This window comes from Nomascus leucogenys, chromosome 1a (assembly GCF_006542625.1).
Source record: "Nomascus leucogenys isolate Asia chromosome 1a, Asia_NLE_v1, whole genome shotgun sequence".
Taxonomy (NCBI): Eukaryota; Metazoa; Chordata; class Mammalia; order Primates; family Hylobatidae; genus Nomascus; species Nomascus leucogenys.
In genome coordinates this window covers 27,257,800-27,329,888 of record NC_044381.1, presented here as the reverse complement: position 1 = coordinate 27,329,888, position 72,089 = coordinate 27,257,800, and the positions used below count along the sequence as shown (strand labels likewise).

The 72,089-nt window shown below is 39.3% G+C and overlaps 1 protein-coding gene across 1 annotated transcript; it reads left to right on the top strand.

The window, feature by feature from the left end:
- Positions 1-18,365: 18,365 nt before the first annotated feature.
- Positions 18,366-67,061, top strand: RAD23B (RAD23 homolog B, nucleotide excision repair protein). The gene is made up of 10 exons (XM_030825102.1): positions 18,366-18,782; positions 35,216-35,297; positions 37,108-37,187; positions 41,429-41,697; positions 46,718-46,773; positions 54,034-54,161; positions 57,166-57,301; positions 59,045-59,172; positions 59,985-60,155; positions 64,408-67,061. The coding sequence occupies exons 1-10, from the start codon at positions 18,717-18,719 to the stop codon at positions 64,519-64,521; spliced, it is 1,230 nt and encodes a 409-aa protein (XP_030680962.1). The 5' UTR covers positions 18,366-18,716; the 3' UTR covers positions 64,522-67,061.
- Positions 67,062-72,089: the final 5,028 nt, after the last annotated feature.

Genomic DNA, 72,089 nt, shown 5'->3' with positions numbered 1-72,089 from the left:
GCGCCTGCCACCTCGCCTGGCTGATTTTTTGTATTTTTAGTAGAGACGGGGTTTCACCGTGTTAGCCAGGATGGTCTCGATCTCCTGACCTCGTGATCTGCCCGCCTCAGCCTCCCGAAGTGCTGGGATTACAGGCGTGAGCCACTGCGCCCGGCCACAGCATTGTTACAATCATCATTATCATCATTATTGCTACTTGTGAGACTAAAGAATCTGGTGATTTCGGGGGTTTTTGTTTTTTGTTTTTTTCTTCTAAATACAGGGTCTCACTATGTTGCCCAGGATGGATTCAAACTCCCAGGCTCGAGCAATCCTCCTGCCTCAGCCATACAAGCAGCTAGGACTACAGGCATGCCCTCACTGCTCCTGGCCACAACAGCATTATTTACAGCCAAAAGGTGGAAATAACTCAAATATTCAAGAACAGATAAATAGATAAATAAAATCTGGCATATTCTCACAGTGGAATATTAATCTTAAAAGGAATTAAATTCTGATACATGCTACAACATGGATGAAACTTGAAGACATGCTAAATGAAATAAGCCAGACACAAAAAGACAAATACTATATGATTCCATTTCTATGAGGTACCTAAAGTAGTCAAATTCATAGAAAGTAGTACAGTGTTTACCAGGGCTGGGGAGAGGGAGAAATGGGGAGCTATTGTTTACTGGGTAAGTACATTCACACTTACGTGCAACCACCATCCATGTGAATCTCCAGAACTTTTCCTTCCGGAAAAGTTTGTTCCTTCTTCAGAACAAATTCTGGAGATTCATATGGGTGTTGGTTGCATGTAAGTGGGAATGTTCTTAATTCCACTGAACTGTACATTTTTTAATGATTGAAATGGTAAATTTAATGTAATTTAGATTTTGCTACAATAAAAATACATAAGTGTATGTATTCACACATAAGAGTCAATGTACTTAATTCCACTGAACTATACATTTTTAATTGATTGAAATGATAAATTTAATGTAATTTATATTTTACTACAATAAAAAATAATTTTTAATGAACACAGAAAATAGAAAGTAATAAATACTATAAAACGAGCACAAATAATCTTTTCCAGAGTTTTCTTCAGACAGCCTGTCTAAAATTTCAATTCTATTCCCACCCTGATACTTCTTATCTTCTATATCAGCTTTATTTGTTCCTTATGGTTTATTACTATCTAATATTCTATAAATGTAACTTTATTTTTAGTTTGCTTTCCTCCTTAGAATGTAAGCTCCAAAAAGGTAGAAACTTTTGCCTAGTTTGTTAATTGCCTTATCTTAAGTGAATAGAACACATGGTAAATGCTCAATAAATATTTTTGATTGAGTGGATAAAATGCCAAAGGAAATGAGAGGAAGGAAAAATGACTTCCTGAGCAATCGAAGGAAATCTTTAATGACAATGTAGATTTAGCATTGCCATTTTGTTCATTGTGTTCTAGTTGTTCGGCAGAATCATTGCTCCTTTCTTCTTCTCTTGCTGGCTTTTTAAAAATAATTTAATAACTTTTTGCACTTTGGGAGGCTGAGGGGGAGATCGAGACCATCCTGGCTAACATGGTGAAACCCCATCTCTACTAAAAATACAAAAAATTAGTCGAGCATGGTGGCACATGCCTCTAGTTCCAGCTATTCGGGAGCCTGAGGCAGGAGAATCACTTGAGCTCGGGAGGCAGAGGTTGAAGTGAGCCGAGATCGCACCGCTGCACTCCAGCCTGCGCTATGGGGCGAGACTTTGTCTCAAATAAAAATAATTTAATAATTTTTAAAATAATGGTATGCTTTGATTCCTTTCTCTTTATCTTTTGCATATATCTACCATAGGTTTTTGGTTTGTAGTTACCATGAAGCTAGTATAACATTGTATAGATACACTAGTCTATTTTAGGATGATAACAACTTAACTTTGATCACAAACAAAAGTTCTGTACTTAACCCCTCATTTTATGTTTTGATATTTCACTTAATGTCTGTTTATATTGTGTATCTGTTAACAAGTTGGTGGAGTTATAGTTATTTTTAACACTTTTGTGTTTCAACCTTTATCCTAGAGTTGAAAGTGATTTACATACCATCATTACAATAGTTGAGTATTTTGATTTTGACTATTATTTGCCTTTACCAGTGAATTTTACATTTTCATATGATTTTGTTACTAATTAGAGTTCTTTCATTTGAGCTTGAAGAACTCTTTAGTGTTTCAGATCTAGCAGTGATAAATTCTTCAGCTTGTTTGTCTTGGAAAGTAGTTCACTCTCATTTTTGAAAGAAAGTTTTTGGAATAAAGTATTCTTGGTTGGCAGCATTTCCTCTCAGCACTTTGAATATAACATCCTACTCTTTCTTGGTCTGTAAAATTTCTGCTGTGAAATTCACTGATAGCTTTATTCACATTGCCATGTATGTCATATGCTTCACATAGTACTTTCAAGGATGCATAGAATTTGAATTATTGAGAGGCAAGAGTTATTTGCTCATCAGAGAGGCAAAAAAGAAAATTATAGAACCTATTAAGTATTGGCCAGGGGGCAGGGGAAACTGCTACTTTCAAATAATGTTGCCAGAAGTGTATATTAATGCAGCAATTTGGATGAAATTTTAGTAGAATATATTATGTTTGAAATATACATTCTCTATGACCTAGATAGCTCACTTCTTTGTGCCTGTCATAGAGAAAATTTTAGACATATGCAGAGAGGAAGAAAACTGAGGCACAAAAAGATTAACTAACTTGATAAGAGTTATTTCATAATTGACATGAGGGTTAAAAGTTAATCTGTAAGACATTTAGAGGAGGCCTTGGCACATAATAAGTACTATATAAACATTTGCTCCCCATTTTTATTTATTAGTTAATTGTACTTTATTGATAAATTTTCTGTGTAGTTTTTCTGCTTAGTTGGCTCTTAACACTTTCATTTTCAAGCTGTAGGAGTCTTGTATATTAAAGATGTTAAATTTGTCCTATGTTGAAAATAGTTTTCAGTTGCATGTTTTTTATTTTATAGCTTTTTTTTTTTTTTTTTTTTGAGACTGAGTTTTGCTCTTGTTACCCAGGCTGGAGTGGAATGGCGCGATCTTGGCTCACTGCAACCTCTGTCTCCCAGGTTCAAGTGATTCTCCTCCCTCAACCTCCTGAGTAGCTGAGATTACAGGCACACGCCACCATGCCTGGCTAATTTTTTGTATCTTTAGTAGAGACGGGGTTTCACCATGTTGGCCAGGCTAGTCTGGAACTCCTGATCTTGTGATCCAACCACCTCGGCCTCCCAAAGTGCTGGGATTACAGGCATAAGCCACCGTGCCTAGCCTCTTTATGTTTTATTACATAATGAGATATTAAAACTTTTATGAAGTCAATTCCATTGTGAATATTTTTTAAACTAGAATATTCGCTGCCAATCAGAAATTTTGCAAATATTTGCTTATTTCTTCTGTTTTCATAGTCCGACTTTTTACATTTACTAATTTGTCTGTAATATTTATTTATTTATTTATTTATTTATTTATTTATTTATTTATTTTTAAAGAGAGGGTCTTACTCTGTTGCCCAGGAGAAAGTGGAGTGGTGCAATCTTGACTCACTGCAGCCTTGCCCTCCTGGGCTCAGGTGATCCTCCCACCTTAGCCTTCCGGGTAGCTGGGACTATAGGCACACACAACCACACCTGGCTAATTTTTTGTATTTTTTGTGGAGACGGAGTTTCGCAATATTGCCCAGGCTGGTCATCCGTCTGGAATTTATGTAAGTGTACATCAATAGGTTTTTATTAGTTTCCTAAGGATGTCATACCAAATTACCACAAACTGGGTGGATTAAAACAAAAGAAATTTATTGAGTTCCAATTCTGGAGATTAGAAGTCTGAATTCAATTGTCAGCAAGGCCATTGGTTTCTCTGAGGAACGACTTCTGGTAGTTGCTAATAATTCTTAGTGTTCCTTGGGTTGTAGCAGTATCACTCCAATCTCTGCCTTCATCATCACATGGCATGCTTCTTTGTGTCTGTTTCCAAATTTCTCTCCTTATAAGGATACCAGTTATTGGATTCAGGCCCACCCTAACCCAGTATGACAGTGTCTTAATTTGATAATATCTTTAAGATCCTATTTCCAAATAAAGTCATATTCACCAGTACCAAGGATTAGAATTTGAACACATCTTTTGGGGGGACACAATTCAACCCACAACAGTTTTTAAACACCCAACAAATTATTCCAGCCCTGACACTTTTCCCTATTAAAGATTGTTAAATAATGTTTTATTGTGCCATTAGATCACATATTAAATGAATATATACTAGTGTCTCTTTCAGGCTTTTGTTTTTTACTTTGTGATCTATCTATCCATTCTTGTACCACTATGAGAGGGAGATATATCTTTGAGTGGCTTTTAATAATTTTGACAATTAGTTGAATGTGAAGATTTAAAAATGTCATATGATGCAACAACACAACTCAATTATTTCCCTCTGCCAAAAATCCGTACTCTGAGCAGCAGTCTTCTTTGTTTCTGGCTTTCTTAAAACCACTGGTTTTGTCATGAAAGTTATGTAGAAGATTTAGAGACACAATTTTTGCTATGATTAGGAGCATGTCCCATTCACAGAGCCCCTATGTTTTTGGTTTTATTTTTAACTAAGTTACCATGTGGGCTACATTGGAACTCCAGTGAGGAAACAAAGAAAGAATGAGGCAGACTGGAAATACAATGGGAACAAGAAACCATAAAATCAATTTCACACAATATTCATATATGCAAGAAAAGATGTATCCAGGCTAGGCGTAGTGGCTCACGCCTGTAATCCCAGCACTTTGGGAGGCCAAGGCGGGTGGATCACCTGAGGCTGGGAGTTCAAGACCAGCCTGACCAACATGGAGAAACCCCGTCTCTACTAAAAATACAAAATTAGCTGGGTGTGGTGGTACATGCCTGTAATCCCAGCTACTCGGGAGGCTGAGGCAGGAGAATTGCTTGAACCTGGGAGGCGGAAGTTGTGGTGAGCTGAGATCGTGCAATTGCACTCCAGCCTGGGCAACAAGAGCGAAATGCCGTCTCAAAAAAAAAAGAAAAAAAGAAAGAAAAGAGGTATCTGTGGGATAACTGATATCTAAACGTTAAACACTTCAGGTCCTGGGGCTCTCCTTAATTATGGCTGACCCTTGAACAACACGGGTTTGAACTGTGAGGGTCCACTTACACATGAATTATCTTCTACCTCTGCCAGCCTGAGACAGCAATACCAACTCCTCCTCTTTCCCCTCCTCCTTAGCCTACTCAACATGAAGATGATGAGGATGAAGACCTTTATAATGATCCACTTTCACTTACTGAATAGTAAATATATTTTCTCTTCCTTATGATTTTCTTAACATTTCTTGTCCTCTATTCTTTGTTGTGACAATACAGTATATAATACATTTAACATATTAAATATGTGTTAACCTTTTATGTTATCCATAAGGCTTCCAATCATCAGTAGGCTGTTAGTAGTTAAGTTCTGGGGGATTCAAAAGTTATATGCACATTTTTAACAGTGTGGGAGTCAGCAACCTTAACCCCTGTGTTATTTAATAATACACAGGTGGTTTAATTATAAACCCCTGTGTTTATAATACATAGTGTAACAGCTCTGCAAAACACAGGCAAGCTTGTATTGCAAAATTACAAATAATAAACATGGGTCTATAAGAAGGAACCCATTTAAAGTTTTTTTCAAGTACATTTAAAGTTGTTTTTTTGTTTTTTTTTCTGTTTGTTTGGTTTTTTTTTTTTGAGAAAGAGTCTCGCTCTGTCACCCAGACTGGAGTGCAGTGGCAGGATCTCGGCTCACTGCAACCTCTGCCTCCCAGGTTCAAGCAATTCTCCTGCCCCAGCTTCCCAAGTAGCTGGGATTACAGACGCCCACCATCATGCCCAGCTAATTTTTGTATTTTTAGTAGAGACAGGGTTTCACCATGTTGGCCAGGCTGGTCACAAACCCACCTGCCTCGGCCTCCCAAAGTGCTGGGATTACAGGCATGAGCCACCGCTCCCAGTCATAAAGTTTTTTTGTTTGTTTGTTTGTTTGTTTGTTTGTTTGTTTTTAATGTAGTGCTCTACATAAAGTTCTTCCAACAAGAAGCCCACATAATTGTATTAATTTACTCAGAATTTATTTTATGAGAAGATAGTATTCTAATGCTAATACAATTTTCAGAACATGTATCCAAAACATTTACTAGATAGCCAACTGTAAAAGTAGGATATAGGGAGAGCTGGAAAGACGATGAGTCCCCTGCCCATGTCTCACCCCAGCCAGAGCCTATCAGGTCTCACAAGCTTTCTGGAACATTCCTTAGTTCCGGTACATAACACAGGTTTTTATTTGTTCATCTCTCTTGGTAGGGCTCCTGAGGTCAGAGATTCAAAGACTCACCCAACATAGGGTCTGACATGTCACCACATCCCAAGAAACGTTGGAGAATAAATGATAATAAGTTAATTAACAAATAAACACAATTTCAACAAAAGGCAAGCCATGATTTTTAGCTCAAAAGATAAGCCAGGAATACTTGAAATAAATCATGTATTAAAATCAGTTTTAGCTGAAAATAAAAAACAGAATGAGAAAAAGAATGTTGGGGAGAAAAAAACTGTTTAAACATATTGAACTTTAGCAAAAGATCTATTTCACAATTTATTGTGAACAACTTTTCTACTCTCTCTTGCAAAACTACTGAGAAAATCAGTTCAAATGAGAAAAAGCAATGTTAAGTTGCGTAAACGGTGCTGTTTAAACATAAAAATGTGAATGCCAGACTTTTGCCCCAGTAGCTCGCTGACTGCACCATAAAACCAATTTTCCAAATCATAGTTAGGTAGCTAAGCTGACAATCGCTTAGTTTTAGGGGTATTCATGTATAATTGGCAAGATTTTGGTGTGTACAAGAATTAAAATTCTTGAAGTTAAAAACCACCTGTACGGCTAAGTGGCTTTCCAAATGCTTGTAACAAGTGTAAACTCATCAGAAAACTATGAAAACACCACTTCGATCCACTTTTGATATTACTGCAGGTTATTAAGTCTTGATTGTTTAATTTTTGTATATAACAATATCATCTTGTTTTAATTTGCTTTGTTTTGATGGCTAAGTTTTCCTTTCATTATTAATTGAGCTCATTCTCTGCTTCACTTCTGTACTTCACTAAGTACACTTCCTGGTGCTTAAAGAATGTGACAAAGATCTCTATCTTCTAACAGGAGAGGTGACACTATACAATAAATATAATAAATAAATGATATAGTGTGTTAGAAGATAAGTCTAAAGGGAGGGAAAAGAAAAGCAGGCTAAGGGACACTGGGGAAAGCTGTACTGGGAAGTGTTGGGCATTCTGTTGTATGAAATAAGGGGTCAGGGTAAGGTTCATTGAGAAGCTGGGATGTGAACAAAGATTAGGGCAAGTTAAGGAGAGGGCAGATAACTGCAGGGGGATTTGCATGGTGCAAGTGGCACCCCCATGACAGCTAGGGAAGTGAACTGCTCAGATTGCCCTTTCAAAGAAACAAAAAAGCAAAACTTAGCTGTGAGAAACAATTAACTGGCAGCTCTTTCAGGGCAGCCCCTAGCTACTGAGCATGGTGACAGCACCAGAATCTGGCAGTTTTGTCCACTGACTTCTGGGATGGGCAATGTTGACTCCAGAGCTGCCCATTAGGTTGGTTGAAACTGTCTGATCTACATCACAGTCTGACTCTCTCTCTCTGCCCAATTCTGCTTCCTTTCCACTTTCCTTTCACAGGAAATATTATCACCATTGTGGTCTAAAGGCTTTCCTTACCAAATCCTGCTTCCTCCCTTCTATTTTTCACAATTGATAACCATCAAAAAAAAAAAAAAGGACTAGTATTCCTAACTGTTTTGGTGTCTGCTTCCCAGGTACCTGAACTTACACAGTGACTGAACAACAAATAAGAGATTTACAAGGATGAGAAACTTGAGCTGTAAGCAGCAGGATGGAGGTTGAAGAAGCCCGAAGTCTAAGATAGAAGACAAAGATTATTATAATTATTATTATTATTTTGAGACAGGGTCTCATTGTGTCACCCAAGCTGGAGTGCAATGGCGCGATCACAGTTCACTGCAGCCTCAACTTCCCAGGTTCAAGTGATATTTCCACCTCAGCCTCCTGAGTAGCTAGGATCACAGGCATGTGCCACCACACCTAGCTAATTTTTTTTTATTTTTTTGTAGAGGTGGAGTCTCCCTATGTTGCTGATGCTGGTCTCAAACTCCTGCTAGATCACTCAAGTGATCCTCCCACCTCAGTCTCCCAAAGTGTTGGGATTACAGGCGTGAGCCATGATGCACAGTCTGACAAAAGATATTTTTAAAGCTCAATTGTTGCAGGCTGAAACTGTTTTTAAGTGTTTAATTGTGGGATGCTGAAATGCTTTCAATAATGAACATTTTTGTTACAATAAGGCACTGTTGTTATACTTAACAAAATATCACCACTCTACAAGCATCTAGAATTTGGAAAGAGGTTCTATGAGCATAAAATTTATGTCATAAATCACCGATCTACTTATTAACAATGGGAAAAGGAACAATAGCTCAATGACTAGGCATGTGCTGTGACTTCTATTGTTATGGTTTCTTTCTAATTGGGTCTGAAGCTCTCTCTCGACAATGGCCACAAGCCAAGATAGCCACTCTCTAGAAGAGCCTTGACTGGGGCAAAGTTAGCTTTGGTGTGTTGGTCAGGGGAGACACAATGAGGAAGTGAAGCCAAAATGCACGAAACAGAATAAATTTATTACTTACAGATCCCAGAGGCATTAGGGGTGCTGAGAAAGTCTGGAGGTGGCAGAGAGCTCAACCAGTGGGTGAAGAGAGACAGAGACAGAGAGGGAAAAGGGGAGAGCAGGAAAGAAGGAGACAGAAGGAGGGAGAAGGGGTGGAGTGGGAGAAAGAAGAGAGGGGAGAGGAATGGAGGGAGAGAGAGGAACTGTGAGGCTACGCCTTTATTAAGGTCCATGATCATTATCCCTTAGGCTTTCGTGAAGAGGGCTGGGGATTGGCTAGTTTAAAGAAAACAAATGCAAAGGGGGAAACTACTTACTTGCCCCCTGGTGTTGACCATTAGGTTTTATCATGGTCAGCATCTGTGGAACCTGCTGGGTTTTGGGCTAGCAAGATGGGGAGCAGAAAGGCTATATCTCAAACAACCACAAGGGGAAGTTTTTGAGGTTTTGTTTTTGTTTGTTTGTTTGTTTGTTTTAGAGACAGGATCTCACTCTGTAAGCCATGCTGGAGTGCAGTGACATGATCATAGATCACTGACATGATCATAGCCCTCCTGGGCTCAAGTAACCCTCCTGCCTCAGCCTGAGTAGCTGCCACTACAGGCACACACCACCACACTTGGCCAATTTTTAAATTTTTTGTAGAGATGGGGTCTTGCTCTGTTGTCCAAGATAGTCTCAAACTCGGGGCTTCAAGCAATTCTCCCACCTCAGCCTCCCAAAGTGCTGGGATTACAGCCATAAGCCATAGCGCCCAGCCAGGGGGGGATGTTTTAATTAACCCCAAGGTGATAGGGTACAACTGGGTTTCAAACAACTTATGTCAAGCCTAAAAATGGACGCCAAGACTGCAACTATATTAAATAAATTTATGCACTGTGTGTTCTGCCTACAGAAGGGGTTAAATGAAACACTTATTTTCCTTAACAGGATCCAGAATCAAACTTTGCCTATTATTGTATTTCCGACACAATGCCTGGTACAGAATAGGTGCTCAGAGAATATTTGCTGGAAAGATTGATGTCTGCAGAACACTGTGAGTCAGCGTAGAAAGATGTGAGTGAGGAGGATCAGAAAATGCCTAGGAAGTTTCCTAACATGAATGTGCATTCCATGAGCCTCTTTCTCTCACATACCACATCAACTCTGTCAGCAAAGCCTGTCAGCTCTAGTTTCAATAAATCCAGAACCCAACTGCTTCTTACCACTTGTACGGCTTCCACCCTGATATGAGTCACCACTCTCTTCTGAATTATTGCAATAACCTCCTAACTGGCTTCTTTCCATCCATCCTTGCCTTCCTCCAGGGAATTCTCCATACAGTAATCAGAGCAATTCTTTCAAAACATGAGTCAGATCTTGTCATTTCTCTGTCTTAAACCCTCCAATGACTTTCTATGTTTCTCAGAAATAAAGCCGAAGTCTTTACAATGGCTCTCAGCCCACTGTCCCACCTCCCCTTGTCTCTCTCCTCCTTGCTTCCTTGGCTCCTTCACCTCACCTCCTTGCTATTCCTCCGATACACCAAGGATGCTCCTATATCATGGCCTTGCATCTGCCCGTAATAAGTGGTATATGAATATGAACATTTATGGCTATTATTGCTGTTCCCTTTATTCAGTTCTCACTCTCTTTCCCTAGCATTGGCATGACTGGCTTCCTTGCTTCGCACTACTCCAATATCACTCGATTAAGGAGACTTCTCTTCATTAACTGGCACATCAATCTGGGCCTCAGAAAAACAGACATCACATTGCTATTTTATGGGGTGAACTGTATTCTCCCAAAGATATGGTGAGAACTGAAACCCCAGCACCTCAGAATGTGACCTTATTTGGAAATCGGGTCATTGCAGATACAACTAGTTAGACAAAGTCATACTGGAGTAGAAAGGGACCCTTAATCCAATATGACTGGTGTCCTCATAAGAAGAGACATAGGGATGTGGACACACAAGGGCAGATTATGATGGAGGCAGAGACCAAAGTGCTGTGGCTGCAAGCCACAGAACGCCAAGGATTGTTGGAAAAGCATCAGAAGCTAGAAAGAGATGAGGAAGAATTCTCCCAAATCTCAGAGGGAATACAGCCCTATCAACACCTTGATTTTGAACTTCAAGCCACCAGAAATGTGAAAATGTGAAACAATAATATTTTTTTTGAGACAAAGTTTCGCTCTCGTTGCCCAGGCTGGAGTTCAATGGTGCGATCTTGGCTCACTGCTACCTCCACCTCCTGGGTTCAAGCGATTTTCCTGCCTCAGCCTCCCGAGTAGCTGGGATTACAGGCATGTGCTACCATGCCCGGCTAGTTTTGTAGTAGAGATGGGTTTTCTCCATGTTAGGCTGGTCTCGAACTCCTGACCTCGGGTGATCCACCCGCCTCAGCCTCCCAATGTGCTGGGATTACAGGCATGAGCCACTGCGCCTGGCCAAATTTTGGTTACTTTAAGCCACCCAATTTGTGGTACTTTGTTATGGCAGCCCAAAGAAACTAATAATGGATACACTGAAAACATTCACAAAACAGATGCTTTGCAATGATGTGGGAGAGAGCACAGGGAAACTTCAGGGAGAGTACATTTCCCTGGAGTGAGAAATAAGGGCCCTCTAGGCTTGAGGGGGCAAAGTGAGAAGCAGTTACCAGAATCACCTGGGGAAGAGCCACCCTTCAGAAGCAGTGACCTTGTATCAAGTGCACTGCCAACCTCAAAGAGGAATAAATTCCCTAACTTCACTCTCCTCCCTCAAACCTATCTCCTGCAGAGATGCCCCAGGAAGCCAACTGCGGTAGTCCTACAGATCAGCCTTCTTGGGGCTAATTTCTGGGTGAAGAAAGAGACAACAAGAATACTGGGGGTGAGGTGGGAATAAAACATAAACGGAACAATCTGTAAAGCAATATTCCTTTTCCAGAGCACTATTCATCCTCTTCATGCAGTTTCTTAAAAAGATGCTTATCATCTGATGTATAATTTTTTATTGTTAGTGTATTATCAGTTTATTATCATTCTAGAATATAAACTCCATGGGTGCAAGGACTTTGTTCTGTTTCCTACTGAATCCTTAAAAATTATTTGTTGGACAAATGAATTGTCTAGTCTGGCATTTTTACCATGGATTTTTTAAGTCAGCAGCTGCTGTATCTCTTCTTGCTCAGCCTCTTCCCTAAAACCATTTAATGGATTTCCAAAAATGCAAGCAATGCTTGTTATGAAGCATTTGGAATTTAATCTTGGCCCAATAGCTCTAGAAGGGAGGCTCAAGGCCTATCCTACAATGGCTTGCTGACAAGAGCTTCATCTTCGTGGTTTTTGTGTTTTGGAGTAGGGGTGGAGGTCTTATTATCTAGCACGTCTAGTGTGCAGTTTTTCTAGAAATTCAAAACAAAATTTCATCTTAACATTGTACTTCAGAAAAATGATATTGTGCAAACATTTTAATTAATTGACATCTAAAATCTACTGTTGCCACAACTACAGTCATGTGCCACATGACATTTTAGTCCATGCTGAACCATATTTATGCATGACATTTTGATGGAGCTGAAAAATTCCTATCACCTAGTGACATCTTGGGTGTCACAACGTCGAAGTGCTATGCATTACTCACATTTGTGGTGATGCTGGTGTAAACGCATCTACTGCACTGCAAGTCATATAAAAGTCTAACAGATAAAATTATGTATTGTATGTAGTACGTGATGATAAATGATTGTTATTGGTTTATGCATTAATATACTATACTTTTAAAATTTTGAGACAAGATCTCACTCTGTCTCCCAGGCTGGAGTGCAGTGGCACGATCACAGCTTACTGAAGCCTCAACCTCCTGGACTCTAGGGATCCTCCCGCCTCAGCCTCCAGAGTAACTGGGACCACAGGCATGCACCACCATGCCTGGCTAATTAAAAAATTTTTTTTTTGTAGAGACGAAGTCTTCCTGTGTTGCCCGGGCTGATCTTGAACTCCTGGGCTCAAGCTATCCTTCCATTTCAGCCTTCCAAAGTGTTGAAATTACAGGCATGAGCCACAGTGCCCAGCTTGTACTATACTTTTTTTTTGAGACAGGATCTTGCTCCGTAGCCCAGGCTGGAGTGCAGTGGTGCAATCTTGGCTCACTGCAACCTCCGCCTCCTGTCCTCAGGTGATCCTCCCACCTCAGCCTCCCAAGCAGCAGAGACTATAGGTGCGTGCCACCACACTTGGCAATTTTCTTTTTTTGTAGGGAAAGGGTCTCGCCATGTTGCCCAGGCTGGTCTCAAACTCGTGGACTCATGCATTCTGCCTGTCTCGGCCTCCCAAAGTGCTGGGATTACAGGCACGAGCCACTGTGCCTGGCCTTGTAGTATATTTTTTATTGTTCTTTTAGAGTGTACTCCTTCCACCTATATAACAAAAGTTAACTGTAATACAGCCTCAGGCAGGTCCTTCAGGAGATATTCCAGAAGAAGGCATTGTTATCATAGGAAATGACAGCTCCATGGGTGTTACAGCCCTTGAGGCCCTTCAGTTTGACAAGATGTGGAGGTACAAAATGGTGATATTGACGATCCTAACCTGGTGTAGGCTTAGGCTAATGTGTGTTTCTTAGTTCTTAACAACAACAAAAAGTTTAAAAAGTAAAAAAACAAAAAAAGAAAAGAAAAAGAAAAAAAAATGGCCAGAAGCAATGGCTCGTGCTTGTAATCCTAGCATTTTGGGAGGCTAAAGTGGGAGGATCTGTTGAGGCCAGGAGTTCGAGACTGCAGTGAGCTATGATCATGCCACTGCCCTCCACCCTAGGTGACAGAGCAAGATCCTGTCTCAAAAAAAAAAAAAAAAAAGCTCATAGAATAAGGACATAAAGAAAATATTTTTTATTTTTTATAGCTGTACAATGTTTGTATTATAAGCTATTATTACCAGTCAAAAAGTTAAAAAAAATTAGAAGTTCATAAAGTTACAGCAAGCTAATTTATTATTGAAAAAAGAAACACTTTAAATTTAGTGTAGCCTAGGTGTGCAGTGTTTATAAAGTCTATAGTAGCGACTATAGATGCGTGCCACCACACTTGGCAATTTTTATTTTTTGTAGAGAAAGGGTCTCGCCATGTTGCCCAAGCTGGTCTCAAACTCCTGGACTCATGCATTCTGCCTGTCTCGGCCTCCCAAAGTGCTGGGATTACAGGCATGAGCCACTGCACCTGGCCTTGTGTGTTTCTTAGACTTTCACATTCACACAGCAGTCACTCATTGATTCACCCAGAGCATTTTCCAGTCCTGAAAGCTCCACTCATGATAAGCATCCTATACAGGTGTGCCATTTTTAATCTTTTTATACCACTTTTTTAACCATACCTTTTCTATGTTTAGATACACAAGTACTTACCATTGTGTTACAATTATCTACAGTGCTCAGTACAGTAACATGCTGTGCAGGTTTGTAGCCCAGGAGCAATACACTATATCATATAGCCTAGATGTGTAGTAGGCTACACCACCTAGGCTGTATTTCTACATTCTATGATGTTTGCCCAACAACTGAATCGCCTAATGACACACTTCTCAGAACAAATTTCTTCATTAAGTGATGCATGACTGTATTTGCGGAAACATATTCTTTTTTTTTTTTTTTTTTTGAGACGGAGTCTCACTCTGTCGCCCAGGCTGGAGTGCAGTGGCGCTATCTCAGCTCACTGCAACATCTGCCTCCCAGGTTCAAGTGATTCTTGTGCCTCAGCCTCCCAAGTAGTTGGGACTACAGGCATGCGCCACCATGCCCGGCTAACTTTTGTATTTTTAGTAGAGATGGTGTTTCACCATATTACCCAGGCTGGTCTCGAACTCCTGAGCTCATGATACGCCCATCTTGGCCTCCCAAAGTGCTGGGATTACAGGTGTGAGCCACCACACCCAGCTGCGGAAATATATTCTTTTACATATCTAGAAAGTTTCTAAGAACTCAAAGCAATGCTTACTTCTAGGGAGGTGGGAGGAGGACTTTTATTTTCAATCAATCCCTCCCTTTCTACATTGGCTTTTTTTTTCCTTTTGCCACGAGCAAAAAAAAACCCTTTTTTTTTTTTTTTTTTTTGCATGCACTAATAAATGGAAAGGCATCTCTCTCCTTTTTTTCCTGCAGATAATAATAGTTGTAGCAGGAAGCTTTTAACATTATAATAACTGTACAGCATATTTCAGGTTTTTAAATATTTTCACATTTTCTTACAACTATTGTAAATTACAACTAAAATGACCTTACCATGTTTTCAAATAACATGTATAGAGTATCCACATTGTGCTAGCTTCTTCAGATAACACGATGCACAGGACTGACTCAGCCCGTCTCATGGAGTTTACAACTGATTTAGGAGTCATTCAGCATACACTATTGAGCACCTACTGTGTTCTAGGCACTGCTGTAGGTGAAAATAGTCATGAATACGACAGTCAGTGTCGCTCCCTAAAAAGCAAGTGGCTTGCCTAGAAAAAAGGCTTAGGCCAGGCGTGGATGCTCACGCCTGTAATCCCAGCACTTTGGGAGGCCAAGGCGGGCAGATCACAAGGTCAGTAGTTCCAGACCAGCCTGGCCAATATGGTGAAACCCCATCTCAACTAAAAATACAGAATTAGCCAGGCATGGTGGCGGGCGCCTGTAATCCCAGCTACTCGGGAGGCTGAGGCTGGAGAATCGCTTGAACCTGGGAGGCAGAGGTTGCAGTGAGCCGAGATTGTGCCACTGCACTCCAGCCTGGGTGACAGCAGAGCGAGACTCCATCTCAAAAAAAAAAAAAAAAAAGGCTTAACACAGGTTTAATATATACTATTAAATTTGTTGGAGAAGTCCTCTCTAAAAAAGTAAAATTTGAATTGGAACCTGAAGATGAAAAGGAGTTAGCCATTCAAAGATCTGGGAAGATAAGTTTCAAGATGAAGGAACCGCAAGTGCAAAGGCCCTGAGGCTAGAACCAGCTTAGCCTGTTTGAGGGCTGAAAGGGAAATGGATGACAGTGAATGAGTGGGTGAGAGAAGGAAAGAGATGAGGTCAGAGAAATTGGCAGGAGTCAGATCATGTGGGCTCTCCAAGGCCACATAAAGAGTTTGACTTTTATTCTAAAATGCAATTAGATATTAAGCATAGATACGACATGCTCTGATTTATGGGTTTAAAAGGCCACTCTGGCTGCTAGGGAGGCTGTTGGGGGTAAAGGGTGGAAGCGGACAGACCAGGTGGGATGCAGGTGAAGGATAATGATGGATTAGCTCAGGGCTGTAGAAGCAGAAATGGTGAAAAAAGGCTGACTTGGGGATATACTTTGGAGAATAAGGTTGACGGGGCTTGATAATGAATTGCATGTGGTGGCTGGGAGTGGGTGAGGGAGGGAAGAGAGTTATCAGGGATGAAGACCAGATTTTTGGTCTGAGCACCTGGGTAGATTGTCAGGCCATAAACTAAGATGGGGGAAAACTGGGAGAGGAGCAGTTTGCAGGGGCGAAGGAGGTCCAGAGAGAAATCAATTGTTCTCTTTGGCCACATTAAGTTTTAGAGGCTTGTTACATATTCAGGTGAAGATATTGCTTAGGCAATTGGCTAACTCTATAGCTAAGGGGAGAGGTCCAGGCTGGAGGTATTTCAAAACAAGGGCCAAGATGAAACCACCTGGTGACTACGAGTAGATACAGGAAGACAGAGGGCAAAAGATTGCATATTTAATTACTATGAAGGGAGTTATGTGTTGTGAAAGGGGAAATATCAGGTTAGCAGAGGGAGAAGCTGGTCAAGGAAAGTTTCTTGGAAACATTAAACCCAAGCTCCTTGAAACCATGAAAACCAAGCAGTGACATTGTATTAGTGAGGATGCTGTCCCAGAGAAGTAATTTGTCATTGGTCATAGAGCTAGTGGCCTGACTAGAACTGTGTTTTATACTTGAACTAAATCAAATGTGCCACAGGCACAGTATAAAACAAAGAAAAGCTGGGCGCGACGCCTCACATATAATCCCAGCACTTTGGGACTCCGAAGCAGGAGGATTACTTGAACCCAGGAGTTCAAGACCAGCCCTGGCAACACAGGGAGAACATATCTGTACAAAAAAAATAAAATATCAGCTGGGAAGCAGTGGTGTGTGTCTGTGGTCCCAGCTACTCAAGAGGCTGAGGTGGAAGGATCTCTTGAGCTCGGGAGGTGGAGGCTGCAGTGAGCCGTGTTTGCGTTACTGCGCTGCAGCCTGGATGACAGAGTCAGACCCTTTAAAAAAATAAGAATAATTTTTAAAACAAAAAAGAGGGGAATAGTGGGCACACCCTGGGACACAGACTCGAGTCTTTCTGTCTGAGGTCACATTGTGGATTTGCCATTTACTACTGGCTGGGTGATTCCAGGTGCATTACTCAACATCTCTGTACTTCAGTTTTCTGTCTGTAAACGGACTTTCTACTAATAGCTAACTGCTTACAGACTGTTTATCGTGATTCTGCTACCAAGATTTTACATACAATATTCAACTTCCCCCTCCAATAATCAATGAGTGACATTATTATTCTCATTCTACTGCTGAGGATGCGGAAGCACATTCACCCATTCCACAAACATTTACTGTGCACCTGCATGTGCTAGGCATGTTCATGGGTGAACACAGCAAAATCTTTGCCTCTGTGCAGCTTCAGTCTGGGGTTTACAGGAAAAGGAGAAAGATGATAAACAAGAGATACGTACATTACACGGTAATTATAAGGGGATACCCGCTATACAAGAAAACAGCAGGATAACAGACATAGGAAGTTGGGACTTTAAGTAAGGCAGCCAGAGCAGACCTCACCAAGAAGGCAATATCTGAGCAAGGATGTTAAGGAAGCCGGGGGCAACCTAGAATCCACCAGCGGGGAGGGTAAGGCGACTCGGAGAAAGGCGAGGGGCTAATGCATCCGTTCTAATAACTCTGACTTTAACCCGGGGCTAGATGGGGAAACACTGGGCAGTTCTACCCCGAGGTGTGACAGAACTTGACCTTCGTTTTAAATCGGTCCATCTGTTTAGGCCCAAGGTTAGTGAGAAAAAACAATATTTGAACGCGGGCAGCCCGGCTCAGTAGTCGGTGCTGTCGGGATTAAAGAATCAGTCGACACCCCCAGGGCTGAGCCCCGCAGCAAGCGCCCCGCGGCAGCCTGGCCCCAGACTGTGGTTACCGCCATCCTTTCACTTAAACTCCGCCCCGATTACTCCCCCGCTCCAAGGCTCCGCATCCACTCCGCCGAGTCTCCACGTAGCGCTTCCCCGGCTACATATTGCGTAACTTCGGCAGCCGGGCGGAGTCTGGACAGAGGCGGAGCGGCGGCTGGCGGAGAGAACGCCCCAGCAATAGTCGCTAGGAGGAAGCCCCAAGAGCCCCTGCCGCCCACGGAACGCGCCTGCGTAATCCGGGTCCAGGCCGCCGACATTCCAGAGACGCCTTCCGCCCCGCCCCCAATTCCGGGGCGGAGTCCTCGGCCGCGCCGGCGCAAAGCGACGCCGCACCCCACGCCTGCGCGCTTCGCCCGCCCGGCCCCATCCCCCGCAGGCTTTTCTCGTGGGGGAGGGGGCACGTCTCGGCGAGTCACGATGATGGCGGCCACCATCCTGTGGTGAGCTAGCGGATTCCCTGCTTGTCTCGCCGAGCCCCTCACGCCTTCTGCAGACTCGGTGGCTGGCGCTCGGCGCGTGAGGAAGCACGGCGGCCCGAGTTTGCGGGGAAGGCCGCAGTCGCGGAGGCAGCGGCGCGGTCCGGGGCACGGGCTGGGGGAGAGGCCGCTCCGCTGGGCGAATGTGACAAGCCCCCACCCCCACCGCCTTCCTCCCCAGAGCGCGAGGAGCGCGGGCGACCCCGGGGCCCCGCCAGGCCACAGACCCCGCCCAGCGGCCAGCACCTGGCGCAGGCCCGGCAGCCGAGTTGCGCGGCGGCACCATGCAGGTCACCCTGAAGACCCTCCAGCAGCAGACCTTCAAGATAGACATCGACCCCGAGGAGACGGTATGCGCGCGGGCCGGGGGCAGGGGCAGCCGCGTGCGGGCCGCGGGGAGCGCCAGGAGCTCGTGGGGCTGGGCGGCGCGCTTCAGCGGGGGAAGTCCCGGAGGGCGCGATGAGGGCCCTGGGTCCTGGTGCCGGCCCTAGCCCCGGCGGCGTACAGCGGAGCCGACCCTCCTGTCTTAGCCGTGGGCTTTGTGGCAGGAGAATGGGGAAGCAGTGGCCGGACGCCGAAGGCCTGGTGGCAGATGGCGTGGAGCGCACGCCCGCGGGCCTGGGCCTAGGAGCTCGTGCTTGCGGGGCCGGAGGGGGATGGGGAGGTCCAGGCCGTCTCGGCCGTGGAGCCTGGCTTTCTGGTGTGGGTGCACAGGTGGGGGAGGGAGACGTAGGCGTCGCCACTACCCCTGCGTGGACCTGGTTAGCAGCTTAGTTCCCAGAGTTGGTAACCCGAGAAGATGAGCCTTAAGAAAAAAAAAAAAGTATCAGGTTCCGTTTGCCGCCGAGTGAGAGGTGAGTGGTGGTTAAAATGAATTTGCCCCTTTCCCCTCAGAATTGTTAACCCTTTTATTTGCAAATGAATCGTTCTGCTGCCTTCCTCCTGCCACCAAACCCACACCCGTGCGTAGATTGCACTTTGAGGCCTCTTTGGTGATGGTTTTAGCTGTTAGAGCTCTTCAAATCCATCCAGGCTCAAACTAAACTTAAGATTTAACGGGTTTTCTGTGTTAGAAATCTTGGAATTGTAGGAGTTGGAACCCTGCAGCCATCCTCCCCCGATCCCCCAAACAGTAGCGGTTCAAGGGGGAGAAAAGAAAAAAAAAACAGTAACTTTGAATCCTTTCTGCATTTAAAGCCTTAAACATTTCAGAAGTCCACATTATACATTTTTCTGTATTTGTGACTGCATAAAGAGACACTGTTGAGGTCAGTACAACTTTATGCCAAGATTCTAAAAACGCTGTGAGTGTAAATTTACTGCTTATGTTCGGAAATACACCGCTAAGATTGTCATAATACTAAGTTTAAACCAGCAGCTTTCTGCCCAACTCTATTTTTAAAAGTAGTTGATTCTATTTTGGGTGGAGATCAGGGGCTTTGGTGTTAAGTAGACCTGAGTTCCATTTGTGGTTTTGTAACTTATTTGCTATGACCTTGGGCAAATTACGCTTAGTTTCATCCTCTGTATAATAGGGATAATACCTGCCTTGCAGATATGTGAAGATTAAATGGTATGTGTTTACTTGGTGGTCAGTAAATGGAATCGATTATTTAAACAATGGATTCCTTTGAGTGGAGATACAGTGTTAGGTTTTTACTTATCTCATTTAATCTTAAGTTTTGTACATCTTTAATTTTTTTAAGAAACAGCCTTTTTGGGATTTGGTACAAAATTATTTGATTTCAGAATATTTATATGTAGGTATATGCTGTGTGATTAACTTCTTAAAAGTACAGGAGATCTCAGTTATACATGAGAAACTTTTCAGTGTCCTCAGAAGTAATTGACAACACCCTGTGGACTGACAGTACTAATAGAATCTAATTTCTCTTGCATATTTCCTTACTGCTTAATGTGCATTAATAAGTTGAAGGGTGAAAGTTAAAATGGAGTTGTTTGATGATTTCAGACAAACTACGTGAAATGCCTATTTGACTTTGGTTCTTTGTGGTAACAAATGTTGGTGCCACAGTAACTTAATCGGCTTATAATACTCAGTTAATTTCAGAATTATTGAAAGCTAAAGAAATATTGTGGCTTTTTGGTAAATATGTGTGGGTGTACTGAAGTTATGCAGTGACTCTTTCAACAGCTCCACTGAAGTATTTATGTTCTGTAAGATTTGTTTTAGTGTTTTAGGCACTTTACACATACAGTGTTAACTGTGAGTTAGTGCTGTACCTGTGTTTGTATAAATTCTTAACTATTTTTGCCGTTTTCCAGCTTATTTCCAAGGAAAAGTAATATGTTATATGTCTGAAAGTATGTTTTTGAAAAGCCCATTGTTAGGGAGCGGGTTCTACGGCTTTTGCTGCTACTTATATAAATATAATTTTGTTGCTATTAGTATAAAAAAACTAATACTGTTAGTCTGGGGCAAGAAATTAAAGCATTTCCCCTGGGATATATGGAACGTTTGCATTGAATGACTTGTCAGTTTTTATTTTAATGACTTTAGGAAATATTTTTCATGACAACTGTTTCAATTCTGTGTTTGTAGTGGGTTTTAATTAATATTTGTTTTTGATACGACACTTTAGAATTCCAGTAAGAAAATAAACAATGAAAATTATGTTTTCTAGGGCAACACTAAGTGTCCTGTTTCTAAGTTGTTGTGAGAACGAGGTAACCAAGGATATTAGAAATAGATCTAAAATAAAGACAAGATAGGATCTTATTGAGACCTGTTTTTGGTCTGCTTACAGATTTGTCCTTGTTTAATTTTTACCTAGAAGGAACCAAGGAAATTAAGTAACTTATATAGCCAGTATAGCAATTCTTGTGAGCTTGAGATGAGCATGAGCAAAAATGGAAGAAAGGACTGTGCGATAAGTGGAATCATGGGAATGATTCATTTGTTGAACAAGTAAATGTTTAGTGAGCTTTGCTGGCAGGACTGGAGGAGTACGGGGACCTGTAGAACGTGGCTGGGGCTTCTGGAAGCCTTATTGACTTAGTCAAAGCTCAGTGACTATAGAGTAGGGGGATATACAAAGTGGAAAAAGCAAGATAATTTGTTTTAAGATGTTTTTGTTTGCCCTAGTTTTAACAAAACTTTCTTAGACTTACTGGGCATTTTGTACCATTTACTTGACTATTACCGTGATACATTACATGACCACTGCCTTTAGTGTTAATCTTTACAAAGATCTTTTTGTTTTTTACAATTGTAATGCAAGCCTTCTTATAAAATATTCAAACAATACAGAAACAAAATGAGAAGGTGGTATGTGTGGGGTAGGGAGACCATTGCTAGGAGATTTTCTTCATTATGTGCTTTTTTTTTTTAACTGTAAAAATTGTGGGAGACTTAAGTAGCCTACATATTAAAGCATTTTGAGACGTCTGATAGAGCACTGCTTCTCTGAAATACTTAAAAATTCTGAAGTTTAGGCTGGGTGCGGTGGCTCATGCCTGTAAACCCAGCAGTTTGGGAGGCCGAGGTGGGCAGATCACGAGGTCAGGAGATCGAGACCATCCTGGCTAACACGGTGAAACCCCGTCTCTACTAAAAAAATACAAAAAATTAGCCGGGCGTGGTGGCATGCGCCTGTAGTCCCAGCTACTCAGGAGGCTGAGGCAGGAGAATCGCTTGAACCCGGGAGGCAGAGGTTGCAGTGAGCTGAGATCACTCCATTGCACTCCAGCCTGGGCGACAGGGCGAGACTCCGTCTCAAAAAAAAAAAAAAAAAATTCTGAAGTTTAATGGTGTGATGGACATTTAGAGGGAAATGGAGTACAGTTTTTAAGCTCAGTTTTATAGTCAGTTAGTGTTTTGTATTACTGTTGCTTAAAGCCATTAAGAAAGGTAGATTTAAGAATAAACCTTTTGAGATAAAATACAGTGCAGTATTTTATTGCATCACTGAAATGGTGACAAGAAAGAGTATGTCATACGCAAATTAATCCTGCATTCTAACTCTTGACACTGTTTGCCTTGAACAACTAAAAACAAAACTCAGTAAATTTGAGATGAGACTTTAAATGCAAAAGCTGAAATGTGATTGGATTAGTATATAAGTGACATTAAAATTCTACATATACATTGGATGTTTTTGCTAAGATAATTGTAAAGATATCAATTTTAATGTCTATAAATAGCATATTAGTGTGCTGCGAAGAATTACCTAATTTCGTGGTTTATCTCTATAATGTGATTGTTATAAAATACTGCTTTACCCAGCACTTTGGGAGGCCGAGGCGGGTGGATCACCTGAGGTCAGGAGTTCGAGACCAGCCTGACCAACATGGTGAAACCTGGCCTCTACTAAAAATAGAAAATTAGCTGGGCATGGTGGTGCATGCCTGTAATCCCAGCCACTTAGGAGGCTGAGGCAGGAGAGTCTCTTGAACCTGGGAGGAGGAGGTTGCAGTGAGCTGAGATCGCACCGTTGCACTCCAGCGTGGGTAACGAGCGAAACTCCATCTCAAAAAAAAAAAAAGTGTGTGTGTATATTGCTTTAGTACTTGTTCTGTATTATACAGTATTTACTAGCCATTATTTATTAGTGAAGTATTCCTGTGGTGATTATATTTTCAATATAGTCATGCTAGATACAATTTCATATTTTAGAAGCTTCCTAGATTAAGGCAATGAGTAGTAAATGTATTAAAAATACTATATCACAGAGGTGAAATTGGCATATTGGTAGAACAAGACACAGAAAGAAACTGAGAAATCTGGTACATTTTTGCCAGACTTTTGCTGTTTTGATGGCGTGCACACAGTAGGCATTTAGTAAAGATCTTTGAATGAACTGAATATATTCTTTTGGTGAACTGGCAAGGCAGTGATCCCCCAATGTAGTGTGTTTGCATGTTGATTTATTTATTTAATAAATACTTGCTGTGTACTTACTAGATGTCAGGTCCTGCTGTGATGGTATGTGCATTCTAGTGGGATAAAACCATCAAAAAATAAATTTTAAAAACCAGATAATGGTAAGTGCTATGCAGAAAGTTGAAATAGGATAAATTATTTGATAGTACTTCACTGGGTGCTACTTTTTTGTTGTTGTTTTGTTTTGTTTTTGAGATGGAGTCTTACTCTGTAGCCCAAGCTGGAGTGCAGTGGCGCCATCTCGGCTCACTGCAACCTTTGCCTCTGGGGCTCAAGCGATTCTCCTGCCTCAGCCTCCCAAGTAGCTGGGACTAGAGGTGTGCCCCACCACACCTGGTTAATTTTTTTGTATTTTTAGTAGAGACAGGGTTTTATCATGTTGCCCTGGGTGGTCTTGAACTCCTGAGCTCAGGAGATCTGGGTGGCTACTTTTAAATTTACTAGTCACTGAAGGCCTTTCTGAATAAGGTGACATTTAAGCTGAGAGCTGAGTAAAAATGAGCACTCAAGATGAAGAGAATGTTTTCTGTAGGGAACTGCTAGAGCAAAGACTTTTAAGAATGTGTTTTGGGAACTAAAAAAAAGCCTGCATTGCTAAGGTGATGGGTAAGAGATAAGAGAGTGAGTTGGGTAAGAGATAACAGAGTGAGTCAGGCAAGTGGCCAGAGTATTGTAGGCTAGGGGTTTTCATGGTAAAATTGGAAACGTTTACAAGCAGGACAGAAATCTTCGTTTCTTTGTCTCTCTTTCTCTTTTCTCTTTTTTCCTCCCTTCCTCCCTCCCTTCCTCATTTCCTCCCTTCCCTCTCCTTTCCTCTCCTTCCCTCTCCTTGCCTGTCCTTGCCTCCTTTCCTCCCTTCCTTCCCCGCTCCCTCCTTTCCCTCCCTTCCTTTTTCGACAAGGTCTTGCTCTGTCACCCAGGCTAGAGTACAGTGGCATGATCATAGCTCACTGCAGCCCCAAACTCCTGGGCTCAAGTGATCCTCCACTCTAAGCCTCCTCAGTAGCTGGGACTACCGGGGCATGCCACCACGCCCAGCTAATTTTAGTTTTTTTTTTTTTTTTTTGTAGAGATGTGGTCTTGATGTTTTATCCAGGCTGGTCTCCGACTTCTAGCCTCAAGTGATCCTCCTGCCTCAGCCTCCTAAAGTGTTGGGATGACAGGCATGAGCCAGCACACCTAGCCGAGTAATATTTATTGTAGGTTTTTTAAAGGTTACTTTGGTGCTGTGGGGTGGGCAAAAGTGAAAAGCAGAGACATCAGTTAGGGGGCTTGTGCAGTAGTTTTAAGTAATTGCAGCTTGAACCAGGGCAGTAGGAATGGAGATGTAGAGAAGTAGATGGAATTAGGATATGTTTTGAGAGGTACAGTTGGCTGTACCACTTGCTGTGTGACCTCAGGCAAGTTACTCAGTATGTGCCTTTTGGTCCTCTGCTGTAAAATTAGAATACTAGTATGAAAGTACTAACTTATTGGATATGAGTTTTGAAATAATATTAACAGTGCTTGGCAATGTGGTCCCACTCTCCCTCCATTGTTCTTGCTTAGAAAGCCTCAAATGTGATTAAATCCAACTTAATGTTTGTACTTGCACCTGAGTGGCCAGAGATGCACCTGTAGCCACATTGACTTCTCTCTCTTAAATTTATGAACATTAAGGAACTTAAGTTCATGAGCCTTAAGGAATATTAAGGCACACTAAGGAACGTTAATTGGGTCCTTAGTGTGCAGCACCTGACAGTCTTACAGTTTACTAGTCCAGTCACTCTTCCACTGCCACAGGATGCTTTCATATCATCTACCCTCCTTATTTTCACTTGATGACCCTAGTCTTTATTTGATTGAGAATTTAGAAATAATCCAGACAGAATGTCTACAGGGTCCTACCGTAGCTACCTACCTGCTAGCCTCCTCTTACTGTAGATCGTTCTGAATTGTGGGCGGTGCTATCTAAGGCAGGTCCTTCCACTTCTCCACTATACCTCATCCTGTCATGTGTGAAGGACATCACTCCATCAGATCTTCTTTTCTCTTCATCACTGATTTTTCCCATTTCTAGGGTATACAAACATTTTTTCCCCATCTTAATGGTACGCTCCCTTATGTCCACATCCCTCTTTAGCTGCTGCCCTATTTCCCTGCTTCTCAAGAAAATTCAGGAGTATCTCTTAATTCTGTTTACTTTTTTCCACATCTTGCTCTTTTCAGATCCACCATACTGTTCCTAAAAGGGAGTCCTCACAACTTTGTACTTGTGCCTTGTCCTTAAGCACAATACTTTTAAAAAAGTCTCTCCTCATTATTAAAATGGGAATAATAATGAACTGCTTTCCTAACAGTTGTGAAAATCAGGTGAGATCATGGGCATGGAAATATTTAGTGAATTGTGAAATTAGAAATAAATTTTGCAGTTTTTAAACTAATCCTGCTTTCATCAGTTTTTATTTCGATCATTTCACTATCCTTTCTTTAAAAGGTTTGTATGAATGAGATATTCTCATTTTCTTAGATTGACATAATCAGCAGTTTTGAACAGTGTAAAATCAGTGAACAAGGTCCTGCCGCGATAGATGCCGTATAGGATTCCGGTTAATTTCTGAAAGAAATTTGCTAAATTTAACCCTACTGTGGCACAGTGAATTGTATGAAGGACACTACACCATCTGTTCCCTATAAGTTTAGATAAATAAATGTTTTTTTATAGTGTCACAAAAGCTAATTTTACAACCGAATGAGCTTTATAAAACTTTTAAACATTATATAAACTTATTTCAGCAGAGGAAGTAGAGCAGCTACAAATGACTGACAATACATGAACAGATTCTAGAGGCTTAAAACAGGTAGATAAAATTGTTCTCACCCATTATTCCCCACACACTTCTGGTTGAATTAGGTAGGCACCTTGTTTTTGCTAGTGCACTGGAGACATCCATTCTTTGCCTATATAGAAACTTACAGGTATCTTGGGAATTCTGCTTACTCAGTTTTCAAATTCCTGTGTTTCTTTTGGTCTGTTGAAATCATACTGTTAGGAATATGTTTTATAATAGATTAAATTGGCATGAATTGGTTGGCTTAATTTCTGTTGGACAAGTGGGTTTTGGATTTCAAATCATATATTTAAAATAATAGCCTTTTGGATCATAACCCCAATTTGAGGATTGTCTTTGTTATAGTGCCTGCCTCTTCTCACGTAATTGATGTTATGCTATCAGTTATTGTTTCAATTGTAAAAATCTCCTGTACTAAATTATTTTATTCTTTGGGTCCAATGAGGAGATTTTTCCTGTTTGTACTGAAGTCAGCTGACCTTTTAAAAATCAAATTTATATTTGTAGAATTATCAGGAACCTACCTTGGGACAGAAATTCCCCAGGAAATACTCTGGTGCCTGTACCAATTTCTCAAGTGGAAGGAGAACAACCAAAGAACCAAAAAAGAAAAAGCATCGCCTGTAGTGTACATAAGAAATCCTTTAGTAAACATTTGGCTTTGGGAATCTCCTTTATTTTGCTAATTTTTGATTGCCAAAATTTAATTGCTATTATTATTTTTTAATTAGGCCGTGTAGTATTAGAACTGCCTTAGACCTTTTTCTTTTAAATGAAATCTCTTTTTTCTCTTTGAAAGTCCAGTTTTCCCTAAATTACTCAAATAATTCAGGCTCATTATAGTAAATAAAGTACAATAAAATGTGAACGGCTTTTGCCCTTGGTCTAAGGAACCACTGTAGACTCTGTATATCCCTCTAGTCTTTTTTAAAAATATATTTACACATAATACATGAACACAACTACACTATTTGTGTAAAAAAATTAATTAGCAGCTAGCTTTTTTCTTAAAAGATAGTTATAAATATTCCATTCATTTATATTGCATAGTGTTCAAATGAATGTATGTACATTAATTTATTTTACCATTTCTCCTTTGTGGATGTTTAGGGTTGTTTTCAGTTTTTAGTACTGCAAAAAGCAATGTAGGGCACACACTTTGTACCTTTGTCTTTGAAGTAGTTACATGAGCACCTCTAGCATTGATTTCTAGATGTGGAATTATTTGGTCAAAGTGTGGCAGATTGCCTTAAAAAATGCCTGGTCAGGCGGAGCGTGGTGGCTCACACCTGTAATCCCAGCACTTTGGGAGGCTGAAGTGGGCGGGAGGCTGAAGTGGGCGGATCACAAGGTCAGGAGTTCGAGACCATCCTGGCCAACTTGGTGAAACCCCGTCTCTACTAAAAATACAAAAAATTAGCTGGGTGTGGTGGCGCGCCCCTGTAGTTCCAGCTACTTGGGAGGCTGAGGCAGGAGAATCACTTGAACTCCGGAGGTGGAGGTTGCAGTGAGCCAAGATCGCGCCACTGCACTCCAGCCTGGTGACAGAGCGAGACTCCATCAAAAAAAAAAAAAAAAAAAAAAAACCTGGTCAGTGCTTACAAACATTAACAATATTTGTTATTTACAAATACCATCTCCCATATGAGTAGCCAGGATTCAAATTTAGAGACTCTGGCTCTAGAGCCTATATGTTTAACCTTTTTATTTCATCTGCCTTAGTGTCCCCATCAGAAAAAGAGGATAATAGTATCTACCTGTGTACTAGTTAACCTATTACTGCCTAACAAAGTACCCCAAAACTTAATTAAAACAGTAAACACTATTTCATAGTTTCTGTGAGTCAGAAATTCAGGGATATTTTAGCTCTGTGGTTCTTATTCAGAGTCTCAGGAAGTTGCATTTAAGGACTTCGTTCTATGCATTAAAGGCTTGACTGGCTGGAGGGTTCCCACTGAAAGTGACTTCCTCACATGGCTAACAACTTGGTGATGGTTATTGACTGGGGCCTCAGATCCTCCCCATATGGGCCTCTCCCCAGGATGCCTGAGTGTCCTTGTGACATTGTGGCTGGCTTCTCCCAGTGTTAGTGATCCTAGAGAGCAAAATAGAAATAATAGCTTTTATATTATATATAAACCAGCCTCAGAAATCACACTTTTACTTCAGCAGTATCTTACTATTCTTGTGGACTAGCCATAATTCAGTATGTGAAGGGTGTGTACAAAGGCTTGAATACCAAGAGATGGGAGTCATTGGGGGCCATCTTGGGTGTTGGCTACTGCAACCTCATAGAGATGTAGTACAGATTAAAAGAGTTAATTATTGTGAGGCTCTTAGTACACTGCCTGGCATATGGCAAGTACATAGCCTACATTAGCTTTTATTCAGATGTTATATTTCAGGGCTACCCATTAAAACTTTACACATTTATACTGTATATAGTTACAACAGTAATAAGGGACAACATAGTTACAAAAGAAGGAAAAATAATAACTGTAACAGTGAGCAAGCTGTTATATGGAATATGCAATTGCTGACCTAATTAACAAGCAATAGCCTAGAAATCTTATGCAAAGTGCTATGTAAGAAGATTGACACGACAGCTCATTATACTATCATAGGAATATGATTTACAAGATATTATTTTGATGTCTCATGCATGACCTAAATTTGTCGAATGAAAATGACTAGTTTTTTTAAGAGACAGAGTCTTGCTCTGTTGCTCAGGCTGGAGTACACTGACAATATTATAGCTCACTCCAACCTTGAACTCCTGGGCTCAGTCAGTCCTTTCACCTCAGCCTCCTGAGGTAACTGGGACTACAAGCGGGCACCACAGCACCTGTCTAATTAAAAAAAATTTTTTTTGAGATGGTGGCTCACTGTGTTGACCAGGCTGACCTCGAACTGTTGGGATAACAGGGGAAATGACTGCTTTTAATGGTTGTTGGCCTGAACTAGAATAGTGCCAGTGCCACAGAGATGCACGGTAGTGCTCACATTAGGGAATAATTAGATGGTAAGTTAAGCTTTGTGGCTTTGTGGTGGCACTTTTAAATACACTATTATGATTGTCTTCCTTTGGAGGAAAAAAGAAAAACCATGCCCATCATGTTTAATATTATATTGAGTACGTTTTTATTTTTAAATGCACGATTTTGTAAGAGAAAATTAAGTAGCTAGAAAAAAAGTTTGATTTCTTGAATGTTAACCCTGTCTTTGTCTCTAGTGGAATTGATGATAAACCACCATTATTTATATAGCGGGAAATGCAGCACAATGAAAGTTCTAGCCCTGATTATGTACTGGGACTGTGGTGCTCAGGTTTATATTCACTCTGTTGAGATGGCTTACTGGAATGGGAGCATTGGCGTGGGGCTCAGCGCAGTTAAAGGAGTCATAATTGCATCTATTGTGGGCCATATCCTTTCCAAGAGAAACCTTGTGCTGAGTTCATACCTCTTCCTTTGAAGCATCCAGAAAGAAGGCAGTCTTTCTTGCTAATCTGTTTTAAAGTATGCTCAATTAGGTTGGGTTAGGGATGATTTAAACAAAATAATTTAGACACAGTTCTTCCATAGATACATTATAGTTTAAATGCCTCTAGGACATCCTGTGAAGGTGTTCAGTAGAGAGTTAAGTGTGGATAAATGAAGGTCAGGGAGAGAGAGCTGGGCTAGAAATACAGATGACATCTGCATGGTTATTAAAACTAGGAGTAGACACAATGGATTATCCTGGAAGTCTAAGTAGCACTTAAAGGGCTGGCCAGGGAGGAGGATTTCGTGAAGCAGTGAATGGAGAGATAGGAAAACCAAAAGTATGGCGTCCTGGAAGCCAAGGGATGGCAGTATGTAAAGGAGGGACAGGTCAGTACTGTCACACATGACGAGGGAGATAGGAGAGGATTAAGAAGTGTCTTATCATTATGGTGTTGCAGAATTCAGTTATGTTGGCAAAGAGCAGTGTTAATGGAATGGCCAGCGGTGGATGGGGGGGGACTGCCAGAGAAAATAAGCAGCAGAATGAGAATAAATTTCATGTTTTTGTTTATCAGCACAGTATTGCTCTCTTTTGAGTAGTTGGTTTGAGATTATGAATAAGTGAAGACAGTGGTGTGTATTTAAGTTTTTGAAGAATTAGATTGTGGGGGGAGAGAGTCTAGTAGGAGACGTGATTGTTAAGTGTTTGTTTTTAAAATGATAAAGAATTAGGTCTAAGTGTGAATGAAAGTGAACTGAGTGAGAGAGAGGCTGAAAAAGCTGGGAGAGATAGGAAATATAATGAATTTAGTAAGATACTGAAAAATACTTGGAGGAGAACCAGAGGACAGGTGGAAAGAATTAGGTTTGAAAGAAAGGGATACTTTTTTCATTTAATAGTTGAGAAGGAGATGTAGGTGAGTCTGGATGCAACAAAGTTAGACAAAGTTGAAAATAATTTTCTCTGTCTTCTGTTTTTAATAAGGTAGAAAGTGGTCGCCTGCAGAGAGTACGAGAGGATGCTGTGAATCAGATTTAGAGTAGAATGCAGATTTGAGATTTTCTTTTGGAGGATGGAGAAGAGGGCTAACCAGGGGGAACAGAAAATTTAGTGTATCCATTTCTCCACTAGCATTTAGAAAATGGTATAAATGTAGATAGGCAGTCTCTTAGGTGAAAGTTGAAATTGGTTAGCTAAGCAAGGTTAGGACAATGAGACACCACAGAGTGGCTGGAGTAAGTTTTAGAGGTTGAATACTGACAGAAATAAATGATGTTGGTCCAAATACAGAATTTTGTGTGTCAGGAGCAGCAGAAAGACAAGGAAGTTTTTGATATTAGAAGGTGATAGGAGCAATGATAGTGAAAAGTTGAAATGAAAGTAGAGACTCTAGGAACCAAGTCTTAAGGAGATTCAAGAGCAAGTATAGTGAACAGTTACTAAGAGCTGGTAGGAACAGGAGATTGGTCACTTATAATTTTAAACATGGAGTGGTTTTTAGATGACAGAATTCAGCCTGTGTTCTGTAAGTATAGATTGGATTGTAAAGTAAAGATCATTGTTTTGTTTAAGGTAAGGAACAATGCCAGAATTTTAGACAGGTCAGTGAACCTGGCTCCAAAGTCTGGTTCAGTTATTTTCTTTGAAGTGATATTGTTGGGTCAAATCCCCGCACCTACCCCCACCACCTTAAAAATGTTGAAGCATCTTGGCATGTTGCCCTCAAAAATTTTGATCATTTGATACTTTAATTCTTATTCTGAGAATGTATTTCTTCACTTTCAATGCCAAGAATTATTCAAAACAATCTTTCCAGTGTGATAGTCTGTTGGATTAATAACATGAGGCATCAAAATTTGTGTTTGGTTACTAATGAGGTTGAGCTTTTCTGTGCTGTGACTGTGTAATTGTGAATTGCCTGCCCTATCATTTGTCCAATTTTTTTATTAGTGCAAAAACAGTTTTGTGCCTTGTCTCTCTCTCTCTCTTTTTTTTTTTTTTCTTTTTCTTGAGACAGTCTCATTCTGTCACCCAGGCTGGAGTGGAGTGGCGTGATCTCGTCTCACTGCAGCCCCAGCCGCCCAAGTAGCTGGGATTACAGGCGTGTGCCACCATGCCCAGTTAATTTTTGTATTTTTAATAGACATGGAGTTTTGCCATGTTGGCCAGGCTGGTCTCGAGCTCCTGGCCTCAAATGATCTGCCCACTTTGGCCTTCCAGAGTGTTGGGATTACAGGCGTGAACCATTGCACCCTGCTGCCTTTTCTCTTTTTTAATTGCCTTTTTTTTTTTTTTTTTTGAGATGGAGTCTTGCTCTGTCGCCAGGCTGGAGTGCAGTGGCACAATTTCGGCTCACTGCAACCTCCGGCTCCCTGGTTCGATTGATTCCCCTGCCTCAGCCTCCCGAGTAGCTGGGACTACAAGTGTGCGCCACCATGCCTGGCTAATTTTTGTATTTTAGTAGAGACGGGGTTTCACCATGTTGGCCAGGATGATCTTGATCTCTTAACCTTGTGATCTGCCTGCCTTGGCCTCCCAAAGTGCTGGGATTACAGGCATGAGCCACTGCGCCCAGCCTCTTAATTTCTTTTATTTTTTTAATTTTTATTTGTCCTTTTTTTCTGTTTGAGTTGCATGGTTAGCCTGTTAATTTTTCTTCTTTGTTGAATAAACATTTTTAGTGTTTAGTCTACAATTACTTCTTTAGCCAAATCATATAGGTATCTTGTATGGAGCTCCCATTGTTATGTTCTTAATATTCTGTGTTTTGTTTTGTTTTGTTTTTGAGACAGAATCTTGCTCTTGTCGTCCAGGCTAGAATGCAATGGTATGATCTTGGCTCACTGCAACCTCTGCCTCCTGGGATTCAAGCAGTTCTCCTGCCTCAGCCTCCCAAGTAGCTGGGATTACCGGTGCCAGCCACCATACCCGGCTGATTTTTGTATTTTTAGTAGAGATGGGGTTTCACTGTGTTGGCCAGGCTGGTCTCGAATCCAGCCTTAGGTGATCGTCTGCCTTGGCCTCCCAAAATATGGGATTACAGGCGTGAGCCACTGTGCCCAGCCTTAATATTTTTTAATCAATTTTGATTTCTTTGAAGCAAAAGTTATTTAGTAGTAAATTACTAAAGGGCCTTTTTTTTTTTTCTTTGGTCCAGCTTTTCTTAATTTATGGGGCTTTTTTTTTCCTTTTGTCCTCTCCTCCCTCATTTTTGATATAAAGCTAGACGTCCCGTTATTTAAGCGTTTTGAAATATGAAATATTTAAGTCTGTCTTATACTTCATTGTAACCTGTCAAGAATGAGATATTCCTGCATGTTTATTTTCTTTTACTTGTTGCTTCATATGTGTCTTTTTTTCCTTCACATATGTCTATGCTCTGTTCATTTATTCATCCAGCACAGGATAATGGAGCACCCACTCCATGCCAAGCCACTATGTATTGCCCTGAAAACTGGGTTCGTGCATAGAGATACACTTGGTCTGTAATTTATTTGTAGTTTTCCTAAATAATCACACTTGGAAATATTGTATCCTTTTATCCCTCTATAAACAAAGTTTGAGAAGAAATTTACCATACACCACTGAGTGCTCCACCCATGCTCTGCCATCAGTTGGTTGACTTGGCAAGTCTCTTACTTAGCATGTAGGATAGCAGTCCTCAAACGACTTGATTTCAAGACTTGTTTACATTTAAATAAGTTATTGAGGGCTCCAGAATAACTTTTGTCGATATGCTTACGTTTTATTTTATTTATTTTTTAAGGCAGATTCTCACTCTGTCACCCAGGCTGTAGTGCAGTGGCGTGATCTTGGCCCACTGCAACCTCCACTTCCAGGGTTCAAATGATTCTTGTACCTCATCCTCCCAAGTAGCTGAGATTACAGGCATCTACCACCACGCTTGGCTAATTTTTTTTTTTTTTTTTTTTTTTTTTTTTTTTTTTTTTTTTTCATTTTTAGTAGAGACAGGATTTTACTGTGTTAGCCAGGCTGATCTCGAACTCCTGGCCTCAGGTGATCCTCCCACCTCAGCCTCCCAAAGTGCTGGGATTACAGGCTTGAGCCACTGCGCCCGACCTAATTTACTTACATTTGTTAATGTTTACCACATTAGAAATTAAAACAAATTTTATTAATGTTCATTTAAAAATATAAATTTATTATATTATAACTTTTTTTGCAAAAATAACTGTATGCCAAAATAACAGTAACAACAAAGCACTGAAAAGACTGACACTGTTTCACTTTTTTTGCAAATCTGATGTTTGCCTTTAAAAAAATTTTACTTGTGTTTTACCTTTGAAATGGGGAACAGTGGAAAATAGTGGATTGAGATTTTTGTGATGGATTTCTACTTTGGGGAACATCAGAATAGCAATGATGCTACTGATCCATTTCAGGAAGATCATTGCAGCAAGGAAGGTTTATATGGTTTTTGCAAAATACTCTGCTTGGAGTCATAAGGGATGGTAACCTCTTTATTTCCGTCTCCTCGTCTATAAGATTGAATGGGTGACATTTCCTTTTGTCCCAGAGTTTTGAGGATTGTGTGAAATTGTATGTTAACATCTGAAGCTAAATAAGCTTTTTTTATCTTTGAAGTACACACTATCACTTTTTAATTGTACAAAAGAAACCTATATTTGTATCCCTTTCTGTCTAAAACTGAGAGAACTGTCAACTTAGATAATTTTCAAGAAGTATTTTTCTCCTTGGTTCTTGTGCCTTTAAAGTAATGAAAGTAGTTCTGTAAAGGCAAATGGGAAAGCCATCTCTGCCTTTTTTACTCCTGTACCTCCCTACTTAACAAGTTAAGAGGTCCATTAGACTCATTTTTCTGAATACTGTATAATGAGCCTAATTGTCACACAGTTTTAGGAAATGAAGAGACTATAAAGGTCATGGATTCCAGCTCCTCTTATAGATGAAACTGATGCTGAGAGAAGCTAAGCTGCTTGTTTAAGAGCACTGAAATTGTCTGGTGGTTTTCAGCCTGGGCTGAACTTTGGGACCACCTGTAAAGCTTTTTAAAAATACTGATGTCAAGGTCCCACTCTCAGAGATTATGTTTTAATTGGTGTTTGTAAAGCCCCCCTGGTGATTGTAATGAAACATAACACTTAAAATGAATCATGTGCCTTTTAACATTCACAATTGAACCTTTAACATTGAAGTATTCTTATTGTTGATGAGACTATTTTATTTCTTAGACTTTTTAGGTGATTGAGCTTTACTTTCTTGCTCCGTGGGAAATAAACCCATAAACACTATATAAACCAAAACTTTGATGTTGAAAACTTTATTTTAAATTATCAGGTCAACTAGTAAATTTTTAAAATTCTGTGTGTGTATCAGATGGTGTTAAAGTTTATGCCTATCATAACTAATAATGAGTTAATGTTGAATCTTTTTTGATATAAATTGGAAAAACATAATATTTGAGGTTTTGGAGGCATTAATAATTATGTATATAATTTTTGTCTTCCATTATTTATTCAGATTCTGGATTGTCATTTTTTATTTAGACTTTTTCCAAAACAAATCTTTATTTTTCCTATAGGTGAAAGCACTGAAAGAGAAGATTGAATCTGAAAAGGGGAAAGATGCCTTTCCGGTAGCAGGTCAAAAATTAATTTATGCAGGTATGAATTAAATATTAAAATTAACATGCCATGTCTTGATATTCTTTTAGTTTTAGAAATGTTATCTTACATATTGTAGTATATTCAAATTGTCAGAAAAATGATTGTACAAATAAAAGCAGTGAAAGAGCAGTCATTTGAATCTAATATTAATATTCAATCTTCTCTTTATTCACATTTGCCCTATGTATTTTTCATCAAATGGTATTAGTTTTGTTTTATCTTTTGTAAGCATCATGTAACTGGATTTTGTGTTTTTAATCAAACTGAGCTTTTTTAAAAATTGAATTGAAACCATTTATACTGATTGTGTTATTATTAGTATGTTTGGAATCATTCCTGTAAAATTATTTTAACCAAAACTGACTGAAGAGTACAGAAAAAACACATCACACAGACACCTACAGGAAGAAAAAAAATTAATATTCAGAATATGTAAAGAATTCTTAGAAATCAATAAGGAAAGGATGACCAGTAAAGCAACAAAGGATGAGAGTAGGAATTATACATTTGACTAGCCTCACTGATAACCAGGAAAATGTATATTAAAAATACACTTGATATCCAAATTCAGTAGAGAAAATGCTTTCATTGTAGATGTTAGTAAGGTGGGTGTTCGATCGCTCATGGATTCTTCTTTTTTTCTGAATAGTGTTTCCTAAAGTGAGACAGCCTGGAGGAAATGCTAACCTGGTGATTCAGTCCCATTATTTTTATAGGTCAGAATTCAGAAGCCTAAAGAAGCAGACATAAAATTCAAATTTCCAGTTTCTTGTTTTGGCCTGTTTTCTCATTCCTATCCATATTCCTTTCTGACTTAATGTTAGCAGCTTTTGATTCAATAGCTTTTTAAAGATGGAAAACTAAATTCATGGAGCAGGAAACACCAGAGAGTCCTGCCTGCGTAGTAGTGACCTTCAGCACGACCACAGTCTTGTGTACTTGGTGCATTTCTGAGTTCTATAGCATCTTGCCCTTTCTTGTGTGTCATGTCGTTTTCTGAAGTACTTTTAGTATCTTGCTTTGATAGTGTTAGAACATTTCTGATTTATCAGATATCAGTATTTTGGGGAGCAGGAAATTTGTTTCTCTCCCCTTCTTCGTATCATAAAAGAATATAGGTTATTTTCCAGAGGACCCCTGTGCAATCAGAGTGTTGAATTTTCTTTATCTTTATGATCTCCTCCTTTTCAGGGCCTCTTTCATATTTACTTGCCCAGTAAGTCTTTTATATAATCAATACATTTGTAAAAATTGATTGTCATTCTGTATACACTGTATAAGTTTGACATCTTTTAGTCAAATGGCGATGCGTTTTAGTTTTGTTTGAGAGAGGGTCTTGCTCTGTCACACAGGCTGGAGTGCAGTGGTGTGATTATAGCTCGCTGTATCCTTGAACTCCTGAGCTCAGGTGATCCTCCTGCCTCAGCCTCCCAAGTAGCTAGGACCATAGGCATGTGCCACAATGCCTGGCTAATTTTGAATTTTTTTTTATTTTTATAAACAGGGTCTTGCTATGTTGGCCATGCTGGTTTCAAACTCTTGGCCTCAAGCTATATTTCCTCCTCAGCCTACCAAAGTGTTGGGATTACAGGCGTGAGCCACCATGCCCTGCCACTTAGGAGTTGTTTTATTTTTATCTTGATTGATTGGTTTTTCTTTGGGAAAAGTACTAACTGATAGAATTTATGTTGGTGATTCATATTTTAATATTTCTGAAATACTCATATTTCGAGTAGAAAGTTCTTTTAACTTAAGTGTAAGAGAAAGATTATGCCTTAAATGATTTTTTTTTCTCTTAATGTATTAGGCAAAATCCTCAATGATGATACTGCTCTCAAAGAATATAAAATTGATGAGAAAAACTTTGTGGTGGTTATGGTGACCAAAGTAAGTTTCAACCTCATTTTGTATATCTTTATGCATGTAAGTCTTTTTAAAAATGATTATCCCAAGTCCACACAATGGACACAGTTTATACACATCCATAGTGGTGTACACTTAACTACTATACTATGAAAGGTTAAGAATTTACCTTAAGTGAAACATAAAGTTATTAATGTTTTACATTAATTACACATTAAACTATGATACAGTTTTAATAACATTTTATGTAAATTAAAACAATTGAAATACAAAATATGTTAAAATTATTTTTGCTACAGTAGTGAAATCATTTATTATATAATTCTTTTAAAATGTCTTTATAAGTGGAATAAATGTTTATTCTGTAGTTTTTGTAAGCTTGCCTTAAATAGACTTGCTAAATTATGTACTAGTCCTAACAGATTCCTCAAAAGGCATGAAAGCTTATTATTATAGTGATAGTTCTTAGTGGAAGAATATGTTTTTAGAAACTAAAAAAAGGGAAAAGGTAACTAAAGAAATGATGAAATGATTTTTGTGAGGAAGTTTTTGTTTTTGTTTTGAGATGGAGTCTCGCTCTGTTGCCCAGGCTGGAGCACAGTGACACTATTTCGGCCCACTACAAGCTCTGCCTCCTGGGTTCATGCCATTCTCCTGCCTCAGCCTCCCTAGTAGCTGGGACTATAGGCGCCTGCCACCACGCCTGGCTAATTTTTTTGTATTTTTCGTAGAGACAGGATTTCACCATGTTAGCCAAGATGGTCTTGATCTCCTGACCTCGTGATCCGCCTGCCTCGGCCTCCCAAAGTGCTGGGATTACGGGCGTGAGCCACCGCGCCTAGCCTGGAAGTTTTAAACAGATACTATTTTGTGATTTAGTAGGCTGGAATGTATTTGGAACAATTTATAAAAGTAAATTTTTTTTAAAGCAGAGAATGAACATGGATTTTTTTAAGAGACTATATACTTGTTTATTTAAAGATATATAATGCAGTGTAGAATTAAGAGACAAATGGAGAAGTGGTACTCACGACATTCATTTTTAGGATTGGATTGTCATATCTGAGAAAGAACAGTGTTAACTTGTAGCACTGAAAATGAGTTTAAATCACTAATTGAAACCACTTCATCAAAGGCCAAAAGTGGATTAAATGTAGGTTTTTTTCTCAAAGTCACAAAATAGTTAATAGTAATAGAAAATAGAGTTGAAGAAATAAATTTTAATTACCACATACTTTTGTACTGGGAAACAAGCAGCTAAATAGTTTACATGTGTTGAACTTGAACATTTTTTAATTCATTAAGAACCATATTGATTTTGCTGTACTTAAGAACTTAACTCATTATATGTTAAGCTTAAAAACAGAAGCAGAATCGTGAGGAAACCTTGTATCATCTAGGTTTTTTTATTCAACTGTTGTAAAATACAATAACAAACTTCCAGTTTAATCATTTTAAGTGTACAGTTCAATAACATTATAGTTACCTTGTTTTGCAGCTATCACCGTCATGTAAGTGGAATCCTATGGTATTTGTCTTTTTGTGACTGGCTTATTTCACTTAGCATAATGTCATCAAGGTTCATCTATCTATGTATAGCCATGTGCCAGAATTTGCTGAACTTTTAAGACTGAATACTATCCTATTTTCCTATCTAGTTTTAGCGTACATAGTACATAATGGGAAATGTGATAGCCACACATTTAAATATGCTTTGTTACTGGTCTTAGTTTCTTTTAATATTACAGTAATCGTGACTATTTAGAACGCAAGAATTAAGCAGAAAAGGTCTCAATAGGTGCGTGTGTTTGAGGAATAGATACTTGAAGCCTATCGTTATATGACATACAGTTCTTTTGTTTTTCCTTAAAGTCTTTTATTCCTAATATTACATAGGATTCTAGTGATATTTATGATTGTTTTATTTTGAAGTTAGTAATAGAGGACAACTATAAGAAGGGAGGGAATGCTGCTACAGTAAGGCATTATGGAACCACTGAGAAATGACCTTATTAATACAAAGAAGGGAAAGGAAAAAGCTATTAAGATCAAAAGCAAGAATAAAAACTAAAAAGCAGAGAAGGGCTTGGTACTGTTTAGAATAAAGTATAAATAGCTGTTCTTGGCAGCAGGAACCTTGAAGGCAAGTTATGTTGCAATATTATTTTGATAACAAATAATTAAGGAAAATATTAAATGAGTATACCGCATTTAAAAATACATTTTTATCTAGATTGGTTGTAATAAAGTTTTGGTGCTTAAGACTGAATTTTCACCTTTGTGAAGCTCCAGTTTATCCAGAATAACTGAAGATCCAGAATGACCTCAGGATTTCAGCTCATTTTAGTTTTAGAACATTAATAATCTGCAGAATATTATATTGGCTGTTAAGAAAGTTAAGCTAAATAGGAAAAGAAGGGAATAATGCTACTAGTATTTTTTAAAAACCTATCACATTTCACTAACCTTTTTCCTAGTGTCTTCTTTATTCAAATCAAAAAGACACAAGGCAGCTCATTGGTTTTAGTGTTTGTTTATGCTTGTGGCAAATTATGTTGAATTTAAGCCTTGTCTTCCACTAAAACAGCTACCTTTTGTCCTTGGGAAAGTTATGAACTAAACAGGTAGCGAGCATTGACAGGCCTTAGGAGAAGACTAAAAATCATGTAGTATGATTTTTACATACGTACAGTTGACCCTTGAACACCACTGAGCTTAGGAGTGCCAGCCTCTCCCCTACAGTCAGAAATCTGCATATACCTTTTGACTTGCCCAAAACTTACCTACTAATAGCCTACTCTTGACCAGAAGCGTTACTGATAACATAAACAGTGGATTAATACATGTTTTATATGTTACATGTATGATATACTGTATTAAAGTAAGCTAGAGAAACTATTAAGAAAATCATGGCCGGGTATGGTGGCTGATGCCTGTGATCCCAGCGCCTTGGGAGGCCAGGGTGGGCGGATCGCTTGAACTCAGGTGTTGGAGACCTGTCTGGGTAACATGGCGAAACCTTGTCTCTACAAAAAAAAAAAAAAAATTCAAAAATTTAGCAGGGAGTGGTAGTGTGAGCCCGTAGTCCCAGCTACCTGGTGGTGGGGGCGGGGGCAGTGGCTGAGGCAGGAGCCTTGGGAGGTTGAGGCTGCAGTGAGCTGTGATCATACCACTGCACTCCAGTCTGGGCGATAAGAGTGAGACCCTCTCAACGAAACAAAAATAGAGAATCACAAGAGAGAATATTTTTAGTGTTCATTAAGTGTAAGTGGATCATCATGAAGGTCTTCATCTTTTCACACTGAATAGGCTGAGAAAGAGAAAGGGTTGGTATTGTGGTCTCAAGGTGGCAGAGATGGAGGAGGTAGAAGGAGAGGCAGGCACACTCAGTGTAACTTATATTGAAAAAAATTATCATATAAGTGGACCCAGTGCAGTTCAAACCCTTGTTGTTCAAGGGTCAACTAATTTGTTTTTTTGCGCTGTGGGAAGCTTTATGGCTCTATTTCCAGTTCAGAAAGTGCTGAGTGTGTGGAGGTAACTTAATTTGGCCTTTATTTTTCTGCTTAACTACATGTATGTCTCAAAGTATTGTGAACCTTTTTGTACTTGGGTCTGTTGATTTGTAGTCAATTTTGGGATTTTCCTCCCTCTTCTAAAATACAGTACAACAGAATATTTGACATGTTTGTAAATAAACATTTATACTGCCATTTCAAGAACATTATTTTGGGCTGGGTGTAGTAGTTTATGCCTGTAATCCTAGCGCTTTAGGAGGGTTGCTTCAGGCCAGGAGTTCAAGACCAGCCTGGGCAAGGTAGCAAGACCCTGTCTTTAAAATTAAAGAAAATTATTTTGTTAGTGCTTTTAAGTGGTATTAGGTACTTTAAAGTTACAACTCAGGTACATAAAGTTTTTTTGGGAAAATAATACGGTATGTGTGTGTGTGTGTGTGTGTGTATATATATACTCTATATTTCCAGTTTTTTACTTTATATTAACTTGATATGAAGACAGAAATTGTTGGGTAAAATTAATTGTGGTTGATAGTTAAGATTAACATATGCTCTCATGAGCTTTGAAAGAGTAACCATGAGTCAGATTGTTAATATTGATCATTTATTGTGTCATTTTACAAAATTATTCTCAAGTTATAGGTTGTTATTAGTGCTATGTTTGTGGCATCCTGTAACGGTACAGTCTAATTAGAGATCAGGCAGTATGTAGTATTTTATCGTAATTATTTTGTCTTTTAATGTGTTTAGCCCAAAGCAGTGTCCACACCAGCGCCAGCTACAACTCAGCAGTCAGCTCCCGCCAGCACTACAGCAGTTACTTCCTCCACCGCAACAACTGTGGCTCAGGCTCCAACCCCTGTCCCTGCCTTGGCTCCCACTTCCACACCTGCATCTATCACTCCAGCGTCAGTGACAGCATCTTCTGAACCTGCACCTGCTAGTGCAACTAAACAAGAGAAACCTGCAGAAAAGCCAGCAGAGACACCAGTGGCTACTAGCCCAACAGCAACTGACAGGTAGGAACTGGATTCTAGGAAATTCTTTCTCAAAATCCGTGTTTAACAGGAACTTCATGCATTTATTTTGATTATTGTTTTGATCAAACTGACTATATCTACTATGTTAAGCTTTTTTTAAACGTTTGACTAAAACATATGCTGCATCTATTTTGATAGCTTACTAAGGAGAATATAAGTACAAATTTTAATAGTCAGATTTCTGTACTCTGTTGATTTGGGCAGGGTGGGGGGCAGTGGGAAGGAGAGAGCAGGTGAAAGTCTTTTTTTTTTTAGTAGAAACGTTAGGAAATACAAATAACCAAAATGAATAAGGATTATATCATGACATTGCCACCCTGATCATCATTTGTACTTGATCTGTATTCTTTGTGGTCATTGTCATATATATCATAAGCATCCTTCCATGTTAGTAAATCTTTCCCATAGATATATAGCATTGTGTTTGGTTCTGACATTTGTTAGCTCTTGTAACCTGAACCTATGGATTATTTCAGTTTTTCACTGTTGTATCTGTATCTTTGTGAACTTGTGAGAAATTCAAGCTTCTGCCTGTGTGGATCTTTAGGGGGAAAAAAGGAAAAGAGTGTTGGGATATTTGAGGAGCAAGAAATAATTTCTTGTGGGAAGCTGACAGCAGAGACACCTCAACTAAGTGGCTATTTAGGCAGTTAGGATTATTGAGCAGTTTAAGACAAGACTTTTTTTTTCTCCCCAGATGATCAGGTAAAATGACCAAAGCAAATGCTTAAGTCAGAGTTCTCTTGGTTGGAAATCATACAGCACAATTCCTTGATCTAAGAGCATGAGTTGTATTATGACCAGCCTTCACTGGCACTACAGCTGTTGTATTTTGTGACTTAGTGCAACTCAGGACCTCAGAGGCAGCAGTTATATGATCCTTGGAGTCAGAATCAGACACAGTGGAAAACTATGCAGTGACTGGAAGGATTTACAGACACGGAAAGGGGTTAAGATATATGTGACAATGATCAGAAAGACATAGTTGTGATCCTTCATTTTAGTGTTCTGCCTTTGATTGTGGTTTCTGTGTCTGACTTAGTCAACCGTGTTTGAAGGAGTCTGAGCCACCTGGTTCATTGCTTACTCGGGGGTCTCTTTCTAAATAATTGATTCCCTAAGAAGACAACATGGGTTTAGGCAGTAGAATATTTGCCCTGTTACTTGCCTAGAACACTGCTTTAAGCATTCTATGACACCATTGCCTAACTTGATCCATCTTTACCATGTACAACTAGAAATGCATTCAACCATCTTATCCTAGTGGATGCCACGTAGAGTCAGGTTAAGCCGTTACATCAAACGGCTGTTGATCAGGTCTGTATATGAGGGAACTTACAAATTTAAAAAATTGTTTCACCAAAGCACTTAAATATTACACACTTAATACGTCTTAAGTCAGTCAGCACAGTACATCTTATTCTCTTAATTGCTTTAAGCTCCTTTAAAAAAAAAAAGCTTACAGTGTGAGAATTTTAGAGTTGATCAATACATTTTAATGTGCTAATGCCATCAATTTAAATTTGTTGCTTCATTAACTCCACTTTTTTTTTTTTTTTTTGAGACAGAGTCTCGCTCTGCCACCCAGGCTGGAGTGCAGTGGTGTGACCTTGGCTCACTACAACCTCCACCTCCCGGGTTCAAGCGATTCTCCTGTCTCAGCCTCCTGAGTAGCTGGGATTACAGGCGCATGGCACCATGCCCAGCTAATTTTTGTATTTTTAGTAGAGAAGGGGTTTCACCGTGTTAGCCAGGCTGGTCTCGAACTCCCGACCTCAGGTGATCTGCCCACCTCGGCCTCCCAAAGTTCTGGGATTACAGGCATGAGCCACCGCACGCAGCGCATTAACTCTAGTTTTATTTTCTTCCTGGAGTTGCAGTTTTACTTACCTATTCTAGAAAGAGCCAGGATTATCTTTTCAGACCTACAGAAGTTGCATAAGTAACTTGGTGGTCAGTGATCCAGGAAAGCAGACACTAGAGTTTCTTACTTAGTTGGACTTTGTACACCAACTGCTTACTCTTATTTCTCAAAATTTTACCTCAGAAATATAACACAGGAAGAGAGGAATGAGAGAAACTCAGAAAACAAGCTGCTTAAATGGGTCTTAATTCCTTTATCTTTGCTGGAAAATATCTAGTGTCTTGTGAAGCACAAAACCTAGTGAGTAATTATCAGGAGATAAGCTGATAAGAGTTTGTGGAGTGTCTGTTTACGACCACTGACCTGACTTTTGTTATCAGGGATTTTTTCTTTAGGTCAATTTTGTTCTTTTAAAAATTGTCTATTACAGTGCAAATTCCACTTGATATCTACCTGAGAGAAACTGCACTTGTGCACATGACTGTATTGTTTGTAATAAAGGACAAATTGGAATCCTAAATTGACCTGTGGTTTATTTGTAGTAGAGAACAGGACTATTCAAAGTGTAGTAGTCAATAGGCTGCATCAGCATCACTGGGAGTATGTTTGACATGAATTCTTGGGCCACCCTGGACCTGTAAATCAGAATTATCTGGGAGTGGATCCCAGAAATCAACAAGCCCTCCTAGTGAATACTTGGGATTCTTGGACTTTGTAAAATTTGAGAAACCCTGATATCTGATACTACAAGACAGTTAAAGTGTGTACTGTATAAGCATGTTAAATGAGTGTGGTTTTGAGGCTTTGTTATTGAGTGAAAAAAGCAGGTTGCAAAAGAGTATAGGCGATAACCATAAACCAGACAACCCATAAACAACATTGTACATTTTCTGTGGGTATGCATGTTAATGTGTAAAAGAAAAGAAGGCAAGCGTTGACATATAACTAATGAGTGATTTCCTCTGTGGTTGGAGAGGGGAGAAGCAGTGAGACAGAATCAAGATTAAAGAATAGTGGTTAAAGTATATATACATCCAGTCTTATCTGTGGTGTTTAAAGAGAACTTTTTAAAAACAATGTGTGGGCCAGGCGCGGTGGCTCACGCCTATAATCCCAGCACTTTGGGAGGCAGAGGCAGGCGGATCACAAGGTCAGGAGATCGAGACTATCCTGGCTAACACAGTGAAACCCCGTCTCTACTAAAATACAAAAAATTAGCCAGGCGTGGTGGTGGGCGCCTGTAGTCCCAGCTACTCAGGAGGCTGAGGTAGGAGAATGGCGTGAACCTGGGAGGTGGAGCTTGCATTGAGCCGAGATTGCGCCACTGCACTCTAGCCTGGGCGACCGAGCGAGACTCCGTCTCAAAAAAAAAACAAAACAAAACAACAATGTGTGATAATAGTGTAAGTTATTGTAAGGGAGATGTGTCTTACCGGATTTTAAAATGTATTATACAGTAATGATTAAAACAGTTTGGAATGGCTCATATTAGAAAGATTGGTTAGCGAAATCAACAATAGCTTGGAAATAGACCCAAATAGATACAGGAACTTAATATAAAGATACAGTTTCAGAACAATGTGGTGAAAATGCTTTTGAGATCTCACCATCTGGAATGAAAAAAGAATGACCCCTCATACTATACACCTGCAAAAATAAATTATAGATGGATATGAATTTAATGTAAAAGCAAAGCCATAAGCTAATGGAGAACAAGGGAGCAAAAGAATAGTCTTCACTTTGAGAAGTTATTCCTAAGCAAGACAACCAAAAAAAAAAATTATAACAGGAAAGATTGATAAATTTGACTATAGAAAGAATTTAAATGCAGGAAACCAAACCACACATTCCTTAATAAGAGCTTGATGTGGTGTTTTAAATGGAGTACTGTGCATCTTTGGGAAGAAATTGAAGTAGATTTGATTGTGCCAACATAGAATGATTAAGTTAAAAAACAAAAAAGCTAAAACAAACAAACAAAAAACGCCAAAGCAAGACACAAGTTGTTATTTTAAATAGAAATTGGTGTCATAATGCTTGTCTCTGGGTTAGGGGTAGGAAAAATTTAGTTTTTTTATATTGTGCTTTTTGAAATTTTATTTTCTCTATATTAGTTTTACAGTATATTTAATGAAGAACTTAAAAAATTATACCAAAGGATTATACTAATCATAATATTCATATTGGGTGTTAGATGCCAGGCACTTTGCTAAGCAGTGTACTACCCACCACACTTTGGAGTATATGATACTGTCGTTGACATTGTACTGATGAAGAAACAGGCTTAGAAAGATTAAGTAATTTATGAATCCAAACTTGAGTTTTCTGCTCTTATTATATACTACCAAGGGCTTTCTCAGAACTGAAATATAATGTGTGTGTTGTTTTTAATTGAGACACAGGTCTAAGTGTGTATGTGTGTCTGCTTTAATTTAAACTTCTAACTACTACCTTTACCACTGTTGTAAAATTAAGTTTATTTTTCTTTGGCCTGCTCTTGGTCTTTCATAATTTTCTGTCTTTTATTGCAGACTTCTCTGTAGTTTTCCCAACAGAAACTTAATCTTTTTAAACTGATTTTCATTACATTCAAATTTGGATTTAACCCATATCTACCTTTTTTGTATATGCTATATTTCTTTATTTGAATGTCTTCTTTCAGTGTCCTCATTCAGAACTTACCTATAAGACCTCATTATGTAAAGACTTTATAGCCTAATTTGGTTTCTGCATGTGCTATTTTGTATACTGCTTTTGATATTTCTTCTGGTGTGACTTGATTTATAAATTATTTAACTTCTCATGTAAATTATTTCACGTAAATAATTGTGCATTATCTTTTTTGTATTCAATAGATAGCTATCTGTTGGGATATTATTTTATATATTTTGACATTTAAAGTGATGGAGTCTCAGAATAGAAGGAGTACCAAGATTAAAAATTTTTCCCAAACCACAAATGTTTTAGATAAAGCTTTTGGATTTAATCTAGAAGAGACAGTTTAAATACTGTAGTCAGACTTTTATATTTAATTAAAATCAAAGAATCTGTTTACCAATTGGATAGTTACTAAACTAATGTAAATTAAATTTTATATACTTTTTAAAATGTGGTTTTTCTAAAATCCTTTTACAGTACATCGGGAGATTCTTCTCGGTCAAACCTTTTTGAAGATGCAACGAGTGCACTTGGTAAGTATCTACTTTTCCTTGTTAATAACCTATAAAGAGATAGGAAAGAGGTTTCACTTTTCTAGATCATGATAAAAGTAAGTGTTAATAATTTGCATGGTTATTTATAATCAAGCTGTAAGATGATTGATTTAGGTAATTATTCAATTAATAGTGTTACCAAAGACTTTTAAATTAATATTTATGTATTGAGTTATTTAAAACTTGCTCTGAGTTGAGCATACTTGGTTAAAGCAAATAAATCTCCATTTTCCAGATGTAAATTTTAAATGTGATCCTAACATGGTTGATCTGTGTATGGATTTATTACAAAGGGTCTTTGAAATGGGTGTGAAATTTTTCTAGATCTGCCTCACATTTCATGTGTATTCACCATCAGACTTAATTCCAACTTGATGGCACTATACATTCCCATCTACATCTTGTTGCTTGCATTGGCTTGCAGCAAAAATGCCTTTTTATCCCAACTTTTTATTTTACCTACTGAATAATGCCTTTCCATCTCCCATCACCCCAGTCTGTCAGAATGAAGCAGCTTTTTTTTTCTCCCATTGTAGCATCTCTGATACAGTTCCTGCTAATTACTGGTGTATTGGCTGGCAACTCCATTCCTAATTTGGTATTCTTAAATGGCAGGGAGGGAGAAAGCGAGGAACAGGTAGAAACAGCAGCTTTGGTGCAGTACAGGCTTCTGGATTCCTGCTTAGCTTCTACAGCAGCAGGGTTCCAGCAGCTGTACCACCTCCTAGCATCTGAGTTGGTTCTCTGAGCTAGTTGGGCTGGAACTCCGTGATGCCCTCGTTGCTGTGGACAATGGCATGTACATTTAGTGGCAAAACAGTAGTTTAAATTATCGAAGATTGCCTGGGTGTGACAACCCCAGATTTTCATCTTTGAGGAACAGTGTCCAGAAACCACTCTATTTCAAAGAGGGAAAGGCTTAATCTTAGGAAATTGTTAGGAATTGGAAGGGCTGGAGAATAGGATTACCCAGAGAGGCAGTAAACTGTCTGTGGCCTTGGGGCTGGAGCCAGCTGGCACTTGCCCCTGATGGTGCTGAGGGCTCTGGCTGTGGTCACTGCTGCTGCAGCTGGAATGCATTGATGCTCCTGAGTGGGAGCCTGGGAGGCCATGCTGTAGCTGCTGCTACTCAAGCCTCTTTGACGATGTCTTCCCATTCTCAGCTTTATGGTCTCGGGATCCCTCTACATTTTCATCTTTAATTTACCCAAGTCTTTATGTTGATTCCCTTCTTTTTTATTTTATTTTATTTTTTTCTGATTTATCTTGTTGCTGTACAAATTAACCTTGCTTCTTTAAACGTTCCTTCTTTGGCTTCTGTGACACCACTCTTTTCCTGATCCATACCTCAGGCTCGCTCTTCTCAAGCTTTCTAGTTAATTCTTTTCTTTTTTCTTTTCTTTCTTCCTTTGTTTTCTTTTCTCTTTTCTTTCTTCCTTTCCTTTTCCTTTTCCTTTTGTAGTCTCACTCTGTCGCCCAGGCTGGAGTGCAGTGGCGTGATCTTGGCTCACTGCAACCTCCCTCTCCCAGGTTTAAGTGATTCTCCTGCCTTAGCCTCCTGAGTAGCTGGGGTTACAGGCACGTGCCACCACGCCCGACTAATTCTGTGTATTTTTAGTAGAGATGGGGTTTCACCCTGTTAGCCAGGATGGTCTCAATCTCCTGACCTTGTGATCTGCCTGCCTCGGCCTCCAAAGTGCTGGGATTACAGGCGTGAGCCACAGTGCCCGGCCAGTTAATTCGTTTTATTTTACCTGACCATTAAATGTACGATTTTTCTATGGTTCTATTCTAGGTCGTAGTTCAAAGTTTAAATTATGGGAATGACCAATTCCATCCATATACTATATAGATTCCCCAAATTGTAGCTGCAATACAGATCTCCCTCTGAACTCCCAAACTGGTATCTTGACATTGTCAACTGGAAAACTTTAGAACCTCCATGACTTCAGGTTTCAGACTGACTCCTTTTTTATTCCCCAGTCTGATTCTTTTCTTTTGTTCACTTTTTACTTGTACCATCATTCATTCATCCACCCTCTGCCTCTTTTGGCCCAGTGAGTCTGTTACTTTTCTTTTCTTTTCCTTTCTCCTCTCTCCTCTCTCCTCTCTCCTTTCTCCTTCCTTCCTCCTTCCCTTTCTTCCCCTCATTCCACAGTTACTAATGACTCCGTTTCTTAAAGTCTCTGGAATATTTGTTTTCACTGTCATTTAGTTGCCTTAGTTCAGGTCCTTATTTCACTTGTACTCTTGCTTTATCCTTATCCACCTGGCCTACCTCTTCCTTACCAGAGTGGAAAGCAACTCTAATGGGGTCTTTGTTAATTCCTTTAATAGTTCCTCATGACCTAGAAAATAAGTCCAAAGCTGCTTATTTTTAATTTTTAAAATTTGTATATAGGAAGTACAAGTGCATATTTCTTACATGCATGTATTATGTGGTGGTGAAGTTTGGGCTTTTAGTGTAGCCATCACCTGAATAATGAACATTGTACCAAACAGGAGATTTTTGAACCCACACTCCACTCCCCACCTTTTGTAGTTTCCAGTGTCTATTATTCCACTCTATATGATGTGTGCCTGTTGTTCAGCTCCCACTTGTGAGGACATGGGTATTTGACTGTTACTGAGTTAATTCATTTAGGATAGTGGCCTTCATAGTTCTATCCATGTTGCTGTAAAAAAGACATGATTTTATTCTTTTTGATGGGTGAGTATTATTACACACACACAGCACATTTTCTTTATCTCATCCTCCATTGATGATTCCATATCTTTACTATTGTGAATAATGTTGTGATTAACATACAAGTGCAGGTATCTTTTTGATATAATGATTTATTTCCCTTTGGGTATATATACATAGTAGTGGGATTTCTGGATTAAATGATAGTTCTGTTTTTAAGTTCTTTGAGAAATTTCCATACTGTTTTCCATAAAGGATGTACTAATGGACATTCCCGCTAGCAGTGTATAAGCATTCTATTTTCTCCACATCCTTTCCCAACATCTGGTGTAAGATGGGGCATCTCTTTGTGGTTTTAATTTGCATTTCTCTGATGATTAGTGATGTTGAGCATTTTTTCATGTTTGTTGGCCACTTGTATGTCTTCTTTTGAAAAATCCATGTGATGTTTTTTGCCCGCTTTTTAATGGGGTTGTTTGGTTTTTTCTTGATGTTTAAGTTCTGGATAATAGCACTTTGTTAGATTGCCTAAGCCAATGTCCAGAAGAGTTTTTCTAGGTTTTTTTCTAGGTTTTTTTGTAGTTTCAGGTCTTAATATTTAGGCTTTAATCTGTTTTGAGTTAACCTTTGTGTTTGATGAGAAGTCTGGGTCTAGTTTCATTCTTCTAAATATGGTTATCCAATTTCCCAGCACCATTTGTTGAATAAGGTGTCCTTTCCCCGGTGTATGTTTTTGTTGACTTTATTGAAGATCATTTTGGTTGTAGGTATGCAGCTTTATTTCTGGGTTCTGTATTCTGTTCCACTGATTGATGTGTCTGTTTTTATACCAGTACCATGCTGTTTTGGTTACAATAGCATGGTAGTATTATTTGAAGTCAGGCAATATGATCAAAGCTTATTCTGAATGACATATATAAGGTTCTTCATCACCACCTCTTTTGCCTCATTACTCTGTTTCTTGTCCAATCTCTCTTGTTTTTTTTGTTTTTTGTTTTGTTTTGTTTTGTTTTTGAGACTCTCTCTCTTTGTCGCCCAGGCTGGAGTACAGTAGCACAGTCTCAGTTCACTGCAACCTCCACCTCTTGGGTTCAAGAAATTGTCCTGCCTCAGCCTTCCAAGTAGCTGGGATTACAGGCGCCTGCCACCATGCCCAGCCAATTTTTGTATTTTTAATAGATACGGGGTTTCACCACGTTGGCCAGGCTGGTCTCGAACTCCTGATCTTAGGTGATCCGCCCGCCTAGGCCTCCCAGAGTGCTGGGATTACAGGTGTGAGCCACTGTGCCGGCCTCTCTAGTTCTTTTTACAAGTCATTTGCCTTTGGACTTTTAAGATCTAAAAAGTATCACACTGCTTATGAGTATTTTTTGAGATTGTATAATTTAACCAGGAAACATGATTTTAGGAGTCATAGTGTAATGATTAGGTGTGGAGACTCTTGACTGTCAGCCTGTGTTTGTATCTCTGCACCATGACTTAATACTTTTACCAATTTTTTTTTTTTTTGGAGACAGTCTTGCGCTGTCGCCAGGCTGGAGTGCAATGGCGTGATCTTGGCTGACTGCAATCTCCGCCTCCGGGGTTCAAGCAATTCTCCTGCCTCAGCCTCCTGAGTAGGTGGGACTACAGGCGCATGCCACCATGCCCAGCTAAATTTTTTTGTATTTTTAGTAGAGACGGGTTTCACCATGTTGGCCAGGATGGTCTAGATCTCCTGATCTCGTGATCTGCCTGCCTCGGCCTCCCAAGTGCTGGGATTACAGGCGTGAGCCACCACACCTAGTCTTTACCAAATTATTAATCTCTCCAAGCTGTACTCTCCTCATCTTTTAAAGGAGTTGAAATTAAACCTTTCTTATGAAGTAGGGAGAGAGAACTAAATGAGAAACATCATGTTAAAATAGTGCAGTTCTGATTTTCTGTAGCTCAGAATTTCATTTATATTGATACTGATTTCTGTATCTGGGAATTAGGTTACTGAAAGTGTATTGCTACTTGAGTTGCTTTGTGCTCGAATTTTATCAGTAGATAAGAAAATAAATAATTAAAATTTTTTGTTTTATGGGATGGGAAAAGGAAAGTCATTATTTTAAGCAAGATATCAAATGCTTAATCTGTTTGTGAGATTTAGGGGGTTTTTAGCTATGAAACACCTTTACTTTTGAAAGTTCTGCAGAAAAAAATTATTTATTCAACAGATACTTGGTGTCAGGTGTGTATCAGGGAAACATGCAAAATGACATGGTTTCCTGCAGCCAAACTTGCAGTCAGTTGGGGCAAGAAAAAAATAATAAAACATTAAAAAAAAAAAGATAAGTGATACTAAGAACACAAAGGGCTTCCCTAAAGCAAAAACAGAAGGCTACCTAGGATGGCTAGGCAATGCCTTTTAAATATGGAACTGAAGCATGTTGAAGGAACTGGCCATCTAAGATGGCTGGTGTTGTGTAAAGGCCTTGGGGCAGGAAAAGGTGTGGCCTGCTGAAGTAACACCGGGAAGATGAGTGTGGTGGGTGGAGGATTGTTGAGGGCTGGGAGCCAGATATGAAATGAGAGGTTTTGCGCGCGCACGTGTGTGTGTGTGTGTGTGTGTGTGTGTGTTTAATTGACTTTTGCAACTGGCTGAAGAATAGATTGTAGATACAGAGACAAGAGTTGGAAACGGTGTAATCCCATCTAGAGACTGTTGTGGGCTTGTCTTCAGTGATGACAGTAGAGAATGAAGAGATGGGTTTGGGGTGTAATTTAGAGATAGAACCTACCAGGTATGCTGGTAAGTGAGGTGTGGAAGGAAGAGGAAAAGGAACTGAAATCACCGGGGTTTTTGTTCAAGCACTTAGGTAAATAGAGGTGCCATTTGTTTAAAGAGAGCAGACAGACAATGGTGGGACACATTTGAGAGGGAAATCTGAATTGCAGTTAGTTGAGGAATGAGTGGAACGTGAGAAAGTGGACACATGTTCAGTAGCTATGGCTGTGATGAGAAGAGAGCAGATGTTTCCTCAAAGAGGAATTAGGATGAAGTCAAAGATGGGAGGTGTGTTTTTGTTTTAGAGTGAAATATAGGACATAGTTAACTACTGACGCAGGATAATTACACAGAGGGGGAAAGATGTTGGTGGAGAAGAGGGAGGATAACCAAATCCAGTTTGGTTTGAGTGTGAGGCAACAATAAAGGTAATGGTCCCCAGAACACAAGCGGAAGAAAGGATAGTTTTAAGTGAGGTAAGTTTATGAGGAAAATAGCTTTCATTTATTCAGAGTGTTGTCTGTGCTGAGAGGAGGGAGCATAGGAGTCTGTAAGAAGTGATTTGTTGGAATGTTAGCGCTTTGGGCATTTTACCAACTTTGTATAGTGTACAAGATTTTAACTTTCTAGCTCCTAACCTCTTTCCCCCATTTCAGTTATATAAGGTATCAAAGGGAAACTGAACTTGTTGCGTCGGAGTTGATGGTTCGAAATACCATCCCTTCCCCAGCATGTTTTCAGAATTCGGTGTCTCTTCTTACCAGTTGCCTTCTCTGACCTCCTGCTAATTCTCCCTTACCTTCGTACCTCATTCTTCTATTGTACTCTGAAACATGTTATATGAGTTTCCTGTTGCTACTGTAGTAAGTTACCACAAACTTAGTAGTGTAGAACAACACAGATTAACTGTCTTCTAGTACTGTAGGTTAGAAGTGTGACACAGGGCTCACTGGACTAAAATCGGGGAGCTGGCATTCCTTTTTGGAGACTCTGGGGAAGAATTTTTTTCCTGATCCTGTCCAGCTTCTAGAGACTGCTCACATACCTTGGCTGGTAGCCCCTTTCTCCATCTTCAAAGGCAACAGCATAACATCTCTCATCCTGGTTTTGTCTCCTCCTCCTCACACCTGTTTCTCTGACCCTCTCATCTGCCTCCTCCTACTACTATTAAGGATTCATGTCATTACACTGGACCCACCTGGATGATCCGGAATGAAGTCGCTGTCTTAAAGTCAGCTGATTAGCAACCTTAATTTTATCTATTACCGCAATTTCCCCTTGCCATGTAACCTATTTATAGGTTCCAGGGATCAAACCGGAGGGCATCGTTGGGGGACCATTACCTACTACATATATGTTATAATTTATACTGTTACTCATCTTTGTATTAGCACAGTAGTGCCTGAAATGTTGTATACATGAATCAAGAAATGTATAGAGAGGCCGGGCGCAGTGGCTCACGCCTGTAATCCCAGCACTTTGGGAGGCCGAGTCGGGCGGATCACGAGGTCAGGAGATCGAGACCATCCTGGCTAACAAGGTGAAACCCCGTCTCTACTAAAAATACAAAAAAAAAAAATAGCCGGGTGCGGTGGCGGGCGCCTGTAGTCCCAGCTACTTGGGAGGCTAAGGCTGGAGAATGGCATGAACCCAGGAGGCGGAGCTTGCAGTGAGCCTAGACTGCACCACTGCACCCCAGCCTGGGCGACAGAGCGAGACTCCGTCTAAAAAAAAAAGAAAGTATAGAGAATGCTTATTTATTAAATGTTCCTTTTCTTTCCCCTCCACCCTCCCTTTTTAGTGACGGGTCAGTCTTACGAGAATATGGTAACCGAGATCATGTCAATGGGCTATGAACGAGAGCAAGTAATTGCAGCCCTGAGAGCCAGTTTCAACAACCCTGACAGAGCAGTGGAGTATCTTTTAATGGTGAGAAACATGTTTTACTTTACTCCATTCTGTTGTTTAAGATCAAAATCTCAAAGAAACAGAGTTTAAAGGACCAGTTCACTTGTTACTGATATATGCTAGATGATATACATAATGCTTTTTTTTTCTAGTATGTTTGTATTTTGTGTTAATAAAATGTAACCTTTTTTAATCGAATGGTCCAACATTGTAGTAGCTTTTTAGGTGCCACAATGTGTGAATTATTCAGAACAAAAATTTCTTTTTTTTTTTTTGAGATGGAGTCTCGCTCTGTTGCCCAGGCTGGAGTGCAGTGGCACGATCTCTGCTCACCACAAGCTCCACCTCCCAGGTTCACGCCTTTCTCCTGCCTCAGCCTCCCAAGTAGCTGGGACCACAGGTGCCTGCCACCATGCCTGGCTAATTTTTTTGTATTTTTAGTAGAGACGGGATTTCACCATGTTAGCCAGGATGGTCTTGATCTCCTGACCTTGTGATCCACCCGCCTTGGCCTCCCAAAGTGCTGGGATTACAGGCGTGAGCCACCATGCCCGGCCGCAGAACAAAAATTTCAAACTTGAGAGTCCAGGCCAAATTATTTTGCTTCTACTGTGTATATTTCTGTCATAAGTTGCCAACTTTTTAAAAACTGGGAAATTTCACATAAAAGTACAGATTTCTGGTTTATCTGGACAACTTTGATCCAAGATTTTTGCAAGGGATTAAGGAAAATATTTTAGATCGTGGAATCTAATTCGTTATCCTCTGATTCACTCCGTTACCAATGTAACATCATGCATTTAATGAATGATGTTACATACCTGGTTCCGTTGACATTTGAATTTGTTTTTATAATCAGTAGGAGTTCAGGGACTTTTTGAATAAGGTTTTCTTTTTTTACTGGTAATGGGAGTTTTTGAGAAATAGGTTGTTGTGGACATCAACTGAAACCCTTGGTATTAAGATGAAAGTCTGCAAGTTTTACAGATGTGACACAGGCTAAAGTAATTGAATTAACTTATTAAAAATCTTAGACTTCTATAATTGTCTTTGGTGTTTTGGAGTATTATCAAAGTCTGAATTGCCCTAAATATCATCTTAAAGTTGCATGATTCTAACCCTTTTGGGAATTACATCCACAGTTTAACCCATTCCTTTGTGTCTAGGTTGTACTTCTGTTAAAAACTCCTTTCAGGTAGCTAGCTAGTTTCAGAAGAGTCAGTTATAAGCCTCATAACTGTACTCTGCCTCCACCATTTATTTGCCCATGCATTTGCATGTAAAGTTCACAAAACCTTTTTCTTAGCATATTATTTTCTCTTTTTAAATTCACTTTTTCATTGTCTTCTTGAGTAGTGTCTTTAAATGCTGGCAGTTTATCCAGTTTGTTTGGAATTGTGGAATTAATAATTGTTGTGAATTTGTTTGGTGAGGAGTGCGTACCCTAAACAGATTGTATAAAAGTATTAGCTTTTATGGAGTGGCTTTCATTTACACCTGATTTAGAATTCTGCATAAATTCAACAGTATCAATTATTTTGATCAAATGGATGTGGAGTTTTGAGGTATAAAAAAACAGTCATTGTTACCAAATGCTAAAACTGCTGTAGAGCATCAAATGCAAATAAATAGATGAGACATGAATTCATCAAAAACAATTTATAACTAAAATGTTTTTATATATTTGCTCTTTGTTTCATAGACTGGAGGGGAAAAGTTGCCTTTAACTGTTACTAGTTAAGAGATAAGGTGAATGGACGGAAAGAAGAAACGTTGAGCATTTAATAAGAGGCTATGTAATGTGTGAGAGTAGAGGTCGATCTATAGCAATGAAGATTAACTTTTTAGTTTAATAAAACAGAATTTGATGGATGCTCTGGATCCTAAATTTGTATGTAGTTTGTTAGCACTTAAATAACTGCCCATCTGAGTTAAGGGTTTGAATTGGTGAACTCATTCAAAAATACTGGTTTTAATGCCTGGAGTGACATCTAATGCCTGCAGCCATTTTCCTGCTGTGTTACTCTTCATCCTTTATATGTTGTTGCTTTTGGCTTCTGGTTTATTAGGGAATGGAAGCATTTATCATCTTATTCAATTATAATACTTGGTTCTTTTTTCTCTTCTTTTCGAAATCTGTAAGAATTTGATAAAGACTTTTTAAAAATTTTAAATGGCAAGCCTATCAGTCATGTGCATCAAAATAGGTGTCCCAAAAGATTTTAGTGCATGCAGTTTTAAGCTCTTAATAACTTTAAAAGATAAGTACTATAAACTTACAAAAGGCATCACCTAATTTCTTTTATATCGATTTTGTGAATTTTGAAAAATTAAATTTTTTGAGATATTCTAAGTATCTCATTTATGAGATACTTTGACACTTTAAGAAACACTTTACTCAAAAGTATCTCAAATTTATGAGATACTTCCTGAGTGACACTTTCTCAGTACCATGGATCAGTAGGGGAGATCCTCCTGCCTGGCCACTGTGTACCTGGTCTGTATCCATTAGATATTTTTTTCCCCAGGAGTCATTTCAGAACTGTCAAGTGTACATCAAAACCTCTTTTTTTGGATTATCTTAAGCTAGAGTTGCAAACTCCATCCTTTTTATCACTGAGTAACAGCTGATGAAGATTTCTAAGAAGTTAAAAAGTCAACTAATTTGGTTATGTTCAGTTTTAAGAAGGTACATGTATCAATGTTTTTCAAATCTGACGCTAATTACGTGTGCCTGGTAGGCGTCTTATTGAACAACACAGAATATTTCCATCATCATGGTAAGTTCTGTTGGACAGTGCTGCTTTGCATTATTATAGCAATGTGGGTTTTTCTATAATGTGCCCAGGTCATTTCTAATCTGAATCCATGCAGCTTAATAATCCTTTACTTTTAATTGAAGCAGACATCTGTTTGATGCTTTTGAAAATCAGACAAGATGTTAAACAGACTATAAATCTTTTACTCTGTATAATATTTAATTTTGCATGATGGGATATCTTAAAGCTTGGAAATTCTATTATAGGGAATCCCTGGAGATAGAGAAAGTCAGGCTGTGGTTGACCCCCCTCAAGCAGCTAGTACTGGGGCTCCTCAGTCTTCAGCAGTGGCTGCAGCTGCAGCAACTACGACAGCAACAACTACAACAACAAGTTCTGGAGGTAAAGTAGAATCTTTTGGATGGGGAGGGAATGGCCCTGAATTTTTAGTGTAAAATAATTTAATCTGAAATACTTCAGAAATCACGTTCATTCCCAGAGCAGTCGAATAATTCGTTCTCTCTTCACTAATGTTTGAGAAAAGCCCAAAAGAAACTTTCCCAAGTGGATGTAAAAGGTATCCTTGCTGATATTAAACATCAGTGTTGCAGTTTTGCTGAAGGGCATATTCTGTTTTATTTGTTCTAAGGAAAAGATGCTTTCCAGTTTGTATTTAGTGTTACTTTCTGATGCCATTCAGAATGGTTTGCTCACTGTGTCTCTTACTCTCTCCATAAATGTTACAAAGTGTATGTAATTTCAAAGCCAGCAGGATTTTAGTAATTATACAACCAAGGAAATGAAACCGTGAGAGGTTTAAAACCTTGTATCTAGAGGAGAAAGCAAAGCGTGAATTGAAGTCTCCTTACTGGGGTGCTGACCATACCCCACACATTGTTATAGGTCTGACTACAGAGCAAAGCCTGGAACCTGCGGTCAGCTTAGAAATTACGCAGTGTTCTCCTTCATTCGTTCTTCCGTATATTAATAAAGTAATTTAAACTGTTGATCTTGAAAAGGCCATTCTTCATGCATTTTGTAGCTCTGATAATGATAGTCACCTCTGGTTGACAAAGGTCACTCAGTGCTTTGTGTACAGTCTCCCAAGGAGAGGCCCTTTGTTTGTTGTGATTCAGCATATGGGAGTGGAAAGAGATGACCACAGCTCTGCTTTGGATTTGGGGTCCTGTTCCTTTCAGCACTTATTAGGTGACATAGTCTCTAAGTCTCGTTGCCTTCACCTGTAAAGCTAGTATTATATATGGAAGAACAAAAAATCCATGTGCTGTGGCCATTTCAGTTAGAATGATTGTCTTCCTGAATAGGAAATTACAACATACATCTAAAAATTCAACCTCAAAAACAATTCCTCTATGTACGATTTTTGGTTTCCTGTAGCATAACCAGACAAGTACCAGCACCCTGAAAAAGCCGGAAGTTCTGTATTTTATATTTTATTTGGCATTATTAACATTTATTATTGTGAATAGATTTTAGACTGAAGAGTTTAGATATATTAGTACTAGATTGCCATACAGCTTATTTGTCTGAGTTTTTATAGTTCACAAATGTTTGAAATTTAATGGTAATAATCAGAAGTCTTCTTTAATGTAAGTTTGTATTAAAGTTTCTCCTGATTTGCAAAACCTGACCTCAGACTTTAAGTATCTTTTTCTTCTTTGGTTCAGCATTTCCTAGGAATTCAAGCTCAGATTGTGTTCTTTTAGGGGTTTTCGTTGTTTATAAAGTAAGTGAGTTTTTGTTGTTAGTTGTGTGTATTTTTCTTAGGAACTTTTAAACAACAGGAACAACTTTTAGTACTTTTTATTTTGATAGAACACACACAGGAGACAAGTTTCTAGTATTTTATAACGTTGAGTGCCAAGGGCGATTATAGGAAAGTTTGGTTCATATTACAGTCAGCGTTCTGCACTCCTTGCCTTTACTAATAGGAGTAATTTTTGCCATATTAAACTTGCAAGTTGGTACAGTTGGAAGATTTCATCATTATTTACTTCATTTTATTACATCTGAGAACTCAAATCATTTTTTCCTTGATAGTGTTTGCTGTCTAAATGTATTGTTTAACCACTCTTTGTATATGTATTTACTGCTTTTGTTTAAAAATGTTTATGTGTATTTTAGGACATCCCCTTGAATTTTTACGGAATCAGCCTCAGTTTCAACAGATGAGACAAATTATTCAACAGAATCCTTCCCTGCTTCCAGCGTTACTACAGCAGATAGGTCGAGAGAATCCTCAATTACTTCAGGTGACTAATCAGTGTCAGTTTCACAAGTGATGTAGAGTGTGTCACATTTTGAAAAAGTCCATGAACGGTCCTTCCCCGCCTCAAATACAACTCTGTAATTGAGAATGGTGAATGTATTCTTCCAAGCTACACTTAGATATTGCAATCTAGATAGGTGTACTAAAAAAACAGTTGAGATATGGAGGTTGGGTTAAATTAAGTTGACCATATAGTAATAAGTTTGGGAAACATATATTTCCTTTTTGGAGATTCCCACTCCACATTAATATGTTAAAGAATTTGGGAAGCTGTTTAACAAAGAAACTGCCTAACTTTCAATCACTTTTCACAAGCTTATTACTCAGTTCCTTTGTTCCTTTTTCTTAGGAACTTTTAAGCAACAGGAACAACTTACTCTTAGAAAAAATAGCTGTGGGGCTTCTTTAATGCTCAGATCACCAAGTATTTGAATTTTATACAGCATTTTAGTGCCCACTAGTGTGGAAGGTAAAAAATATATGCAAGTATAAAGAATAAGGTCTATTCTTATAGTCCCACAGTAGTTTGTTTTTTTGTTTTTTTTTTTGAGCACAGGAGGCTCAGAGCAGTTAAGAATTTGAATTTCTTCACTGTTTACTTTGCCCAAAAGAACTGAATTTCTTTACTAATGTACAAGAAATCACATCCTTCCAAAGACTGAATAATCCAGAATCACTAAATTACTACGTTTGCAAAAGTGTAGCCTTTTCTCTTAGTAATATTTAGAATTTCTCTGTTCCTGCAGATACTTAATATCAGTGTATTATTTTTCTCTGTCCTTCATATCACCACAGCAAATTAGCCAACACCAGGAGCATTTTATTCAGATGTTAAATGAACCAGTTCAAGAAGCTGGTGGTCAAGGAGGAGGAGGTGGAGGTGGCAGTGGAGGAATTGCAGAAGCTGGAAGTGGTCATATGAACTACATTCAAGTAACGCCTCAGGAAAAAGAAGCTATAGAAAGGGTGAGTTTAAGTAAAACTTTAAAAAAATGAGTTCTTGGCTGGGCTCATGCCTGTAATTCCAGCACTTTGGGAGGCCAAGGCAGGTGGATCACCTGAGGTCAGGAGTTCAAGACCAGCCTGGCCAATGTGGTGAAACCCCATCTCGACTAAAAATACAAAAATTAGCTGGCGTGGTGGCACATACCTGTAATCTTAGCTACTTGAGAGGCTGAGGCAGGAGAATTGCTTGAACCTGGGAGGTGGAGGTTGCGGTGAGCCGAGATTGTGCCACTGCACTCCAGCCTGGGCAACAGAGTGAGACTCTGTCTCAAAAAAAAAAAAAAAAAATTCCTTAGTCACACTAGCCCCATTTCAAATGCTCAGAAGTCACATATTAATAATAAGGTTTTTCTATAATTTCTTTCAATAGTGTCCTGTAGTTTTCAGTGTAGAAGTTGTGTAATACTTTTGTTAAAATTATTCCTAAGTATTTTTATTCTTTTTGATGCTGTTATAAATGGATTTTTCTCTTAATTTCATTTTCAGACTGTTCATTGCTAACTATATAAAAATACAATATAATTGTGTATATTGATCTTTTATCTTAAAACCTTGAACTCTTATTTATTCATTAAGTAGTTTGTGCATGTGTTCATTAGGATTTTCCATATATAAGGTTGTGTCATCTGCACATAGAGACAGTTTTACTTCTTTTCCAATATGGATACCTTTTATTTCTTTGTCTTATCTAATTTCCCTATGTGGAGCCTCCAGTATATTACTAGACTAGCAGGAGCCAACAACATCCTTGTCTGGTTCTTGATCTTGGGGGAAAGCATTCAGTCTTTCATCACTAAGTATGATGTTATCTGTGGGTTTTTTGTGGATGCCCTTTATCAGATTGAAGAAATTCTCTTCTGTTCCTAGTTCATCACAAAAAGGTGTTGGATTTTGTCAAATTTTTTTTCTTTATTAAGATGATCATGTGATTTTTGTCCTTTAGTATGCTTTATTACATAGATTGATTTTTGTATGTTGAACCAACCTTGCATTTCTGAGATAAATTTTACTGGTTACAGCATATGATCTTTTTTATACATTGCTAGATTTAGCCTCCTTGTATTTTGTTGAGGATTTTTGCATCTGTTCATAAGTCATATTAGTCTATAGTTTTTTTGTGATGTTTTTGTCTGAATTTGGTGTCTGGGTGATACTGGCCTCTTAGAGTGAGTTGGGAATTATTCTCTGCTCTTCTGTTATCTGGAAGTATTAAGAATTGGTGTTAATTCTTTGAACAGTTGATAGAATTCACCAGTAGTCTGGGCCTGGGCTTTTCTTTTAGGGAAGTTTTGTGATTACTGATTCAGTCTCTTGTTACTTGTCTATTCAACTTTTCTATTTCTTTTTTTTTGAGACGGAGTCTCGCTGTTGCCCAGGCTGGATTGCAGTGGTGTGATCTCCCTGCTCATTGCAAGCTCCGCCTGCCGGATTCACACCATTCTCCTGCCTCAGCCTCCCCAGTAGCTGGGACCACAGGGACCCGCCACCATGCCCGGCTAATTTTTTGTGTGTGTGTTTTTTTAGTAGAAATGGGGTTTCACCATGTTAGCCAGGATGGTCTCGATCTCCTGACCTTGTGATCCACCCGCATCAGCCTCCTAAAGTGCTGGGATTACAGGCGTGAGTCACTGCACCCAGCCAACTTTTCTATTTCTTTTAGTCAGTTTTGGTGGTTTTTGACTTGGAATTTGTCTATTTTATCTAAGCTGTCTAATTTGTTGGCATGCAGTTGTACATATTTCCTTATAATCATTTTATTTCTTCTTTTGATAAAGTAATAATGTTCCTGCATTTATTCCTGATTTCAGTCAGTTGAGTCCTAAGATATTTTTGTTTTTTCCCTTCAGTTTAGCTAAAGGTTTTAATTTTGTTCATTTTGTTGTTGTTGTTGTTGTTGTTGTTAATGACAGAAATAACTTTGGGTTTTGTTGATTCTCCCTATTGTTTTTCTAGTCTTTTTTTTTTTTTAAGTCTCTCTAATGTTTGTTTCCCTCTTGCTTACTTCTAGTTTGTTCTTCCTTTTTTAGGTTAGGTTTAGTTTAGTTCTTTGTTTAGTTTTAGTTTAAGATTAAATTATTATCTATCTTTGTTAGCATAGATGTTTATAGCTATAATATTCGTTGTGGGTTTATGCTATAGCAGCATCCCATAAGTTTTCGTATGTTGTATTTTTGCTTTCTTTCATCTCAAAATGTTTTTTAATTTCCCATTTGGTTTCTAATTTAATTCATTCATTATTTAGGATTGTGTTAATTTCCACAAGTTTACGAATTTCCCGCATTTTCTCCTTTTGATTTCTAAATTCATTCCATTATAATCAGAGAATATAGTTTCAGTACTTTTCAACTTATTGAGGTTCGTTTTGTGGCCTAACATGGTATTTCTGAAGAATGTTCTATGTATACTGAAGAAGAATATAATGTAGTTCTTATTAAGTGGTCTATAAATATCTGATAGATCTAGTTTGTAGTCAAGTCTTCTGCCTTAGCTGTTTTATCTATTATTGAAAGTGGAGCTATAGATGTCTCTAACTATTATTGTTTATTGCCAATTTCTACTTTTAATTCTGTTTTTATTTTATGTATTTTGTGGCTCTGTTATATGTATTTATAATTGTTGTCTTCCTGATCCTTTTTTTAATCATAAAATGCCTTTTGTCTGTAGTAACAATTTTTATCTTAAATCTGTTTCCTCTGATACAGCCATTCTAGCTCTTTTTTGGTTACCATTTGCATGGTATATACCTTTTTCTATCATTTTACTTTCAACCTACTTGTGTCTTTGAATCTAAATTGTGTGTTTTGTAGAAGCAGGCAGTTGGATTGTACCCTTTACTTCACCTATCCTAGCTTTAATCTGGATAAAACCTAGATAACAAACCGATTTTTTAGTTTCTTCTGCTTTCACAGATGAGTAGTTATTCGTGATGAATTGGGATTTTTGCCCAAATTTTAAGGGTTATTTCCGAATATAATCTGACACAGCAGTCTTCAACCTTTTTGGCACCAGGGACCAGTTTCGAAGAAGACCTTTTTTTCTACCAACAGAGGTGGGGTGGGCGCGGTGGTTTTGGGATGAAACTGTTTCACCTCCGATCATCAGGCATTAGTTAGGTTAGAAAGTGGGGTGGGGTGGGGCAGTGGTTTTGGGATGAAGCTGTTCCACCTCACGTCATCAGGCATTTGTTAGGCTATCATACGGAGCACAGAACCTAGATCCCTCTCATGCACAGTTCACAGTAGGGTTCATGCTTATATGAGAATCTAATGCCGCTGCTGATAGGACATGAGACGGAGCTCAGGTGATAATTCAAGTAATGGGGAGCAGCTGTAAATACAGATGAAGCTTCACTTGCTCGCCCACTGCTCACCTCCTCCTCAGCGGCCCGGTTCCTAACAGGCCAATGGCTGGTACCAGTTCGTGGTCTGGGGGTTTGGGACCCGTGATCTAACTCAGGGTGATTGAGACAATTGAGGAGGGTGACATTTGGCTGAGTTTTTAAAGGCTTTTAAAAGGAGTGAGTATTGTCACAAGTGATTTTCAATATAATAGACCAGGAAAATGAAATTAAGTAGCTGGTATTACCATTTAAAATGATGTAACTGTTAAGCAGATAAAAATAGAAGACTGTCTTCAAAATGTACCATGTATTACTAATAATTGGTCACCTGTTTTTCTCGTATGGAATGTTGAATAAAGCAAGGAGATTGAGTGATGTTTGATCCAAATGAAAGACATGAGTTCGCATTAATAAATTAAACATAATTTGCCTTTAATTTACAAATAATTAGGTGAGGTGGTTAAACTATACTGCAGGTACTCTCATCCTTATCTTCACTCTTAATATACTAAAAGCCATTTGATTTACGCATTTCCGTAGAGTCATTTATTTTTAAACCATAGCAGAACGAATTTTTAATTAGGCCAAAGAGTATTTGCATAGTATCTATTAGGCTTTAACTAGAAACAAAGACTTTTTTAGGTGATTAGTAAAGGAAAGGGTCTAGATTCCATCTAATCCCTTGGGTTGGGCAGTAAATCCATATTGATAGAGATGAATTCATGTAAAATTCTCAAGAGCTTTTTTGGGTTGCAGTATGTTTTTGAGTAATGATTTGTCTTTAGTGCTATACTGGAATCTATAATATGTAAATAAAATTAAATGTGCCATTATTGGTGTGTTGGATTTATATTTTTTTCCTTTTTCTTCCAGTTAAAGGCATTAGGATTTCCTGAAGGACTTGTGATACAAGCGTATTTTGCTTGTGAGAAGAATGAGAATTTGGCTGCCAATTTTCTTCTACAGCAGAACTTTGATGAAGATTGAAAGGGACTTTTTTATATCTCACACTTCACACCAGTGCATTACACTAACTTGTTCACTGGATTGTCTGGGATGACTTGGGCTCATATCCACAATACTTGGTATAAGGTAGTAGATTGTTGGGGGTGGGGAGGGAGGGATCTAGGATATAGGGCAGGGATAAATACAGTGCATGTCTGCTTCAATTAGCAGATGCCGCAACTCCACACAGTGTGTAAAATATATACAACCAAAAATCAGCTTTTGCAGGTCTTTATTTCTTCTGTAAAACAGTAGGTAACTTTTCCTAGGTTTCACTCTTTTTAGTGTACTAGATCCAGAAACTTAGTGTAATGTCCTGCTTTATATTTCTTTGACTTAACATTGGTTTCAGAAAGAATCTTAGCTACCTAGAATTTACAGTCTCTGTTTCATGGCAACACTGGATAATGGCTTTGTGAAATTTAAAAAATTTTCGTAGCGACTGTAAACAGAAATGCCAAATTGATGGTTAATTGTTGCTGCTTCAAAAATAAGTATAAAATTAATGTGTAAGGAAGCCCATTCTTTCATGTTAAATACTTGGGGTGGGAGGGGAGAAAGGGAACCTTTTCTTAAAATGAAAATAATTACTGCTATTTTAAAATTTCTTGATCATTGAATGTGAGACCCTTCTAACATGATTTGAGAAGCTGTACAAGTATAGGCAGAGTTATTTTCCTGTTTACATTTTTTTTTTTGTTTTGGGGAAAAAATTGGTAGGTGTCTAATTACTGTTTACTTCATTGTTACATTGCAGTAAAAGTTTTAAAACAACCATTGCATGTTTGCTTTTGATGTATCCCTTTGTGAAATTAGCACTTTTGGGGCCAATGGAGAAATGCAGCATTCACTCTCCCTGTCTTTTCCCCTTCCCTCAGCAGAAACGTGTTTATCAGCAAGTCGTGAGTCAAACTGCTGCCTTTTTAAAAACCTACAAAATGCTGATTCAGTTCAAAATTAATGCAAATGTTTCAAAACTGGGTTTCTGATATTTGTAAATGTGTTTCTTTATTAGATAAGAGTGTATTACCATTAAAGTCATTAGTATAATATTGCTTTCAAAAAGAGATGGTAAACAAAACTATAATCCAGCATCTTTTATTGCATTGGAAAGACTGGCAAAGTCTTTTGGAAGGGTTGGGAGATGTGGCTGGAAAGTACTTTGGAAAATATACAATCAAGATATCTCATGGCATATTAAAAGAAAAATCTTAATAGCAGTGTTGGCTTTTATTTGGATTTTTTCATCTCAGTTTTTTTCTTTGGAATCTCCTTCATTGGCTTTGTTATTTAATCATAAACGGGGCAGATGTCTACTTGTTCAGTTTTTCAAATCTGTTTTCCTGAGTATAAATAAGTATTTAAAGAAATAATTTGGGTTGCTTTTGTTTTTTGTTTCCTTTTTTTTTTTAACCATCTGATACTAAGAAGATGAATTTGCACAGATTTCTCTCTGCATAATTTCTCAATATCTTTAGCACAGTATGGTGATGAATTTTAAGCATTTATATCACGTACTCATAACCTATTTCTTATGAAAATAAATGAAACTGGCTGGGTATGGTGGCTCACGCGTGTAATCCCAGCACTTTGGGAGGCCGAGGTGGGCAGATCACTTGAGGCCAGGAGATTGAGACCAGCCTGACCATCATGACGAAACCCCGTCTATACTAAAAATACAAAAATTAGCCAGGCATGGTGGCGCACGCCTGTGGTCCCAGCTGCTTGGGAGGCTGAGGCATGAGAATTGCTTGAACCGGGGAAGTGAAGGTTGTGGTGAGCCAAGATCACACCACTGCCATAAACATGACAGGCTTTTGGACTTTGTATTACCTGTATGTTTTATAATGGATCATGCATAATTTCTCAGGAGAATAAAATGAGAATTCGTATATATGTTCATCTTTCAAGTCAGAGCAATGAGTTGGGAAAAGAGGTAGCATTTCTGATCAGATAATGGAATACTCATTTATGACATTCTCTGTCTACTCAGATCATAGTGAAAACTGGAAACAAAAAAAAAAAAAACAGCAACCTCTTCCTTGGAAAGTGACAGCAGAAGGTGGCATGGAGCTTTTGTTCTTGGACAACAAATCTGGATATACTAGGATTAATAATTATCAGAAGACAGCTCAGGCCAAGTTTTGGTCATTCCTTACAGTAACGTGTTTATCTGCTTCTTAAAGAATCAGCCGAGACACCATAAAAGAAATAGGCTTTTTGTGCCTTTTGCTGTTACTGTTTAATTTACAAACTGTTTTGGTAAATCTCTTAATGTAAGTAGCTATTTGACTTTGGAATTTTGCATTTGAGGTATACTGTCATTTCTTGAAATCATTTTCTCGTTTAGTTGCTCTGTGGGAAATGTGAGGAAGCCTAAGTTTGTATTTGTAAATTTCTTATGCCATCCTCTAGTCAAATTTTTTTTCATTGTTTAAAAATACTGAAGTGTTCCAATATAATTTTTCCTGTACTGGATGGCTAGGATTCTAGAGAATTGATTATAAAATATTTTCAATACATCCAACATTGCACTTCTCATTTTTTAAATGATTCTGTCACATAGAATCAGATTGAAAGTTGACAATGCTTCTGTCACTGATACTTCTTTTTACTTAAGTAATTGGTTGAGTGTATCATATAGGAGGCCCAGGCACTAGATTGACTTTATTGGGTCTCCTGGTTCTTTTCTCAACACAGAGATGGGATACTTGCTGGGATGTTAAGGTTAGTGAGGTTTTTTAGGGAATGCATAAAATTTCCATTTTTCCGTACTTCTTGTCTGAAGCAGCCAGCCAAGCCTGCTACAAAATGTTCTACCAAAAGTAAGCAATTGGAGGGAATGAGTGTTCCTGACCCAGTCAGTTCTGATGGATTATCCAGTGATGAAGTTCAGTTGGCCTCCACCGTCCATTTTCCCCATTTTTTCCCCCAAGCCAAGGGCTGGCAAACTACAGCTTCATGAGCCAAATCTGGCATATACCTGTTATGTGGTCCATGAACTAAAAGTGATCTTTACATTTTTAAATGGTTTCAATTGTGTATGTTTTTTTTTATCACCTCAAAAGTTCAATTTACATTTCAGTGTCCCTAAAAGTTTTATTGAAACACAGCCATCCTCATTTGTTTACATATTGTCTGTAGCTACTTCTGTGCTACAGAAGTTTGCTGTTGGATAGCTGCAGCAGACTGTGGCCTGCAAAGCCTAAATTATCAGTATCTGGCCCTTTACAGCAAAAGTTTGGTGCCCCTGTTCAAAACTGACTAGTCTACCCTAAGTTATTATGATGCTTTTTATTTCTCTCCTGACATTCTTGGACTCTTGACTTCAGGTCTTAGCTGTAGTCTGGCTTCCATGTGACCGTCACAGATCTTTCCAGAGGAGTGGTATAACCCCTATTATCCACTCACAAAGAAAAGGAACATTGTGAGCCTGATGTGCTGGCCTAGTGGTGTCTAAGTTACTCTTGGATGTTGCTACACTGTTTCTTCTTCTTACAGTAGGATAATGAAGTCCATCACCACAATGTCAAACGCACCTGGCAAAGTGTGACAAGTCAACCAGAAAAGAAAAGCCTGATGAAAGCATCTGGAAATTCTTATGCCTTGGGATTGGAATTGGGGCAACTGGAGGAAGCATCTTAACTGCAGCTGGAAGAAGAGAGTGGGTGGAACCTTGGAGGGAGAAGTTATAGCAATTGGACGGACCTGTTTTGGTGGGTGGGTGGGTAGCTTCCAGAACTGTGTACTTTGTTCATGGGAGGATGGAAAGGGGAGAGATGAGGCTGAGTGAAGGCTTGGACTTGCTAGGAAAAAGATACTGCATTGTCAGTAACATTTGGGGAACTGCAAGAACAGTTACAAATTGGTTGTTAAAGAGCCTTCACTGTGATGAAGTTAGATTTAGAAAGCAGTCGTCCCTCATGTAGGGTTTTCACTGTGGAGAGGAGGCTGGGAGGACCAAAGAAACGGATGACAAGTTTGCTTCATGTGTGGTGTGGTGCTGCGGATACCAACATGGTCTGTGCCATTGAGCTCGATGTACTGTGACAGTGGCCATTTTAATAGTAATGGATCCTTTACAGATCTAACCTAATTTGTCTTCCACGAGCACAAATTAGAAAACAGTCATCCCAGACTTGTGCCTCATGTCTTAGTCATACTTAATTTTCCATTCTTGTTGCCTTTAATTTATGCACTCCTCATCTTCCTATTCCAGAGCTTCCTAACTCGGCTTGCAATAGGTGTAGATGTTTAGAGATGGTGATTTTCCTCAGCCCATGAGGTCGTCTTCAAGGCAGCTGGGGAACCTGGGCCCAGAGTGTTATACAAGTACTGTGTTTGCCATGTTGAAAAGATCCGGAAGCTCTGTCCTACGTATCTATTAGCTTTCTAGATGAGCTTTGCATAAGTCAGGGTCCTCCAGAAAAAAACGGAGATTTATTATGGAAATAGACTCATCTGATTATGGAGACCTAGCAGTCCTACAGTATGCTGTCTGCAAGCTGGAGAACCAGGAAACGAACTGGTGTAGTTCAGTGCAAGATCAGAGGCGTGAGAAGGCCAAGGGTGGGGTCAGGTGCACTGGTGTAAGGCCCATGGTACCCAGAACAGGAGAAAGTGGACGTTCCAGCTCAAGAGCAAATTGGCTGTTCCTCTGCCTTTTTGTTTGGGCCTTCAACAGAATGGATGACACCCACCTGCATTGGTGAGGGTGGGCATCATCCAGTAGATGTACTCTGATCTACTGATTGAAATGCTAAACTCTTCTGGAAACACCCTCACCTACACACCAGAAATACCATTTTACCAGCTATCTGGGCATCCCTTCACCCAGTCAGGTTGACACAAAACCATCACAGGCTTCTCAGCTGTACATGGCCCTCCACACTTCAGTGTGCTGACCAGGACTGGAACTGCCAATTGGGTTGCCACCTTAGGCTCTTGGGATGTCTGATACGGATAACTGGATTTGGATGTTGACAGCTTCCACCTCTGTAAGTCCAAAATTGTTTCAAAACTGCTTTTGTTTGGCTGCACAATTGTATAAGCCATATGGGTTTTGTTTGCACACAATAGCAGATTTGAGCACAATAATATTGCTTCAAAATTCATTGAAATTTTGTTGAGAATATTTAGTGGTGGGACTATGTCTTGGAACAGCTTGGGGGTTCAGTTTTTTGTTTATTGAATGATTTTATGGACCCTGGAGTGATTTTTGCAGCTTAACATTTTAGTTCATTGTAGGCGTTTTTTGGTTGTTATTTTTTGTATAGGGAGCTATCAGTTAGGTCTGCTTCTGCTTAACGGCATTTTGACTATAATTTTTGTCTTCGATTCTAAGGAAACTGCAAAGTTAAACTTTTTTAACCAGTTTGTTACTTACTACTTAATTGTAAAATATTTTCAGTCCTGTCTTTAACTGTTGTAATTCAAGATGGTTTTACAATTTTTATACCATATTTGCATTTTTGCAAAGAGCATTGGCAGTTCTTTCATATTTACACAATTTCACACTTGCAGAAAAAGTTGCAGGAACAGCAGAGTTCCCACATACCCCACCACCACCTTAGAGAACCTTATAAAATTTTACACTTGCACCAACATTGTCCTCCAAGCAAAAGGGCCCGATCCAGGTTAACACGCTGCGTTTAACTGCATTTAATGAATCTCCAGTTCACTTTCTCAGTCCCTCTCCCTCCTTGAGCTTTATGACCTTAACATTTTTTGAAGACTGTGGGACAGTTGTCTTATAAAATGTCCCTCAATGTATGTTTGGTGCTTCCTCATTACTACCCTTGGTATGCGTGTTTGGAGGAAACAGAAGTGCCGTTGTGCTCCTCTAGCTGCACCCCATAAGGTGACACAGGGTGTCAATTTGTCCCATCGTTGGTGGTGGTCACTTGGACCCTGAGGCAGGTGGTGTCTGCCAGTCTTCCCTGGAAAGTTACTCTTTGTCCGTTTGTATTGGATAAATATTTTATAGGGAGATATTTTGAGCCTTTGCAGATATCCTATTTCTCATCAAAGTTTGGCCCATTCGTTTTAGTATTGTTGTTTCTTGCCTGCTGTAATGGTTTCCAAGTGGTGATTTTCAAACTCCTTCTACTTTATTAGTTAACATTGTCCTGTATTCTTACTCTTTTTCTCCTCGTTTATTATTTGTATCTGTATGGACTTTGATTCCTATTTTATTCCATAGTATATAATCCTTTACTATCATTACTTTGATGTTGGAATTGTCCCGGGTTCGGTGATTGTGTGTTTTCTATTTTTTAGTAGAGACAGGGTTTCATCATATTGGCCAGGCTGGTCTCGAACTCCTGAGCTCAAATGATCCGCGTGCCTCAGCCTCCCAAAGTGTTGGGATTACAGGCGTGAGCCACCGCGCCTGGCTGATTGTGTGTGTTCTTAAAGCTGGCTTCTGTGTTTTGACATGCCATTACCCTCTGAGTACTTCCCTACTTTCTGGCAAAGTAATGTATTCCAGGCTCTTGCACTTCCTGTGCCCTGGTCCTGGAATCAGCCATTTATCAAGGGGCTCTAGCTCCCCTTAATGTAGATTGTATTTAGAAAGCAAACCCTTGTTCTAGGCGTGCTCACTGCTATTAGAGTCTCACTGCTCCCAAGCCGTCTAAGTGGACACATAGTAAATACATACTTATATTTACATTTGATACATAGATACTGAAAAGGGAGTTCACTCTGGTACCTTTAATTCTGATCCAATGCCATAAGGTTCAGGCTGGGCGTGGTGGCTGAAGCCTGTAATCCCCGCACTTTGAGAAGCCAAGGTGGGCGGATCGCTGGAGTCCAGGAGTTCAAGGCCAGCCTGGGCAACATGGTGAAACCTTGTCTCTACGAAAAATACAAAAATTAGCCAGGTATGGTAGCGCGTGCCTGTGGTCCCAACCACTTGGTGGGGCTGAGGTGGGAGGATCGCTTGAGCCCAGGAGGTTGAGGCTCCAGCAAGCCGAGATCATGGCACTGCACTCCAGCCTGGGTGACAGAGGGAGACCCTGTTTCAAAAAAAATTAAAAATGCCATAAGGTTCATTCTATCTTCTCCCTTCCCATATTTCTACCTCCTTCCAGGGCAATGAGAAACTTGGCTCCCATTATCCTCAATATAATTTCACCTTCCCTGAAGGTAACCAGCGCCCTGCAGCGCTCTGCTCTCTTTCTTGTGCTGAGCTGCCACTCAGCTCGGCCACTTTCCTGCACAGCCGAGACATTTGTGTTTGAAGTGGACTTGGAAATGGAAGTGAAGTGTGTTTAGATTTCCTAGTGTAGCACTCCTATGATGGAGCTTCTAGGAAAGCACAGCTGCATGGGAAAGGGCAGGCCTTTTTTGTTCTGCTCTAGTTGCTGTCCCACCGGAGGGTTACCTCCTACTTGGAGTTTAGGACCAGTGTGTTTCAGGTGCTTCTTGTGGTGAGAGACAGGGTTGGGGGTTAGGGGAAAAAGCAGCCCCACAGGCTAGGCTGGTAGTGCACCCCCCACCCTGGCATTGTGCCCTCCTCTCTGTCCTGGCACATGTTGCTGCTCTGA

What these genes read in the sequence shown, in the direction of transcription:
- RAD23B (XM_030825102.1), top strand. Translation starts at nt 18,717, where the DNA reads ATGCAGGTCACCCTGAAGACCCTCCAGCAGCAGACCTTCAAGATAGAC. An exon ending in TCAAAAATTAATTTATGCAG is followed by an intron (nt 35,298 to 37,107) that starts GTATGAATTAAA and finishes TTAATGTATTAG; the next exon opens with GCAAAATCCTCAATGATGAT. An exon ending in AGAATCCTCAATTACTTCAG is followed by an intron (nt 59,173 to 59,984) that starts GTGACTAATCAG and finishes ATATCACCACAG; the next exon opens with CAAATTAGCCAACACCAGGA.